The sequence below is a fragment of the Triticum aestivum genome, chromosome 7A (assembly GCF_018294505.1).
Source record: "Triticum aestivum cultivar Chinese Spring chromosome 7A, IWGSC CS RefSeq v2.1, whole genome shotgun sequence".
NCBI classification, from domain to species: Eukaryota; Viridiplantae; Streptophyta; class Magnoliopsida; order Poales; family Poaceae; genus Triticum; species Triticum aestivum.
Window position 1 is genome coordinate 73,461,140 of NC_057812.1, and position 72,089 is coordinate 73,533,228.

Sequence of the window (72,089 nt, forward strand, 5' to 3'; positions counted from 1 at the left end):
CTTGGTGGCTCCGTACTTTGAGAAACACAAGAATATTTTACGCTCGGAGAACCCGGGGAAGCCTGAATCCTGGATTAGGAAGGCCCACATGGAGACTTTCGGCAGTTGGTTGAGAAAACATTTAATGAATGACAATGATGTTGTAGATCAGCTGTACATGTTGGCCAAGACACCATCTTCGACTATAACGACTTTCCAAGGGTACGAGATAAATGGGAATACATTTTACACGATCGCCCAAGATAAAAAGAGCACCAACCAAAACAGTGGTGTCCGCTTTGATGCAGCAACCGAGAATGGGCAAAAGGTCACATATTATGGTTACATAGAGGAGATATGGGAACTTGACTATGGACCCTCCTTTAAGGTCCCTTTGTTCCGGTGCAAATGGTTCAAGCTAACAGGAGGTGGGGTAAAGGTGGACCAGCAATACGGAATGACAATGGTGGATTTCAACAATCTTGGTTACCTTGACGAACCATTCGTCCTAGCGAAAGATGTCGCTCAGGTTTTCTATGTGAAGGACATGAGTAGCAAACCGAGGAAACGGAAAGATAAGAAAACGATCAGTGCATCATGCGATGATCCAAAGCGCCACATTGTTCTTTCAGGGAAAAGAAACATCGTGGGAGTGGAGGACAAGACAGACATGTCAGAAGATTATAATATGTTTGCTGAAATTCCGCCCTTCAAAGTGAACACCGACCCAAGCATTAAGTTAAATGATGAGGATGCTCCATGGATACGGCACAATCGTAAGCAAGCAGGGACACAAGGGAAGAAATGATGTGTAATAATTTATTGTATCAAACCTTTTGTCAAACCTTCAAGGGGTTTTAAAATGAATTAGTTTTATTTTTCTGATTTTTTTGATATATAATTGTATTTTTAAGATTTTAAAATGAATTAGTTTTATTTTTCTGATTTTAAAAGGAAAAAGGAAGAAGCAGAAAGAAGGAAAAAGGAAGAAAAAAACAGAAGAAAAAAGGAAAAACAGAAGAAAAAAACAAACAGAAGAAAAACATAAAAAAAACAGAAGAAAAAAACAGAAGAAAAAAGAAAAAAGGAAAAAAGGAAAAAAAAATGCCACCTACTGGGCCACCACGGCCTGAATACGACTAGAAACCCATTAAAGGGCCAGGATTCAGGCCCGCAGAAGGCCCAGTAGGCCCACATGCACATAGTGACAGAATAGGCCCGTAAGCCTGCATTTGAGAGGAGCTCGAAGTGGTGAGCGCAGCCGCGCTTATAAACCACTGTCGAAGCCTCTCGGCTAGCGAGGTGGGACTAAACATCCCACCGCACCGCGCCAGTTCTAGCACAGACCTTTAGTCGCGGTTGGGGAGGCGGACCGCGACTAAAGGGTACCTTTAGTCGCGGTCCGCCTCTCCAACCGCGACTAAAGGGTCTTTCTGCGCGGGAACGGAGGCGGCGCCAAAACCCTTTAGTCGCGGTTGGGGAGGCGGACCGCGACTAAAGGGTACCTTTAGTCGCGGTCCGCCTCTCCAACCGCGACTAAAGGGTCTTTCTGCGCGGGAACGGAGGCGGCGCCAAAACCCTTTAGTCGCGGTTGGTGTGGCGGGCCGCGACTAAAGGGTACCTTTAGTCGCGGTCCGTCGCCCCAACCGCGACTAAAGGTGCGTCTATAAATACTGCACTTAGCAGTTTTGCCACTTCCCATTCTCCTCTCTCTCGACGCCGACGCCCTGCCCGACCGACGCCGACGCCGACGCCGACGCCCTGCCCCGACGCCGACGCCGACGCCGAAGCCCTGCGCGCCGCCGCCCCCGTCCCCAGTGAGCGCCGCCGCCCCCGTCCCCAGTGAGCGCCGCCGCCCCCGTCCCCAGTGAGCGCCGCCGCCGCCCTGCCCTTGCCCGCCGCCCTGCCCTTGCCCGCCGCCCCCGTCCCCAGTGAGCGCCGCCGCCGCCCTGCCCTTGCCCGCCGTGCGTTGCGCCCTTGCCCGCCGCCGCCGCCCTGCCCTTGCCCGCCGCCCGTGCGCCGGCAGAAGAAGAAGAAGGAAGAAGAAAAAGGAAGAAGAAGAAGAAAGAAAAAGGAAAAAGGAAGAAGAAAAAAGAAAGAAGAAAAAAAAGGAAGAAGAATTTTTTGTGTCTAATAAAAAGAAAAGAAAAACGAAACAGAAAAAGAAATGAAAAGAAATGAAAATAAACAAAAGAAAAAGAAAAAGAAAATAAACAAAGGAGAACATTTTGTAAAAAAAAAGAAAAAGAAAAAGAACAATGAACAAAAAAAGAAAAGAAAAACGAAACAGAAAAAGAAAGGAAAAGAAATGAAAATAAAAAAAAGAAAAAGAAAAAGAAAATAAACAAAGGAGAACATTTTTTAAAAAGAAAAAGAAAAAGAACAATAAACAAAAAAGAAAAGAAAAACGAAACAGAAAAAGAAAGGAAAAGAAATGAAAATAAAAAAAAGAAAAAGAAAAAGAAAATAAACAAAGGAGAACATTTTTTAAAAAGAAAAAGAAAAAGAAAAAGAACAATAAACAAAAAAAGAAAAGAAAAACGAAACAGAAAAAGAAAGGAAAAGAAATGAAAATAAAAAAATGGTTGGGAACCCTCGTAGGTGCGTTCGCTCGACAGTTTCGGCGTCGGCTACAACGGGCCGGTGCATTAGCAGCAGTACAACGGGCGAGGGTTATAAATGTGTTGTCCTCGCCTCCCCTCTCCGTGACGCCGTCGTCTGCCGCCCCGTCTCGCGCTCTACCGCGACACCCTCTCCCACCCCTTCCTCGCCCCCGGCTTTTGCCACCGCCCTTTCGCCACCGCCACCGCCACCGCCCCCCTTCTTCACTTAATTAATTTGTTTTTACTACATGTTTTCAGGACTGACATAATGGCGGACGATAGAGCTGACCCGATTATGGACAACTATGATCCGGACGGTGAAGCACATATGTTCGGCATCATAAACGGCGATATTCAATATGTGCCGACCGGAGAAGAAGAAGATGATATCTCTTCTTATCTGAACCTTGACGGTGAAGATGAAGGGCGCCGTCAGCAAGATGATGCCGAACAAACGTCGATAAACGACGATCTTCAAATGGAAGTAGCAACCACCTCCGGCGCCGAGGTATATATATACATTGAGCCTCTGGTGATACAAACTAACTGATTTGAATAAATATGTGTGTACTAACGCGCGCGACTCTTTCTTATTTTAGCCCTCGGCCGGATCGTCGAAACAATCGAGTACGTCGTCAAAGCGTGGCGCAACCAAGACGATGAAACAAGGAGAAACATGCACCATCGAGGTTGTCGACAGTGCAACCGGCAGGCCGCTGGAGCCCCGCAAGAACGCCACCAAGTTTGTCAGCCAATGCGGAGCCATTGTTAGAGACAACGTCTCGATCACCGTCCAGGAGTGGAATGAGCCAAAGAAGGCACGAATTGATGGTTTCACTTTTGTCGATAAGAGAACAAAAAAAGATTGCTTCAAGAAGCTTATGGAACATTTCGTTCTACCTCCGGAATACAACAAATTCGATGAGGAGGGTAACAAGATTGAGGAAAACAAGGAGAGGAGGAGGCTAGTCAAACAGTTCGCTCTTCATAAGATGGCCGACGCATTCCGGAAATTCAAGCAAAATCTAGCCCACGACTTTGTCAAGCAGAACAAGACTCCGGATTTCAAAGGACAATATGAGAAACTGAAAGATGATTGGCCAGAATTTGTGAAGCAAAAGAAATCGGAGCAGTTCATTCAAATATCGAAAAAAAATAAGGAAAATGCGGCTAAGAAGGAGTACAATCATGTTATGGGGCCAGGAGGGTATCGCCTTTGGGAGCCTAGGTGGGAGAAGATGGAGAACGAGCTGAGGGCGCGAGGAATCCGTCCAGGTACGGAGGGATGGGACCCAAGGGCCAAAAGCTGGTGGTACGGGCATGGGGGAACGCTGAACCCGGAGACAGGGGAGTGTGTTTACCGGGGCAAATTAATTAAACCCACCCAAGCCCTTATTAACGCAATGAGGGATGCTCAACAGGGGAAGATCAAGTTCAACAGAGAGAACGACGCGCTGACAAAAGCCCTCGGGAATCCTGAACACGGAGGACGTGTACGAGGCATGGGGCACATTCCGTGGAAAATAGGGTTCCCCCAGAACGATGACCCGTACGGTTACAGAAGCCGTAAGAGAAAGATGGATCAGGAAGCAGATGTTGTGGCGCGGTTGGCATCGGAAATGGAGGTGATGAAGAAAACCATGAGTGTACTAGTAGCCGAAAGAGATGCAGCTCGGGTGCAGCATGAAGATCATCCAGCGGATCTCGGAAGCCAGCAGCGGAGAAGCAGCGTGGCTTCCACGGAGGCCCCACCGGAGCCTCTGGTGGTCCAAATTACTGCACCGGAGCCTCTGGTGGTCGAAATTACTTCATCGGAGCCTCCTCGCTACCCCGTGGACGATATAAAGGAGATGAAAGAATGTCATCTGTATTATCCTATCGGGAACATGTCCATGAAGGTAGCCATCGGCAGTGCTTTACCATGTTTACCTGGAGCACTCCACCACAACAACCCCATTCAAGATGGCTATGCTCGTGTCACGGTGGAGGACATAGTCCAAGGGTTTGAGGACCTGGAGATTGACATTGCTACACCTGAAGGGGAGAAAAGACTTGGAGATGTCAAGCGCCATTTCATTCTATGGCAAAAGAAGTTTATCAAGTTTCCAGGCGAGGCGCCAAGGACAACAAGTCCACCCCCCTACGGTGGTGGTGGTGGCGGTGGCGGTGGTGGTGGTGGTGGTGGTGGTGGCGGTTCACCTACACCTCCGTCACGTCAGCCGACGCCGCCCCCCAGTCCACAACGTCCGGCGGGTGATCAGCCGCCGCCCCCCAGTCCTCGTCCGGCGGGTGATCAGACGCCGCCCCCCAATCCACCTCCGGCAAAGAAGCAGAAGCAGTCCTGGATTATTAACCCGGACCCTTATGTACCTAAGACCACAAAGGTACCGGAGCCATCACTGAAGCCTCTCCCCACAAGGCCTTGGGAACGTAGTGCCGAGGAAGTCGACGCGGCCGCGGCTGCTGATTTGGAGAAATGGAAGGCGGACTGCAAGAAGAAAACAGAGCCCGAGCCCAAGCCAGTATTTTCTGATGAGCAAAAGAAGTGGGCTAAGTCATTTTTGAGCACACCGTCCCAAGCCGCGAAGAATCTGCCTAACGACTATGCACGTGAACTTCGCAGGCAGGCACTCATGTTCAAGGAGAACAAAGAGCGGGAGAAGGCCGAAAGTAAAAAAAGCGGGAAACAAGTTGCCCAGCTCGGGGAACAAAGTAAACAATCGATTGCCCCGCTTATAGTGGAAGCCTTCTGTCCGGATGACCCCGAGATCATACAAGCTGCGGCAGCACAGGGATTGACTGTAACGAGTGCCAGAGAACAAGCGGCCAACTTAGGTATTACTCTTCGTGAACTGTTAGGCCTTGATGAGGCGCCAGTGAAGGAGGTAGTAATTACATATGTCAAGAATGGGCCTCTCGTCGAGCCTGCGGAGGAAAAGGATCTACCTCCACAAATGAAAGGTCTGCTGAAATGGTACAAGGGTTACATAAAAAATAAAAACGCCAAAGAATATATTTATGCGGAAGTTAGACATGAGCATCACTTCAAACATTACTATGTACAAATTGAACTGAGTGAATTGTTCCAGCTTTTCAATCTGCGCGAGCTCGATAAATCTATCATCAGTTGCTACGTTCTGTAAGTGATTTATTAATTTCTACCCCATCTCGTTCATATTGCCTGCACTATATATATGTCCTAACTATATTGTTGTGTCCGCTATTATACATGCAGAATGAAGATTAAGGAATGCAGAGTAAGGAACATCCATGATGTTGGGTTCATTGACCCACACATCGTTAATGGACATGTGTTGGAGCGTTACCCCGCCGACGTGGAGGCAGACCTGTGGCAGTTTCTTACAAAGCAGGAACTCAAAAGTGATATTCTATTTCCTTACCATTTTGAGTGAGTGTTTCTGTCTTGAGCACATTCTCTTTTGTTTACTCCATGCATGGTATGTGGCCGGCTAATCGATGAGTTATGCATGACGTACTGTGCATGTATCGTGTCCGCAGGTTCCACTGGATTCTGCTAGTAATTAAAGTTAACACCTCAGAATGTCTCGTCCACGACTCTGTGAATATGGATCCAAAGCTTTGGGGCGGCATGAGAAGAATGCTGCAGAAGTAATTATTTTCATTCATTTGCGCTCTATATCGATCGGCCTATTTCGTTCATTTCCTAATATCAAGTAACTAATTAATAACTCTCTTGTTCATTTAATTTTCTTTGCCTCGTAGGGTTTGGAGACGGTTCGTAGATACAAAGGTCGGTGAATTCAAAAAAGAGCTAGAATTCAAAATGTTAAAGGCTAAGAATGCTGGGGATATTCAGCCACCGGAGACCAATCTATGTGGATACTATGTCTGTGAGATGATCCGGAGATACACCTCTGAGCGGGTTCCGAGTGATACCAATGCTAAGAGGAATAACCTCCGGTGGATGCTTAGTCCAGAAGCTCGCTTCCGACCACTTCAAGAGGAACTAGCTGGATGGTTCAGCAGGGAAGTCCTCCATCCTAAAGGAGAACACTATTACGAGGACGTAGAACTTTATATGCATTAAATCATGTATGGAAACTTGTTCAAAATTGTATATGGTCATCCGATGATATTGAATATATATTGTATATTCCTCTTGAATTCTTTTCGGTTCTAATTTCAAATTTATTTGAAATTGTACATTCATATGCATGTATGTAGTACCGTAGAATATATGAAACTCCTTCTAAATTAAAATAAAGCACAAAAGAAATAAAACAATACAAATTAAACAGAAAACAGGTTTAAGGGGGGAGGTTTAGGGGGGGGGGCTAAAACCCTAAACCTGCGGCGGCCTTTAGTCGCGGTTGGCCAGAAGAACCGCGACTAAAGGTCCTCCGCCCCGACGGCCACCTGGCGCCCACGTGGACGGGCCTTTAGTCGCGGTTCTTAAGCAACCGCGACTAAAGGGGGGGGGCCTTTAGTCGCGCCCGGTCGGTCGCGGTTGCGCAACCGCGACTAATGGCAGTTGCGAACCGCGACCAAAGGCCTTTTTTCCACCAGTGAGACAGAGGCCACATATAGACTGGCTTCGTGCAGGTGACAGCAATACCCAATATTTCCAGAAGAAGGCCAGTGCTAGGAGAGCTTGAAACAATATTTCCCAATTGGAGAAGGCGGACGGGACACTCACATCGGATGCCGCAGAGATGGCAGAGATGACAAGCCAGTTTTATGAAAACCTGTACCGATCGGAAGGTTGCATAGGGATGGAAGAGGTGTTGTCTCATATCCCGGTCAGGGTAGATGGAAATATGAATTGCATGTTGAATGCACCATACACTAATGAGGAGATTAAGCAAGCTCTCTTTCAAATGTTCCCAACAAAAGCACCGGGGCCTGATGGGTTTCCCGCACATTTTTTTCAGCGACATTGTGATCTTTGTGGTGAAGAGGTTACGGGTATGATTATAAGGTTGCTCAATGGAGATGACTCACCGGAGGATATCAGTCGCACGTTCATCGTTTTGATTCCCAAGATAGCTAGTCCAAAAATCCTCGGACAATTTCGGCCTATAAGTCTTTGCAACGTGGTCTACAAGATAGCGTCAAAGGTCTTAGCGAATAGGTTGAAGATCATTCTCCCAGAGGTAATTTCCGAGGAGCAGTCGGCCTTTGTGCCTGGTCGCCTTATCACTGACAATTTTATAACAGCGTATGAATGCTTGCACTACATGAAGTCGAGGAGAGTTAAAAAGAACCGGTTTGTTGCCCTAAAACTAGACATGATGAAGGCCTATGACCGTTTGGAGTGGCCCTACTTAAAGGCGGTGATGCTAAAGTTGGGCATTAGCCCGCGCTTTACGGAGACGGTAATGCGATGTGTTTCATCTGTCACTTTCTCAGTTTTGTTTAATGGGGGCAGTCTGCAAGATTTCAGGCCGACGAGGGGAATGAGACAGGGGGATCCCATCTCCCCGTATTTATTCTTACTTGCAGCTGAAGGTCTTTCATGCCTTTTAAAGGCTCAGGATGGTGGTATCCGAGGTATGTCGATGGCAGATTCAGCTCCGATAGTTAATCATTTACTCTTTGCAGACGATAGCCTTCTGTTTTTTGAAGCTAACAGTGAGAGTGCCATTCGCGCGCGGGACATCCTGAGAAAGTATTGTGATGCGTCGGGCCAACGTGTCAATACAGAAAAATCCTCGATCTATTTCAGCAAGGGAGTACCGGATTCAATGCGTGATGAAATCAAAAATGCTTTGGATGTATACACTGAATCATTATCAGAAAAATACTTGGGACTGCCCACAGATGTAGGTAAGAAGAAGGAAGGGAGTTTCAGATACCTGAAGGATAGAATATGGAAACAGATTCAAGGGTGGATGGAAAAATGCTTGTCAGCAGGGGGAAAGAGGTTTTGATCAAGTCAGTTGCACAATCTATTCTGACATATTCAATGTCATGTTTTAAGCTTGGCCGAGGACTAACTGAACACATAAATAGCATGCTGAGGAAGTTCTGGTGGGGAAGTAAACAAGGTCAGAGAAAACCGGCCTAGGTCTCCTTGAAAACCATGTGTAAACCAAAGAATATGGGGGGGTCGGTTTTCGGGATATCGAGTTATTTAACCTGGCTTTGCTAGCACGTCAAGTTTGGCGCTTGCTTCAAGACCCGGAGTCACTCAGTGCACGAGTCTTGCGAGCTAGATATTACACACATGGTAGCGTTCTGGAGGCTACCATTGGTGCACATCCTTCACAGGTGTGGCGCTCGCTAATGGAAGGAAAAGAAATCTTGGTGTTGGGACTGATCAAGAGAATTGGCTCTGGTTCGAATACGCGCATATGGGAAGACAACTGGCTTCCGCGGGACTACAAGCTGAAACCGATTTGTCCTATAGCTGCTGATCCCCCGCAGCTTGTGTCAGAGCTCATTGACGAGACGTCCAGGTCATGGAACACACAGAAGCTAAATGAGCATTTTATTGCACCAGACGTGGCGTTTATTCAGAACATACCACTGAGTTTCAAGGTGCAACCCGACTTCTGGGCCTGGCATTATGATAGAAGAGGAATATTTACGGTTAAATCTGCTTATAGAATGATCAGTGGAATCAAACACCAGCGAGAGGACTGGCTAGAGCACAGGCTGACTCACTCAAATACAGAAGCTGAAAGCAAGTCCTGGTCGCAAATATGGAAAGTGAAAATCCCTTCAAAGGTAAAGGTCTTTGTTTGGAGATTAGCCCAGATGTCATTACTGACTGGATCACTCCGTCATGAGCGCAATATGGCTACGTCCCCTGAGTGTGGCCTTTGCCAGGAGGAGTATGACTCGTGGCGCCACTCTCTGTTTGAGTGCCGAATGGCACGCTGTGTATGGGCGCTCTGTGATGAGGAAATTGTTGAGCATATAATATCAAACAGAAGTGAAGATGCACGGCTATGGCTCTTCTGGCTTTTTGAATCAATGAACCAGCAGGATCTTGCTAGGGTTCTAATCACCATGTGGGCCATATGGTGGGCGCGGAGAAGGGCGATCCATGATGATGAATTCCAGAGTCCATTATCTACTATGTGTTTTATTAACAGGTATCTCGAGGATCTTCAGATTGCCTCAAAGCGAGAACCAACAACACATGCAGGCGCAGCAAAACCAAGAGCCCGGAGATGGATTCCACCCGGCGAAGATGCGGTAAAGATCAATGTGGATGGAGCCGTTTCCCGTTCAGGAAGGACGGGGGCAAGTGCGGCAATTTGCAGGAATAAAAATGGCTGCTATATTGGCTCATCAGCGGTGGTATTTGAAGGCATAGTGGATGCACCAAGTTTGGAAGTTCAAGCATGCAATGAGGCCCTCGCTCTTGCTCAAGATCTCCTACAACCACATGTGATAATAGCTTAGGATTGCTCGCAAGTTGTCTCAGATATTAATGGTTCTGCGCCATCTTCTTCTTATGCTTTTGTTCTGGAAGAAATTAGAGTTAGAACTTTAGATTTTGATAAAGTTGTCTTTCGTTTTGAGAATAGGGAGGCAAATGTTGAGGCACATGCCTTGGCAAAGGCAGCCTCGACACTCTCGGTTGGTCGACATGTGTGGCTAAGGAACTTACCAGATATCATTTGTATTCCGTCTGTTTTGGTTGATGAATAAAGCCTTAGTTTTACCTCGAAAAAAAAGTAGTGAGTAATATTGTACCTGTCAAAAAGAAAAGGATAGATAATTTTGGCCCCGTGCTGCCTTCGGACACAAATTGGAGCAGGGCGCCTGGACATTATATTAGGACATAAATGTGGAGCTCTACTTTTTTAGAAAAGGAGGATGACCTCCGGTCTCTGCATCTGGAAGATGCATACGGTCATTTTATTGATTATTCTCGAGGACCTTACAAAGTATTACAAACAATATACCTGAATCCACCATCTTGGCAACATATGCCGCTATTTCTATCTATATGATGAAGGGGTGCTAGCTGGGCCACTACCCAAACCACTCACCTAAGCCTAACATCAAAAGCCGGAAACCTCAACCGAGCCACATACCGGGTCTGGGGCACAATCCGGTCAGACGCACTCGTGTGTCGTCGCCGCCATCTTCCACAGGTCCGTCTTCAGATCATATTGAGGTTTCTACCTTGTCTGGCCACTCTGCCATCAACGTCACCATGACGCCAGACAGCTACCTCCTCCTGCGCGAGTCCATCTCCGCGCATCGGACGCCGAGCCTCCACAGTGCCATGCCGCCGATCTCCGCCGCCATCAATGTGTGAGATGACGTACCGCTCCACCATCCCCCGGCCATCATTTGCTCCAAAACGATGCCCCCGGGAGGGAAAGCGATAAAACGCCATCATCGTCCAATCCGGAATACCCAGATCTAGAGTTTCCCCCAGAGCATCCCGAGCCTGATGACGCAGACTGCAACGACGATGCCTCGACAAGGGAACGACATCTAAGACGCCGTCATCGTCCGCCATGACCGCAGCCAGCACGATTTTCATCGGCAGTTGCTCCACCAGACGTGCGCCACCGACGTCGCTGGTCCCTTCAACCAGAGTAAACTCCAAAACGATGCCCTAAAGAGGGACTACGACGCAAAATCGCCGTCATCGCTCGATCCCAAGGAGATCTAGAGTTTCCCCCGAAGTTGCCCGCGCTGTCAAGGAACAGACAAGGATAGAATCCCAAAGGATCTGCCCAGCTGACGACGAGTCGCACCCGCCACCGTGCCGACGGCGGACCAGCGATCAAGGCCCACGCTTAGGTATAGATCCGGCCGCGCCGCCGCGACCCGGTCCGGTCATGCCGCCGCCGTCCTTGACGACTGCGACGCACCAGATTGCGAGGGCTCCTGCCGCGGGGGAGCGAAGTCGCCGAGGCGCCGCCACCACCTGCCGTGGCGTCCAGCCCGCCGCCACGCTCCGGCCCGGGGGCGCCGGCCCGCACCAGCCCCACGCGAGCGAGAGCTGTCAGACGCGATCCCATAACCCTCCTGCTGCCGATCTGATCGATGACAGGACATGGTGCAAACTCTGCCGACGGCAGGGATCCAGGGACATCACGTGCTGCTCCGCCGTCTCATGGCAATGTTTCTTCGCCATCAAAAACCCCACCTTCCGCAGGCTGCACGCCGCCAGCCAAGCCGTCGCGACGGCGCCGTCGGAGGTGCTGCTCGTGTCGGAGCGTCAGGACAAGCACCGCTGCTTCGTCAAGACCAGCATCAACGTCTCGCTGCAAAAGCCCATGTGCCGCATTTCCTTGCCGCCGGAGTACCACCTTACCAACGGCTGCGGGTGTTCCTCTGCTTTGCGCCAGCGACAATGCACATGGAGGGGTGGCCAGTGTTCATGTGCAACCCCATCACCGGCGAGAGGCTGCCACTCCCCAGGCCGCCTATGTGCGGCTTGGACGATCTCTTCGCCTTGGGATTCAGCCCGTCCACCCAGGAGCTCAAGCTGTTTCGGTATACTGGAACAGGGTTAATGACGACTGATAATAACAAATACCTGGACGTATACACCTTGGGAGAGCCCAGCGGGTGGCGCCAACGCCCCAACCTCTCCCGGCACAGCCCCGTGCATGGCAGCCATCGGCCGGTGCTCGTCGACGGCAAGCTATATGTGCTGATTGACAGGAACGATAGAGATGGCAGACGGAATTTGCAGGATACTGGTGATTGATGTGGCGAGCGAGACGCACTGCACGTACCGTCTCCCACGCATTGAGGTCAACGCGCCCATGAACGCCCTTGAACTACGTGGCCGGTTGTGCATGGCTGTGAACACCGGCTAATGGGAGTACCACCCCAAGGTCCAGCTCTGGGTCATGCCGCCGCCAGATTGGCTTGACGCCGCCACCACCAGTGACGACAACACCAATCTAAAATGGAATCTGCTCTACAGCTTCGACCTTGATTCCATAAAAGTTTCCCGCGAGCTTTGGAGGGGTGCACCCCGGGGCATCTGGCTTGAAGACAACTGTTAGCATTCATTCGTGTCATAGACAGTCTAGGTGCATATTTGTTTTTCTTTTCCTGTACGTGTCCATGCCGTGGGCATGTTGCATAGCTGCGTGCGTGTGTGTAGCCCGGGTCGTGCGCTAGGCAGCCCGGGGCACTGGCCACTACCAGTTCAACGTGGGATGGCACGTTGTGCGTGCTGGGAGTGCCGGAAGTATAGGATCAGCTGTTAGCTTAGTCTGCATGTAGCTCAAGTTATAAGGAATAAGGAGAAAAACAGAAAAGCCGCAGGAAGTGTGCGCGGCACAAAAATCTCTTGTCATCGTGTTTCAGTTACAGAGAGCGTGAGAGTCCATCTTCAGTGAGAGAGAGAGATCGCCGGCGACGACAAGTGGCATCAGAGCCCCGTTGACATCTTGCGGACATGGCCGGCGGCAAGGCGGCCGGCAGCAAGGCGCCGACTGATGCGGCCAAGGCGGGCGGCTCCGGGTCGAAGACGCCGCCACGGTCGCGGTCCCCGTCACGGTCGCCCCTGAGGCGCGGCCGGAGCCGCACGGTGCGCGGGCGCGAGCTCGTGGCGCCTGTGGTGCAGAAGGTGATCCGGGAGTCCGGATCGACAAGTTGGTCGATGCTCACGAAGACGAACTACAACGACTGGTCTCTGCTCATGAAAGTGAAGCTGGAGGCGCGTGGCTACTGGAACGCTGTCGAGCGCGACGACGTCGACTTCCACAAGGACCGCATGGCGATGGAGGCCATACTTGGAGCAGTGCCACCCGAGATGGTGGGGACACTGACCATCAAGCCGACGACGAAGGTGGCGTGGGATGCGATCGCCACCATGCGCATCGGCGGTGAACGGGTGCGCGCGGCCAAGGCGCAGTCTCTAGCGCGGGAGTTCGAGACCATCGAATTCCGCGATGGCGAGTCCGTGGACGATTTCGCGATGCGGCTCGGGTCCATGATCACCAGCCTGAACGTCCTGGGCGACAAGGTCACCGAGGAGAAGGCGGTGCACAAGTTCCTTCGTGTGGTGCCGCAGCGCTACGCACAAATTGCTATGTCCATTGAGACGCTTGTTGATCTCTCTACTTTGAGTATAGAGGATTTGACAGGGCGCCTCAAGGCTGTCGAGGAGCGCCTCGACCACGGGAGCACCGGCCGCACCGGCGGGCAGCTGATGCTGACCCACGAGGAGTGGCTGGCACGCACTAAGTCGCAGGCCCCAGGCGAGGGGTCATCTCACGGCAAGCCATCAGGAAGAGGCGGCCGCGGCGGAGGCCGTGGAAATGGCCAGCGTGGCGGAAAAGGCAAAGATGGCGGCGTGTCCAGCGGCGGCAGGCAGGGCTCGTCGGGCGGCGGCCATCGTTTCAAAGGGACTTGCCACAACTGTGGGATCCACGGGCACATGGCCCGGGATTGCTACAGGCCCAAGCGCGAGCGCAAGGAGGAGGCAAACCTCACGCAGGCTGCCGAGGAGCAGCCGGCTCTGCTGATGGCGGTCCACGCTGGGCTGGTGCAGATCGCCGACGAGCCAGCGCACGAGCATGTCAACCTGAACGAGGAGAAGGTGATCCCTACGGAGAGCCCGACTGATGTGTGGTACCTCGATACGAGGGCCAGTAATCACATGACCGGAGACCGCAACATGTTCTCATCCATCGATGAGACCGTCACTGGAACCGTCAAGTTCGGTGACAGGTCGGCCGTCAACATCCGCGGCAGAGGCTCCGTCATGTTCATGTGCAAGAACCAAGCACACCGCGTCCTCACGGAGGTATATTTGATTCCCAGATTACAAAGTAACATTATAAGTCTAGGACAGCTTGATGAGGTGGGATGCAAGACCGTGGTTGAGGCCGGCGAGATGTGCATCTTCGACGCCGAGCGCATGTTGCTGGCGAGGGTGAGGCGATCACCCAATCGCCTGTACAAGTTGCAGCTGCAGATCACCTTCCCCGTCTGCCTCCTTAGGAAGGCGGACGACGCACTGTGGCGCTGACATGCGCGCTACGGGCACCTGCACTTTCGTGCCCTGCACGACCTCGCCGCGCGAGACATGGTCACAGGCATGCCCATGCTTGATCGGGAGCAGCAGCTGTGTGATGGGTGCGCCATCACGAAGATGCACAGGGCTCCGTTCCCGCGCGCATCCTCATATCGCGCGGAGCAGGGGCTAGAGCTAGTCCACGGAGACCTGTGTGGCTCCATCTCACCGGCGACACCGAGCGGGAATCGGTTCTTCTTGCTGATCGTCGACGACTACAACCGGTTTATGTGGGTCGAGATGCTGCGCACCAAGGACGAGGCCTTTCGCTTCTTCCGCAAGATCAAGGCGCTCGCCGAGACGGAGCACCAAGTGAAGCTGAGGGCGTTCCGGAGTGATCGCGGTGGCGAGTTCAACTCCCTGGAGTTTAAAAGCTACTGCGACGAGAACGGCATCAAGCGGTACACGACGGCTCCCTACTCTCCGCAGCAAAATGGAGTGGTGGAGCGCCGCAACCAGACGGTGGTGGAGATGGCGAGAAGCCTACTCAAGTCTATGCAGGTTCCGGCGCGCTTCTGGGGTGAGGCGGTGAAGACCGCCGTGCACATTCTGAACCGGGCGCCGACGCGTGCGCTCTGCGGTGTCACACCGTACGAGGCATGGCATGGATGGAAGCCGGACGTCTCCTACCTGCGCACATTTGGCTGCACCGCATCCATGAAGAAGGTCGGGCCGGGCGTCACAAAGCTCTCGGACAGAGCGGCGCCAATGGTGTTCGTGGGGTACGAAGACGGCAGCAAGGCATATCGGGTCTATGATCCGGCAACGCACAAGCTGCACGTCACCCGCGGCGTCGTCTTCGACGAGGGCAGGCCATGGAGCTGGGAGACGGCGCCTACTGATGTTGTCGCAGCCGCGACACATGCTGCACCGAGCACTTTCACCGTGGAGTACACGGTCACCGCGCCCTCCGACGACGACCCCGCAAGCGAGGCAGGGAGCGGTAGCGCGACACCGGCGACACCAGAAGAGACGTGTATGCCGTCCCCTGGTACACCGGCTGCACCAAACGAGCCGGCGTTCGTCACGCCTCCCACCGGCGAGTCTTACGACTCCGAGGGGTTGCCGACCCGCTACCGCACGTATGAGGAGCTGATCAACAACACCGACCCATACGAGCTGGAGTACAGCAGGTTGTGTCTCGTGGCGGCCGAGGAGCCAGCCAGTGTCGATCTGGCACTGGAAGAGGCGTGCTGGAAGCGCACCATGGACGAGGAGATGAACTGCATAGAGGGCAACCAGACTTGGGAGCTCACCAATCTTCCTCAAGGACAGCATGCGATCGGGCTAAAGTGGGTATTTAAGGTGAAAAAAGACCCACAAGGTAACGTGATTAAGCACAAAGCTCGTTTAGTTGCAAAAGGCTATTCACAGAAACCAGGAGTGGACTTCGACGAGGTGTTTGCACCCGTGGCGCGCGTCTGTGCGGGTGCTCATCCCGCTTGCTGCTCGAGGCGGCTGGGAAGTCCATCACATGGACGTCAAGTCCGCGTTTTTGAATGGAGACCTTGCCGAGGAAGTGTATGTCCGGCAGCCGCTGGGCTACATCGACGACAAGAACAAGCACATGGTGCTCAAGCTGCGCAAGGCGCTGTATGGGCTTCATCAATCTCCTCGCGCATGGAACGCGAAGTTGGACAGCTCTCTGGTGGAGCTCGGCTTCGAGCGGAGTCCCTTGGAGCACGCAGTCTACAGGAGGGCGAAGGAGAACGACTTCCTGATCGTGGGGGTGTACGTTGATGACTTGATCATCACCGGCTCCCGCGCGTCTGACATGAGCGATCTGGGCCTCCTCTCATATTACCTCGGCGTCGAGGTGAATCAGACGGAGGAGGCGATCACTTTGTGCCAGAGCAGCTACGCGCGGAAGATCATCAAGTACGCGGGCCTGGAGGGTTGCAACCCTTGCCACACACCCATGGAGAACAGGCTGAAGTTGATGAAGAATGACGGCAGCGACGCCGTCGATCCCACTGAGTATCGGAGCATTGTTGGGAGCTTGCGGTACTTGGTGAATACCCGACCGGACATCTGCTACGCTGTTGGACTCGTCAGCCGCTACATGGAAGCTCCAACAGCTCTGCACATGGCGGTTGTGAGGCATATACTGAGGTACGTCAGCGGCACGGCGACGTACGGCTGTCGTTATGAGCGGCATGGTTCGTCGCGTCCACGGGTGGTGGGCTACAGCGACAGCGACTTCGCTGGTGATCCGGATGACTGCAAGAGCACCACCGGCACAGTTTTCTTCTTCAGCTCCAGCTGTGTACTTTGGGCATCACAGAAACAGAAGACGGTGGCTCTCTCGTCGTGTGAGGCGGAGTATATTGCAGCAGCTACGACTGCCTGCCACGGTGTGTGGCTCGGCCGGCTGGTCGGAGAGCTCCAAGGCGAAGCACCCATGGAGGCCAAGCTCCTCGTTGACAACAAGTCCGCGATTGCGTTGTGCAAGAATCCGGTTCACCATGACCGGAGCAAGCACATCGACACTCGCTATCATTTCATTTGCGAGTGCGTCGAGGAGAAGAGGATCAATGTTCAGCACGTGAGGACGGAGGAACAGGTTGCTGACCTTCTGACCAAGTCGCTCGGGCGTGCAAAGTTCGTTGAGTTCAGAGAGAAGCTCGGCATCGTCCACGTGAAAGGAGCAAGCCACGACTGAGGAGGTGTTTTGTTAGCATTCATTCGTGTCATAGACAGTCTAGGTGCATATTTGTTTTTCTTTTCTTGTGCGTGTCCATGCCGTGGGCATGTTGCATAGCTGCGTGCGTGTGTGTAGCCCGGGTCGTTCGCTAGGCAGCCCGGGGCACTGGCCACTACCAGTTCAACGTGGGATGGCACGTTGTGCGTGCTGGGAGTGCCGGAAGTATAGGATCAGCTGTTAGCTTAGTCTGTATGTAGCTCAAGTTATAAGGAATAAGGAGAAAAACAGAAAAACCGCAGGAAGTGTGCGCGGCACAAAAATCTCTTGTCATTGTGTTTCAGTTACAGAGAGCGTGAGAGTCCATCTTCAGTGAGAGAGAGAGATCGCCGGCGACGACAACAACGAGATCTTGTGCTACAGGTTGGGCGACACGTTGTACAAGTACGACACATGCGATCACTCGCTATTTGCTAGCAGTGTGCCTATCCAATGGAATCAGAAACTTCAGCTTCCCCCGACTCCACAAAAGATCTACCGTCGATGGGAAATTTATAGTGGCTACCATTCCAATCTACTCTCACCTCTCATCTTTCGACCGCCTCCGTCCGAGGAGGAGGAGAAGATCACACAATTTGATAATGTCTTGTTAGGGACACTACGACTCAATAAATCGAAAGGTCTCTCCACAGCCAATACCACCGATGAGCCAGCAGCCAAGAGGATTTGCAGCTGAATAGACACTACAGATGCTACCACGCCAGATATATACTTCACTCTTTCTATTCCCAATGGATGAAATTTTAGGTAACAGGAGGCGTTCCAGAAAATTAATAAAAATATAGAACGAAAATTTTATTGATGTCTTTGGTCATTATTATATACTATAGCACATATGCTTGTGAATTGTAACGGGAGAAAAAACATGTGTGTATTTAAATTTAGCTATAATTGTATGAGCAAAAGACAATGATAGTTCATGCGAAATTTAGTGCTTACCAAGAGGATCTATAGCAAAGTCCTATGTCCAAATACTACCAAGCAAAGACAAACTGCATTGTCTACTCTCCAAATCCACGACATTCAAATTGAACGCCATGTGAAGGAGGAGCCAGCCACCCTGCCGCGCCACCGCATGAAGGAGGAGCCGGCCTCGCAGCCTTGTTGCTAGCCAGGCAACCGGTGAATTTTTTTTCATTGACACGTCCAAACTTGTCCGTGGATATTTGGTGATCTTCATTTCATGACCCTCGCTGGAGATGCCCTGAGGGCATAGATAGCCCAATATTCCGTGACCCTAGTCGTGGTGCTGGTCGCGGTCGCCACATCACTTGTATCCTTCTAATACATTGATGTGCAAAGCTTTTGTGTATTTGAAAAAAAGAAAAAGAAAAACCCGACTTCCTTCTCTCGTAGCACAGTTGTCCATGAAAGCAACGCATGAGCTGCTGGCAGTGCCGGCATGATGTCCTCCTCCTCTCTGAAAGCAACGGATGTGCTGCTGGCAGGCATGCATGATGGCCTACGCGTGTGCCTAACCACCAGGACGGCGAAGGGGACCTAGTAGATTAGAATGGATAACATCACCAATCTGACGATTGTGGAAACGCTATATCTTCTTGTTTGAGCTCGTGGTCGTGTGGTGCAGCACTCATGGAAGGAGCCATCTCCAGCCGGCCAAACAAGAGGTTAGCCTACCTACCGATTCTTTGCTCTTGACGCCGCGATGTAGGTTTGCCTCGAAGCAGTATTGCTCATTTGCTCTGATCGGCGGCGCGTGGTTGCTAGGATCGCCGTCGTCACCGGCGGGAACAAGGGGATCGGCTTCGAGGTGTGCCGACAACTAGCCAGGGATGGAGGAGTCACGGTCGTTCTGACAGCTCGGGACGAGACGAGGGGCGCGGGGGCGGCCGAGAAGCTCAGACCGCTGGGGGTCACCGACGTCGTCTTCCATCAGCTGGACATCACAGACGCTTCGAGCATTGCTACGTTAGTCGATTTCCTCGAGGCCCGTTTCGGGAAGCTGGACATCCTGGCAAGTTTTCCATTTGCTTTCTTCATGCTAATGCTCTGTCACCGAAGGTTTGAAGCAACCGTCCGGTGTAATTTGTAGGTCAATAATGCCGGCGTTGGTGGGGTTGAGTACCCCCAAGAACTCGATGCCAACGACGAGAAGGTGAGTTCACGTGGCTCTGTTGTTGTGCAATTGCTCGGACATATATGCATCCTGGTTGAACAAGTTCATCTTATCTGTGCATCAGTTCGCCGGCCTCGACTCCAACCAGAGACTTGAATGGATGGTGAAGAATGTCCGGGAGCCCATCGACGCCGCAAGGAAAGCCGTGGAGACAAACTACTATGGCACCAAGCATGTAATCCAGGCCCTGCTGCCTCTGCTGCTGCAATCTTCCTCCCAGGGAAGGATAGTGAATGTCTCCTCCGAATATGGACTGCTAAGGGTAACTTAATCATGTTCTTTCCAATCTCCATCGATCATGCTATTGCTACACCGGTATCGAATCAAATATATAAAGGGAACTTTGATCTATCCATGCAGCTTATTAGGAACGAGGAGGTGAGGCGGGACCTCAACGATATCCACAACCTGACAGAGGAGAGGCTAGACGAGGTGCTGGACAAGTTCTTGCAAGACTTCGAGGCCGATGCGCTCGAGGCGCACGGGTGGCCCACGGGGTTCTCGGCATACAAGGTGGCCATGGCCGCCACCAACGCCTACACGAGGATCTTGGCCAGGAGGCACCCCACGCTGCGCGTCAACTGCGCGCATCCGGGCTATGTCAAGACAGACATGAGCATGGGCTCAGGTGTCCTGACGCCCGAGGAGGGAGCACGCGGCGTGGTGAAGGTGGCGCTGCTGCTGGACGGTGGCCCAACCGGCAAGTACTTCACCAAAGGCGAGGAGGCGTCGTTCGTGTGAGGTGCTGGCTGGCGGTCGTGAGCTAGCTCGCCAGTTCGTCCGCCGTGCACTGTCCGGTTTGAGATTGAGAATAACAGACGGGATTTGCCATTTCCTTTAAATGAATAATAAGCTGATGCACTTTACCCTTGCATTGGAAAATGATAATAAAGCAGTAAATTATGCACGTAAGCAATGCTATGTTAACACTGCAACATGCCGAGGAAAATGCATGGTGGGGTTACTAACACGAAGTAGGCAGAGATATGCTGCAGAAAAACAGAAAAGGTTAATCGGATGATGCAGCTGGGTTCTCCAGCAACGTCAAAGATTAAAACTAGAGGGTATCAGCACCAAATTAGAAGAAGAAAAACGGATCAAATAGAGCTCGTCGTGTCTCTAGTTGAACTCTTGAATCCGTATAATATTGTTGAATTCATTGCCAGTCACGCGGACAACTGAATTCGCCTTAGCTCAGCTGAATTCCTTCGATACCGGCTCTCCTACCCACTGCCAACTGTTCGGTAATATCTTGTAATAGCACACATGCACACACACCGTTTTCATCACACAAAATTGTTCCCCAAAACCAGCCCTGGTGCGAGACAAAGAACCGAGCACTGCTACGCCTGGAGTAAATTGCACAAAACCATCACTTTGAAGGCTAGGTTTGCGAAAAACACTACAATACATTTTTTTTTTGCAAAAAAACACCACGTCTACGGTAATCTTTTTTGGAAAAAACACTAATCGGCGGATCGGGCTCAGTTAATTGAGTCTATGACAAATGGGGCCCGCCAGTCAGGCTGACGTGGCACCAGTTTCTCACACTGTTACATGAAAACGTTTGCTGAATGTGGGGCCTACTTGTCAGCCTATCAAGCCTCTCTTTGGCATTCCATCGAACAGTTTGAGTGCAGTGCACACGCCGGCGGACAAAGGCTGGCGTCGCGAGTCTCAGCCAGGCGAGGAAGGTCAAGGACGGCAAGGACCGTGGCGCCGGGATGCGGCGGCCGTGCTCAAGGATGGAATCCGTGGGGGAGCACTGGTGGCGGGGAGGTCTCTGCCTCGGCTGAGGGCAGACGAACGGCGGCATCTGCCTCGATGCGGCAACGACGATGGCAGGCTCTGCCTCGACGCAGACCTCGCGTGGCTCGCGAGGGCGCAGGGATCCCGTTGCCCCCTCGCAGTCCTCAACTCCTTCCCCAAGCCTCAGAGCTCCTCCCCCCTCCAATGGCCAAGGTGCCGCCGCCCGTCCCGTTGGCCAAATTCCTGGCCAGCAGCCCTCTCCTCCCTTTCCTTTGGCGTAACCGACTCCTTTGGATGCCCTCGAACTGCTGCCGCCCCCGAGTTCCTCCGGGGAAGCCCTGCTGGCGCCGCCATCGCAGCTCTTCAACCGTCGCGGCTTGGCCCATGGCGGCAACGCTACAGGCTGTCCCATGCGACCCCGCAGCCACCCCCCGGACGCGGCGCGGAGCGCCTGTTCCAGAGCCGTCACCGGCGAGCCCCCTCGGGACCCAGTCGACTCCAGCGCCGGCGGCCACAGCGCTCCTCTGTCCAGCGGCGGGAGGTTGACGAGCACGGACCACCAGCTTTTTTTCTTTTTTCTTTAGATGACAGGTAGACCCCACAGGGCCACACGGGATGATAACGTTTGCCAACGTCGCAATTACTTAGCCGGTGCCACATCAGCCTGACTAGCAGGCCCAATCTGTCATAAACATGCTCAATCGAGTCAAATCCGCCGATCAGTGTTTTTTGCAAAATGATTACCGTAGACGTGATGTTTTCTACAAAAAAAAATGTAGTGTAGTATTTTTCGCAAACCTAGCCTTCAAAGTGGTGGTTTTGTGCAATTTACTCCTACGCCTGGGAACAGAATTTGTCTGATACACCTTTTTCCAGCAAAACAAGCCTACAAGTACAATGCATGACAAAGTTGGAGGATACATTAATTTCTGCTACATCTTGTTTGATACGACAGAGGTTTTCCATTACATCGGCCGATGCAACATAACCGCCGCTCCCCATATAAGTAAACACCCTATACACTGCTAGGATTCTTTTTTCTCCTTTTTCTGATTTTTTTACTGCCCTAGACAATTTACTAGGAGCAGACGCAAGGAGCTAATTCCGGTGCTGCATATTGTGTTACTTCTCTTTACATGTCCCCGCGCACGAGCTTAATGAAAGAATTCGGATGGCATAATTTTCAACTCTGCTATTGTATTTTGTTAATACAACTCTGTTTTTCATACAGAAGTTGTGTGCTTGGAGTTGATTATCCGGCCTCTAGCTGATTTATGTTTTTGTAGATTTTAGAAAACTCGGTTAGTACAGCTCTGTTATCCAATACGAACTCAACCGTTTGGAACTGAATGTAAATGCTTTTGATTTGAGTACTGATTATTTGTTTTTTGCCTAATGCTTTCATGTTGTATTAATCCGATCTATTTCATAAATCAAGCATGAGATAGAAGGATCTGGGCTGGCTATTTTTCTTGAGATGTCAGATCTAGATGTTCGAGGCAAAGGCATGTGGCTGTTGACAATAAAAATGCCAAAACTGTGAATGAGAAGTCCAATTTTGAAGGTTTGAAGTCTATGATGACAAACTATTTTTATTTGGTAAAAATAGAAGTACATCAGTGAACATGAAAGTTGATACAACTGATGCAAGACTCGCGAATAAAGACCTGATATAGGGTTTCACTGTCTTCAGACTTGCATGCACTTCAATTGTTATTTGGCCCAGGTGGCCTACCCAATGATTTTATGTGCCATGTTTATATCATCACAATGTATCTCACAATTGTGGTGTCAAACATATTATTGTATGGCAATGTGGCTTACTCCCAAGTGTTTTATAAATTCCCAGTAAGTTGAGGGAAGTCTTAAAAAACTAACATAAATAAATGGGTATATAGATTTACCATTCTCTACTTCTGAATTTAAAATCAATAGCTTCGTATCTGTGGCTGAAAATAGCAACAGACAGAATCGTGTAAAATAGGTGATCAGCTTTCTTTGCCCTAACAGAATGACTACTATGTACATCCAACATCCAATTCATAGAGCGAACTCTCAGTGTTTCAGAACAAGAATTACCTATAACAAGTCAAGAAATAAACAAACACATGTTCCAGCCAAATATACCAGTGAATGTCTCTTTTATAACTTCACCAATTCTCTCACCGGAAAATTTTAAATATATGAATTAATGAGCGTACCTTTGAAAAAAGCGTTCGAATAGTAGGGGGCAAGGAAGCAGGACTATAAACAAGAAACATACTAGGCAAGAAAGGAACAAACAAACATAAATCTAGGAAAATATATAGAAACCAATACACAAACATATTAGCGAAGCGCGGCGTGCTGCCGCGCACAGGCATGGCTAGTCACATGCAAACTGAGGAAAATCCTCGGTTCCACGGTAATGGATTATGGATCCTAGTAACACCCAAAGCAGCACCAAATTAAGCAAGCATCAAATTTAGCAAGTTCATGCGCACCACATTACAAGTTCTACTACAACAGAAATACAGTACATTAACTACATCAAACTGTCGCCAGTACAACACAACACGTTACCTTCCAGATGAGTTCTGAGAATTTGATCCTAGAATACTTCGACCCATGCCAAACTGGAGCACCACCTGCAGGGTTGCCACAACCGCTAACTTTTCTGCTTCATAGTAGCGTCTTGGAGGTTTATAAGCCTTCCTTTCATCACCAGCAACACCTGGACATCTTGATTTCACACAATTGCCTCCCATCCTCCTGGCATTCTATCAGCATAAAAGAAGTGATATGTGTTAACAATTAAGTAACTGCTACTGCATACTCAAAATATTGCTAACCAGATGATGATACCTAAAAAGCTTGGATTTTTCTCTTTTTTCCTCAATGTGCGCCCATGAAGGGGTTGACGAGGACGAGGCGTTTGTCGTCGAAGAAGGTCAGGCCGCCGCAGGATGAAGGAAGAACAGGTGCGGAGATGAAGGGAGGAAACTGCGTTGGATTTGGTTGGACCCGGCCAGAAGGTGCGCGTACGTTAAAAGTCTCCTTCCGATCGGGCGGGTCTGGTGCCAGGCACGCATCACGTCGTCCTCATTCTGATTTACACGCACGCACACCGCAAAGGAAGGAGGGAAAGTCAACCACGCACGCCACAGTGCAAGCAGACCTCGCAGTACGTACGCTACTCTATCTAGTACACGTGTGTGTCGGTGTGTGTGTGTCTTGACGTCATGCTGCACACGTAGTACGTGCGTACCGGAACTCCGTGGCCAAAGCTCGACGCGCACGTGCACAACATAACATCTTTTCTTTCCTCCACCATGGCTGATATCTTGACACACACACAACTTAACGCACATAATGGGATGCAGGAAGAGTGTAATTACCTGGGAATGGTATGGCATCACCTCATCTCCTCTCCCCCGCATCATTGCAATAAGCGAGCACAAAGATGAGATCTCATCTTCCTCCTCCTCTCTCTCTCCTGCCGCATCGCCGTCGCTCAAGTCCTAAGTCATAAGTCACATGCGCATCCCGCACACGAATAAATGAATCTTTCTAGTATATATAGCAACATAGATGGCCTTACAAGGAATGGTGGAGAGAAGGAGGAGGCCGCGGTGCCATGGATCAATGAGGTGGCACAAACAAGTCCATTAATTGCTTGATGACTCGTGGGCATCCCCAGGGCAATTAATCCAATGACGATGACGACCCGTTGGTTTCCAAGAAAGGGAATATTAATCATGGCTTTGACAATAATCTCAAGAATGGAATGATGTACCGAGTTCGACTTTCTCTACTTTTGAGCCAGCTTTCCAACTCAGTCAAGCTTTCTTCAAGGATTGTCAAGAAACAGACGAGCAGTTTGTTCATTTTAATGTTTCTAATGCTCAAGCCTTCTTGATTTCAAAAGAAGTCTCTTTTCTCTTTATGTTTCATAAGAAATACAAGCAAATGGATTTGGTAACATACCCATCCATCCATAGGCATGGATGGATCCTCAAACCAGGACAAACTGATTATGCGTGATCAACAATCCCTTTCGATCGTCAACTTAGATAGAAACATTATATTTGGTCTGAGTGCATCTTCCAAAGACATAGCAACGTTGCATGGCATGGTAGACATTAATTCTCATCAACCTTATCCTCACATTTATTTGTTGGCACATGTCCGTAACAAGATATATAAATGGAGAACAACTCTCCAAAGACACATGCATCACCCCAGGAGCCAACGAGACAAAAGATAACTTCCATAAGTGATGAATCACACTTATTCTTTCCTGCGCGTGGTCAGGATGCAAATTTACATGAAACTAGTAAGTGTGCACGTGTAACACACGTCTATTTGGACTAATAAGTGTGCACGTACAACACGTGTCTATTTGGATTAACACACTATACTAAACTTAATACAACACAATTTATTCATAAATTTGAAATTTTCCTATAAAGTACACAATCTCTTATTCCCAACTTGTACAAATAATTTGAAATATTGTTTCTCCTTAATCAACATGCCTCCTGTATTAAAAGACCACCCACTTTTCACAATGTATAAAACTCAAAATTATTTAGAAGATTCATCATGATTCTCCATATGCACACATTTATGCAAGTATAATCACACATGAAATTGCCACTTAGGACAAGCTAAGGAAGTGTTTCAGTGCCAACAAACTCCAATCAAGAATTATTATTACAATTAAGTGTCAACCATAATAGTGGGAAGAGACATCTATGGTTTGTTGAAAAGAGGAAGCAATTGTCAGATAGAGAAGTGTAGAGATGTCTTGGCTGCCTAGAATCAGTTATGAAACAAGACAAAAAAAAATGCTAGTTGGACCATCCGATTCTACTATTGCACCACAAGTGTCGTAATGTCTGCAAGCAAGAAAAGTGACTTGCTTTATTATGAAAATAGAACATGTAAACCAAATAAAAATTACAGTGATAAATTGCATAATTATACTTGTTATTCACCTGACAAAATCATTAATATGACAACTTCGAACAGTTACTTGAGTACTACACATTTCTTTAAGGGCTCAACATTCTAAAATTTTGGGAATATAAGAAATATCCTGTCACTTTGTAGTAATAATGATACGAAGATAAATAATTTGGAAATGGTCTTCAACATGCGTAGGCTACCACTTGTAAGAATAACGGTGGCAAAAAGGCCAACAATGCCGGTTTAGAAAGAAAAAAACTGCAGACATGCTTCCAATTTTAGCAACTCTAGTGGATAAAACATACCTTACGTCTCAAGTCAGGAAATTGTCAAATGAAAAAATGTACTTCTTATAAGTATTAGAGATGAAGTCATAAGGATCATGATTCAAGATATTTGGAGAAACATGGTTGGTCCCTCTGTATGATGCGAACTCCTCACCTCTGCCAAAGTGGTCGTGCGTAGTATGTAATGTAGAGTGCAATAATGAAATAAAATAAATGATATGAGAATTTACCATGACCACAAAATATCCTACATTCGTCATCATCATAATCAACATGCATTTTTTGCTTCTCTTGCATGTGATCCAAGTTTTCTATCAGGAAAACATGTTAAGTCAACTGTAGATAAGGACGGTATGAAAAATGCGCATGTAAAATTACAATTGTCATGTATCTGCTGGACAAACAAATAACACTTATGCAAACTTCAGGTTTTTTAGTAAAACTTATGCGAACTTTAGTTTCTTTTCACTAAAACTTATGCAAACTTCTGGGTTTTTTTTCAGTGAAACGTAATTTCATGACTGCAAGTAAGGTCTAGGTTCAGTGAATTTGTCTGTGAGTTCACTGTGTAGTCGTGAGTTGGCCATGTAATAACTGGTAGTCAGTACTTAAGAAAACATGGATATCTATCACAGGTATGCGAAAATCAGAGAAAAAAGAAGAAAAAAAGAAGGCATTGGTTGCCTGAAACCCAACTGTGTGTGCTTCAGCACTCCTCTGTTTCTCATTGCCTCATCTCTAGTTCTTGTACTTCTAGATGTATCACCACCGGCGAGGTAGCGATGACAGTAAAAAAACAACACTCGATACTTACCTGATTAGTGCATGCGTGCGACGCGTTCACGTGAAGGCGAGCGTCTCCGTCGTTCAATCCTGCGAGCGGCCCGGCGACCGTGTCCTCTCACCAGCTAGGTGGCGTTGTCAACGCAGGTGAGTCAGTCGTCCAACTTTGAGGCAGCGGCCTCCACGCACCAGGGCGTGGGGAGTTCCAACATCCGACGAAGGTAGAATGTCTTTGGACGACGTCATCCACGCATGAGTACTAGACAAACGTGTTCAACGGAGCAGCACGCGTCAGAGTTGAGGGAGTCGGCGGTGGCTTCGAGCGAATGAGATGGGGCCGTGATTAGCTTCACCTGCTGCACAATGGCCGAGACCTGCGCCACCCTGGGGACGATGATGGTTGGCGACCAGGCGAATCTACATGCATGGCCCGCTTATATTGGTCCAGGATACCCAGCGTTGCCCCCACTTGAAGGGCGTCGGCGGTGGGTGGTTGTTAGCGTGGGTGTTGTGGACGCAGCTGAAGTCGACGCGGATGCCGGTGGTTCCCGGAGAGCATGCCCAGGACGTGGGCGAAGTCGTTGCAGTCAGTAGAAGAGTGACTTGGCCTCTAAGCAGAAGATGAAGGCGACGACGGACGTGTGTGTGTTCGGAGGAAGCCACAAATCCTCCTCGCGTGTCTCCCACTGTGGTTTGCGTGGGTGGTGGGCTGGTGACGGCAGGCGACTCGCGATCGCGATTCCCTGATAGGAGACGATAGGATGCGCTCGCGATTAGTTTCCTACTAATAATTAGATGTGTTCGTGATTAGTTATCTAATAGGATGCGCCCGTGATTAGTTTCCTAATAATTAGATGCGTCCGTGATTAATTTCCTAATAGGATGCGCTCGTGATTATTTTCTAATAATAGGATGCACGCGTGATCATTTTCCTAATAATAGGATGTGTCCGTGATTAGTTTCCTAATAATAGGATGCGTTTGTGATTAGTTTCCTAATAATTAGATGCGCCCGTGATTAGTTTCTTAATAGGATGTGTCCGTGATTATAGTTTCCTAATTGACCAGGCGCTTTCATATTTTCTTCCACGGTGAAGTACGGTCAGTCAATGTAAATTGCTAAGTGCACACAGAGAACATATTACATTAAGGCTAGCCGTTAGATTGAGTTTAATGGAACTAATCATGCGGTGGTCATGTATCCGTGTACGTTTTGTGGGATGCACTTAGAAAAGATAATGTTTGCTCTTTTATAAGTAGTATAGATATAGATAATATGGAACTCTCCTGTTAACCATATGTAATACACTAATACTACCTTCTACTCTTGTAGCTCATAGTTAAACCTCACGCCACACTTTTCTAATAGCTCATCGCTCCTTCACGCCATTCCTTGCATTTGTCAATTGACCGGTCGCACCACTACCTCCAAAAGCTCTCGTTGTTCCGAGCAGAGCATCCAATGCCTCCAGGGAGGAGGTCAAGAAGCTCCAATTGAAGAATCGGTCCTTCTGCGAGGATGATGCACAGTTCCTATGGGTTGAGCTCTACTGGCTGAGCGCTAGCCAGGTGCGGGCGTGTAGGCGAGGCCAGACGGCGGGGGCCGCTGCGATGGCGGGCGGCAGCGGGGGGGGGGGGGGGGGGGGGGGGGAGCGGGGGCGAGGGCCTCCTGTCCGCAGCGCGGCGCGACAGCGCCTGGTCAGCGCGGGCCACCCTGGCCACGACCTGGCGCCGGAGCTCACCCTCCGGGGATGGGCTTCGGGGCCTCTTGCAGTCCTTGGAGCTGTGGCCGGGTCCACCACACCGGAAGCAAACGATGTCGTTCGTACAATCTCGTCGGAAGTGCCCCTCCTTGAAGCACCTGAAGCATAGGCCTGCGACCTTCGGCGAGACCTCCCTCCTCGGCCGTGCCGAGGTCTCCCCATGCGCAGCAAGCCCCCGAACACTGAGTCAGCGCATCCACATCTCCTTATTACGCGTCAGCAACGGCTGCCTCCAAGAAAGCCGTCGCGTCCGGCGCGACCACCGCATCTGCGGCCGGGGTGGGAGGGGGGGCACGACCCATCGCCTCCGAGCCCGCCGAGCTCGAGGATAGGCCGAGGCCGGCACCACCGGGCGCTCACCGGAGGGATGGAAGGTGGAGTTGACTGAGCGGGGACTCGTCGCCATGGGAGCGAGGGGACGGACGGGGCAACGGTCAGGGGACTAGCGGAGTGGGCGGTGGTCGGCGGGATCGAAGTGACCGACGACGGGGAAGGTGGACCTAAGGAAAATGGTAACCTAAGGATGCAAGGATAGCCTTTTTCTCGAGAAAGGAAAACGCGATTTTTTTTCATTCAACCACATGATATTATGATATTGTAACGATTACATCGAACATGTGTAGTTTTGTTTGAAAAAAAACAGCGTCCACGATGTGGATCTAACTTTCGCGGGCCGATGGATGGATTTTGTAGGCCCATAAGGCCGCCAACCCAGCTGGTGCCAAAAGGCGAGGACTGATTGTACAAGAAAGGCTAGAGGGAGAGCATGGAAGTGGTGATAACGCATCAGCATCGGGCAACACGGATAGTGAATGGACTAAGTTATGGAAGACGGATGTGCCATCGAAGGTGAAGCTGTTTTTATGGCGTTTAGCACGCAGCTCTATCCCAAAAGCGGAACTACTCCACCATAGAAACATGTCGACTACTTCTACATGTGTGTTTTGCGGTGCCAGGGATTCATGGAGACATGCTTTGCTTGAGTGCGCGATGGCAAGCAGTGTGTGGGCGCTATCTGACAATTCTCTTGTTGAACAGATGAGTCAGCATGATGGTGAGAATGCAAGGGAATGGATTTTTGCTCTGAAGGATGCTCTCTCGCATGAACGTTTTGTATGCATGACGGTTACCTTGTGGGCAGTGTGGGCAGCTAGAAGGAAAGCTATATATGAGGATATATTCCAGAGTCCGCATGCAACACACACATTCATTAACTCGTTCTTGAGCGATCTTCAAGTGATCAAGAACGTGACCAATACTGTTGTGCAGGCCAGAACGGCGCGACCAACTCATTGGCTGCAGCCGCCGTTGGGCACATTCAAAATTAATGTTGATGCAGCTTGCATGGAGAGTTCAAGTGTTGGTGCGGTAGCAGCGATGTGCAGAAGCAAGGAGGGTATCTTTCTTGGTGTGTCCACTGTCGTGTTCAAGGGCATCTCTGACCCTACGACACTGGAAGCAATGGGAGTCAGGGAATCGATGGCACTAGCAGAGGATCTCCACTTACAAGCGATTCATGTGGCAACGGATTGCATGGACGTGGTGAACGGTATCAAGCAGAGGAGTAACCCGATCTATGGGGCCATTATACATGAGATCATAGAGTACTCTAGTAGCTTTACTTCTTGCACTTTTGTTCCTGAGTTTAGGAGTTCGAATGTCGAGGCTCGCAATCTAGCGAAGCATGCTTTGGGACTGGGGTTTGGTCGCCATGTCTGGTTAGGCCACCCCGATGATCTTACTTTCGTTCCTATAAACATTGTGACGGTCTAATAAAAGCTTCACTTGATTGTCTAAAAAAAAACTTGAAATACTCCGGCTTGGCGCCCGAAGGTAACCGTCTCAACCAACCGAACAGCTTTGGCTTCCCATCTTCTCCCCGTCGCCGGAGCGCCAAGAAACCAAGAACCCACTCCCCGTCTCCAACGCGCAGAGCCCAAGCGACCGATGGAGCAGTTCCATGAAGGCCACCACGTTCAGCTGCGCAGCAGCCAGCTCGTCACGTACCTGTACGCCGACGACAACGGGCTTGGCGTCTCCCTCCACCACCGCCGGCGTCGGTGAACGCGGCGTGGGAGGTGCGCTTGCACCATGGCGAACACGAGGTCTATCTGTTTCTCTGCAGCGCCGCCTACGGGCTCTACCTCGCCGCCACGGCGCCGCGCGGCCGCCGTGCGCGCCGCGTCGTGCAGCACAACTACAACCATCCGGAGTTGGAGGCAAAGGTTTGGTCTGCCACCCTGTCAGAATCCGGGAACGAAGTCCTCCTCAACAACTTCGAGGGCGGCTGCCTCCGCGCCAACGCGACGGCGCCGTACCTCGACCGGAACAACAGCGTCAGCGTCCTCGACATCGGAAACGTCGCCACGATGATGCACTGGGTCGTGGAGCCCATCCCCGCCAGGGAGGGCATGCCTCCCCTTCCACCTCCGACTGAGGTGAGTCCGCCATGCTCGCTTCTTGATTTCTCCCGAATTTGCACGAATTGGTCTCTTGGATGTTGTTAACATGCGTGATGCGTCGGAAGATTGCAATTTTGCAAATCGTGTTAATTTCATTCATCTCGGAGCCAAATCCTGTTAATTTCTTGGCTCTCTTCTTGCCAGATTTGAGGTTCTTGGTTGCCAGTTGCCGCCACTGTTTCTTTGGCTTCTTGCGCCTCCGCATCTCAGATTCGGATTTGATATCTCCTGACAAGAGATGGTTCTTTGCGACTCAACTGCAGGTTGCCTTCCCGGCCGCCGCCATGTTGGATCATTGGCGAGCGATCCAGTACGTGTGGCCGAACGTCAACCGCGGCTCGTTCTGGTTTTGGGGGAGGTCCGTGTTCCACTGAGGAACGAGCTGGCCAGCCGGCTGGCCATCGACGTCGCCAACCTCGTCATGTGCCTCCGCACAGATATTGCCTGGGTTACCCCACTCCTCGTTGACCTGCCGAGAGACCACCAGACCCTCCTCATCGTCGTCGTCGTCGCGGGCACACCTGGTGAGACTCGTATATGCACACTAGTCTTGAAGTTGTCCACATGTTTTGGGTTTCAGTGCTAATCTGCATTGTGCTTTGGAAAGCGTTCCAACCTGTTGCAAATCTCAAAACAGTTTACTGAAACTTCTGCTTATCTGTTTCAGTTAGGAGTTAGAACCATTCGGAAATATTCTGAGCAGCATGATGTAGGATTACAGGCATCAGTAAAAGTTGTTGAATCAAATCCACACAGAACCACACTGAACATTGATATAGAAAGAACCACAGCACATTACATTGTTTTGATGTTTCGTACAGCAGCTTTCCTTTTGATATTCGTATTTAAACGTGTTTGACTATTTTTCTGCTAATTTCAGTCCATGCGGCGCTGCGGTACCCGGATGTCGATGCAGAGTAGAGAGATACCGGAGCCAGGACTCCTAGGAGTACGGTTTGCCTCTTCGGAAGTGTCAGCCGCCTACTGTTGAGATATGGGTTCAGGAGAACCTAGCAGTTCTTGTTTTTCTACTAGCTAAACTTGATTTGTTCTCCCTGACAGTATAGGAAACCTATTTGCGCTGGCAGGCATCACGGTTCGAAAATTCTGAAACTGTTTGAACAACGGTGCGGTGATATTAGTCTGTAATACATTTGACAATGGCCACTACTTCAACGTTGCTAGCTGCATTTCTCTTAGGTGTTGACACAGATGTGGTGGTTCTTGCAGTCATAGCTTAAAAAACCGGACCGGACCGGCGGTCGAACTGGAAAAAACAGAAACCGGGAGGCTCAACGGTTTTTTAAGCAAATAAGACCGTTGTGCAATCAGACCGGAGAAAACCGGTCGAACCGGCCGGTTTTATGGAAAACCGGCAAAAAACCGGGCCATTAAACCGGGAAAAAACAGGAAAATGTTTTAGTAGAAATTGGGAGAAGTGGAATTTGATCCCAGGTCGTGTGAGCAGTACGCGGGGCCTGCCCACGGCCCAATAAACAACTCAGTTGTGATACTTTGTTGTCCAGTACATGGAAATACTTTTATTTGACCATGTTTCACACTATATTAACGCACATATTACTCAACATATATTATTTTATTGCTTAAAAAACCGATAAACGAACCGGTGAACCGGCGGTCCGACCGATAAAAACCTGAACCGACAACCTTTTCGGTTCAATTTCCGGTTCGGTTTTTTAAACCATGCTTGCAGTGAGTTGAGCACTTGAGTTTTGTTATTCTGCTGAAAGTTACAGTCCATCAGCATAAAATAAATTTCTGATTCGACAACTATCCGAATTCTGAACATGGCGACCCTAATGCGCTTGGACACTCTGCCTATAAGTTTCAGTCCATTTTCACTAGCACCTACAATTCTGAACATGGTGATGCTGATGCACCTGCGATTACTCAATTGAAAGCAGAAAACTGAAACTGAAAATGCTACTGCACCTATCATCTGAATAACACGTGAACAAAGTTCAGGTTTTATACCTGGCCCTAACACTATAAGAATACTAATTTCTGCAGATTATATTGTTCTCATGCTTTGTGCATCAACTGTCCTGTTGATCTGACACTTTTGTTTAGCAAAATTATGAGATTTTTTTTATATGCAGCAATAGTTGAATGACAACTTTTGGTAAGAACTCGCGGAGCATCTTTTGCTTGCTTCTTGTTTCTCTCACAACTTTCGGTAAGAACACCGAACAGTCACAGGGGTTGTAAAAGCCACACGGATTTTGTCGTCATATTTTAAGTTCTATTTTCAACAGATTGACTACAATTTGGTAGAAATTTAGGACAGTTGAAGGATAGTGTAAATTTTTCTAGAGTTCAAGGGATGACATATCGGATCGAGCCCCCAAGCATCCTCCGCCACTAGCCAACCGCCCCGCCCCTTCCACCGGGGATCGCCGCTACTGCTAACTTTGGGACTTTAAAACCAAAACCAGTCAGGCCGCAGGAGTTGCTACGACTGCGGAGTGCTGCGAGCTGGTGCTGCTGGCTTTCTTCGATGCCATCGGAGTTTGGTACGCAGGCGAGAATGTGTGTGCGTCCTTCTCCAAAGAGATGGAAGAAAAGGGAAACCATGCTGAGTTGACTTCCATCGATCGAACGACAAGAAAGTCTGGATCGTATGGTCTAGAAGGTGGATGTTGTTTTGATTTCCTACATCCGTGGAGCCTAGCTAGCAGCCGCCGGGGAGTAGAGTCAGATGGTGATGACCACCGTAGCTTTTTGATCCATCGGTCTCACATTCCAAATCTTGGCACGTGTGCAAAATCTTTTAGACTTGTAGATGAAAGAGCTTCTTCCTAATGAAAAATATTTCCATTTCGCAATCTTTCATTATCACACACAGACACACATACAGACACACACACACGCAATAATTATCAAAGTCAAAAATAAAAAATTCATTCTATATTTTTCTGTAATTTCATGGTGCACCTGCTATCACCTAAAATTTCATCCGTTGGGAATAAAAAGAAGTGAAGTAAATATCGTATGTGGTATCATCTGTAGTGTCTATTCAGCTGCAAATCCTCTTGGCTGCTCGCTCGTCGATGGTATCGGCTGTGGAGAGATGTTTCTGGGTCCGTATCGTCTCTAACAAGACATTCTCAAATTGTGTGACCGTCTCCTCATCTTCGGATGGAGGCGGTAGAAAGATGAGAGGCGAGAGTAGATTGGAACGGTAGCCACTATAAATTGCCCATCGACGGCACTCTTTTGTGGAGTTGGCGGGAGTATGAGTTTCTGACTCCATTTCATAGGCTCCTTGTTGGCAATTAGCGAGTGGCCGCATATGTCGTACTTGTACAACGTGTCGCCTAACATGTAGCACAAGATCTCACCGTCTTCAAGCCAAGCGCCCCGGGGTGCATTGCTCCGAATGCCACGGGAAACTTTTTCAGAATCAAGACCGAAGCTGTAGAGCAGATCCCAGTTTAGCTTGATGTTATCGTCATTGGTGGTGGCGTCGAGCCAATCTAGCGGCGGCATGACCCGGAGCTGGACCTTGGGGTGGTGCTCCCATTCGCCGGTGTTCACGGCCAAGCACAACCGGCCACGTAGTTCGAAGGCGTTCACAGGCGTGTTGGCCTCGATGCGTGGGAGATGGTACGTGCAATGCATCTCGCTCGCCACGTCAATTGCCAGTATCCTGTGAGTCCGTCTGCCGTTTCCATTGTTCTTGTCAATCAACACATATAGCTCGCCGTTGACGAGCACCGGCAGATGGCTGCCGTGCACGGGGCTGAGCTGGGAGAGGTACGGGCGTCGACGCCACCCGCTGGACTCACCCAAGGTGTATACGTCCAGGTATTTATTATCAAGCGTCCTTGAGCCCGTACACCGGAACAGTTTGAGCTCCTTGGTGGTCGGACTGAATCCCAAGGCGACGAGATCGTCCAAGCCGTACCCAGGCGGCATGGGGAGTGCCAGCCTCTCGCCGGGGGCGGGGTTGCAGACAAACACCGGCGGCACCTCCCTGTTGATCGTCGCCGGCGCAAAGCAGAGGAAGGCCCCGCAGACGTTGGTAAGGCGGTACTCCGGCGGGAGGGTGAGTATGGGCGGCACATGGGCTTTGCCAGCGAGACGTTGAAGATGATGGCCACGACCAAGCAGCAACGCTTCTCCTGACGCTCCGACACGAGCAGCACCTCCAACGGCGCGGCCACGACGGCATGGCTGGCGGCATGGAGCTTGCGGAAGGTGGAGTAAATTGCATGAAACCACCACTTTGAAGGCTAGCTTTGCAGAAAACACTATAATACATTTTTTTGGCAGAAAACACTACGTCTTCGATAATCTTTTTGCAAAAACCACTGATCGGCAGATCTGGCTCTGGTAAGCGTGTTTATGATAGATGGGGCCCATTTCCTACTTACGTGGCATAACGGTTTAGGTTTAATGCAAAAACACCCTCCAACTTTCTCCCCCTGCTTCCTAGGCCCTCCAATCACGCCACAGCCCTTCCCCTCGCTCCCAACCTCTCTCCCTCCGCAGCCGGCAAGCGTGCACACGAGCTCAGTGCCGCCCCTCCATCCCCGTTGACCATGGGGCGGCGCCGGGATGAAGAAGAAAAGGCCAGGGTCAGCGCCAGAGCCCGACACCGGCAGGACGGCCGCCATTGGGAGTCGTCGTTGTCGATTGTCGTTCCTCCACAAGGATGCTGTGACTGAGGCAGTCGGGTCAACGACCGGAGGAGCAGGGGCATCCTGGGGAAGAAGAGGGCGGGAGGGCAAGGGAGACGACCTGGGAAAGAAGAGAGCGGGAGGGCAAAGACTGGAGCAGCAGGGGCGGTAACCGATGCACCAGGACGGCATGCGCATCTAGCTGGCGGCCGGCAGGCCGGCGACGTCTACCACGAAGGAGCAGTTCCACCACTGATGCACCACGGCGTACTGTAGCACGACGGCAGGGCGGCGACGCCCACCACGACGGCAGGACGGCGGCGCCCACCACGCCAGATCTCGTCGGGGAGGAGCAGTTTGACCACGAAGGAGGACGAGGACCCCCGATCCAGATCTCGTCGGGGAGGAGGGGTTCCACCACGGAGGAGGACGAGGACCCCCCCGATCCAGATCCTCGTCGGGGAGGAGAAGCTCCAGCACAGAGGAGCATTGGGGAGGAGAAGGACGACATGAGGTGGTGGGGAATCGCCGGTCGGCCATGGTCAACGTGAGGTCGAGGGCGGGATGAGGCTAATTTGCACGAGCTCCAGTGGTGGTCAATTGCGTTTTCCATTTTTTTATTTGAGGGTGTTTGTGTAAAATTTGAGGGTCTAGTTTGTAATTTCAGATTAAAACCCATCTAACACAAAAAGTTACGCCACGTAAGCAAAAAATGGGCCCCATCTGTCATAAACACTCTTAACAGAGCCAGATCCGCCGATCAGTGGTTTTGCAAAAAGATTACTGAAGATATAGTGTTTTTTGCAAAAAATAAAGTATTGTAGTGTTTTTCGCAAACCTAACCTTCAAACTGGTGGTTTTCTGCAATTTACTCCGGAAGGTGGGGTTTTTGACGACGAAGAACCATCGCCATGAGACAGAGGAACACCGCGTGACGTCCCTGGTGGGCAGCCTTAGTAGAATATCACGTAGGATCTCAGCAGGGATCTCCCGGTTGCCCTCGGCAGAGTTTGGTTCCGCCATCGATCAGATCGGCTCGTGCAGGGTGAACAGCAGAGCTCCTTATTTATGTCCTACTGTATTATATATAATGCGCAGGCGCCGCTGCTCTAATTTGTATCCGACAGATAATCGACTAATTGAGTCCGAAGGTAGCAGTGGTGGAGCTAGCGAGATATTACTGAGGGGGCAAATAGCCAAATATAACTGTCTGGAGAGGCCAAATACTATATTTATCTTACTTTATGTCATCCTAAACAGTGTTTCTTCACAAAATATTCATGGGCTGGGGGGCCATGGCACCTGCAGCACAACACATAGCTCCGCCGGTGGGAGGCAGCATGGGGCAAAATTATACTCCGTATATCCTTTTGTTTTTGACAGGTACAGTATTACTACTACTGAACGTGTAGATGATGTTGGCCTAGTCTCTGCGAGAAACGACTGGATTTCTGCAAAGCTCCGAACTATGGCCCAGTTTCCTGGAACACGGCACAAAACGTACGTAAAACAAGAGTATCATATAGATGCCACTGTTAGCTCCCCGAACAGCATGGACTGGCGCCTCACTTGCGTTTATGGGGAGGCCTAGGTCGGAGAGCGGTATAAAACTTGGGATACGCTAAAATCTTTCGTCTCGGTTATCCCTCTGCCCTGGCTGTGCTTAGGTGACTTCAATGAGGTATTACATGCCCATGAACATGTCGGATCAGGGCAAAGGCGTGCCACCCAGATAGCTGGCTTTCGGGATGCGATGGACGTCTGCGCTCTAGATGATTTGGGTTACCAAGGGCGACCCTGGACCTTTGAGAAGAAGACAGCAGGCGGCACATATTGCCGAGTACGGCTTGATCGTGCTATGGCAAACAGCGACTGGATTGCTATGTATCCTCATGTCATGTTATTTCATGAACATGCAGCCACTTCTGACCACTATCCCATCCGGCTGCAGCTAGAACCACGCCCTGTTCCTAGCCAGGGGAGAAAGATCTTCTGGTACGAACTGTATTGGGAGAGGCACGCTGATTATAAAGCCGCTCTTGACAGCCTATGGGCGCAGGAACCAGGAGCGAATACTGTGGCCGATTTGAATAAGAAGCTTACAAACTTGTCTGTTTCTCTGACCCAATGGAGTGGTGCCACGATTGGGCAAGTGTCCAGAGAAATTAAGAAACTGAAGAAAGCCCTTGCAAATTTCCAGAATGACCCCCAGAGAATCTCGCCGTCGCAGAGGTCAAGACGGCGGATAGGCTCGTCGAGCTTTTTCACATGGAAGAAATCATGCTCCGTCAGAGATCCCGGGTGGACTGGCTTACGGATGGCGACAAGAACACAAAGTACTTCCAACGCCGAGCTAGCATGCGGCGACGGAAGAACCAAATAAAAAATCTCCAACGTGACGATGGTTCGACGACGCAGGATGTGCCCGAGATGTCGAACTTGGTGAACTCTTTCTACAAAAACCTTTTCACCTCTGAGGGCACGTCGGGGATGAATGAGGTTCTGGATACTGTCCCGTGTAAGGTAACAAGCGAGATGAATGAAAACCTGACCGCTCCATACACATCGGAGGAGGTCAAGACGGCCCTGTTTCAAATGTATCCTACGAAGGCACCGGGACCAGATGGATATCCTGCTCACTTTTTTCAAAGGCATTGGGCTTTATGCGGTAATGAGGTGACCGATGTGGTTCTTAGGATTCTTTAGGGAGAGGAGAGCTCGGAGGTTATTAATGAAACTATTTTAGTTCTCATCCCAAAGGTAAAGGACCCTACACAACTCACGCAATTCCGCCCCATAAGTCTTTGTAACGTTCTTTACAAGATTGCTTCAAAGGTTTTGTCCAATAGACTTAAAATCATTCTTCCTGATATTATCTCCAAGGAACAATCTGCTTTTGTTTCAGGAAGATTGATCACCGACAATATCATAACGGCATATGAATGTTTGCACTTCATGAAAAGGAACAAGGCACAAAGAAACCGGTTTTGTGCAGTTAAGCTGGACATGATGAAAGCCTACGATAGAGTCGAGTGGAGCTACCTGGAGGCTATAATGTTAAAGATGGGGTTTGCTCCCTCTTGGGTGGCTCTGATCATGAGAATGGTGAGTTCGGTAAAATTCTCAGTTTTATTCAATGGCAGCAAACTCAAAGAATTCTTGCCATCCAGAGGGATCCGATAGGGGGACCCAATTTCTCCATACCTATTCTTGATTGCAGCGGAGGGCCTTTCGTGCCTCTTAAAAAATACAAATGAATCATCGCACCTCAGTGGTATTCGAGTAGCTCCATCGGCACCGCCGGTAAGCCACTTGCTTTTCGCAGATGATAGCCTGCTGTTTGTCAAGGCCAATGTTGACGGAGCAAATGAGTTGTCCTCCTTGTTAGACTCTTATTGTCATGCCTCGGGTCAGAGAGTCAATCTTTCAAAATCTTCGGTATTCTTCAGTAAGGAATGCCCAAACAATATCAGAACCGAAGTAAAACAGGTACTCAATATAACCAATGAATCCCTATCAGAAAGATATTTGGGTATGCCCTCTGATGTAGGCAATAACAAGAATGGTACTTTCAAGTTTCTGAAGGATAGAGTGTGGAACAAAGTTAAAGGTTGGCTTGAAAAAATTCTTTCCGTAGGGGGAAAGAAGTCCTGATCAAATCAGTGGCCCAGGCCGTTCCGGTTTACTCAATGTCATGCTTCAAACTCCCTCGGGGACTTTGCGAGCATTTGAATTCTCTCATAAGGAAATTTTGGTGGGGCAGCAAGGACGGCAAGAGAAAGGCACACTGGGTGTCCTGGAGTACCATGACTAGGCCTAAGCAGTGCGGGGGTCTTGGCTTCCGAGATGTCGAACTGTTTAACCTCGCCCTTCTCGCGAGACAGGCGTGGCGCATCTTATCGGAACCACACACCCTAAGCGCGAGGATTCTAAAGGCCAAATATTTCCCAACAACAGAATTTCTTCATGCTGAACTTGGATCTTCTCCATCGCAAGTGTGGAGAGCCATATTGGAAGGGAGGGACACATTGTCACAAGGTCTTATACGTCGGATCGGAGACGGCGAGACTACGAAGATATGGCACCACAACTGGTTGCCGCGTGCCCACAATATGAGGCCGATCACGAGCAGGATCCCTAATCCACCGCAGCTAGTTGGTGAATTGATTTTGCCGGATGCGTCATGGGATAGACAGACTATCACTCAAGTTTTCCTGCCAACTGATGCAGCAACCATCTTCTCAATCCCACTGTGCACCAAGCATATTGATGATTTCTGGTCTTGGGCTCACGAGAAAAACGGAGTTTTTTTAGTCCATTCGGCGTATCGCATGCTAGTCACCACAAAACACAGCCGCGAAGCTTGGCTGGAGGGGCGCTCAGATTCTTCCAACTCTGAAGGTGAACAAAAGTCATGGTCCAAGTTATGGAAAGTAGATGTGCCTTCAAAGGTCAAAATTTTCCTCTGGAGATTAGCCCAACAGTCGATTCCGACAGCGGACGTGTTACATCATCGAAACATGTCGACAGTGGACACTTGCGGGCTGTGCGGTGCAACAGATTCCTGGCAGCACTCCCTTCTTCATTGCCATGTTGCTCGTTCTGTTTGGGCTTTGCAATAGCCGGAGATTTTCCAGGTACTAACTGAAACAACTGAACCAGATGCAAAGAGGTGGATCTTCTCCCTCCTGGACACGCTCCCGGCGGCGGGGTTTACACAAGTCCTGGTTACTCTCTGGGCTCTCTGGTTTTCTCGACGACAAGCTTTACACGAGCATATTTTTCAAAGCCCGTTATCAACCCACCAATTTATCATGAAGTATATACGAGCTCAATGATTGCAAGCCAATTCAGGTGAAGCAAACTCCAGCAACCCGATCCAGTGCGAGGAATCCCAGATGGATAAAGTCTTCGGAGAACTTTGCAAAAATCCACGTTGATGGGGCCGTCAATAGAGCTAATGATGAAGGTTCTTACAGTGCAGTATGTAGGGACGGAGAAGGCAACTTTTTGGGCGCGTCGGCCATCAGATGTGCCGGCCTCACTGACCCTGCTACGCTTGAATCGTTAGCTTGCCGGGAAGCTCTTGCGCTCGCTCAGGATCTCTCGCTATCCCATCTTATAGTTGCTTCTGACTCCAAAGGGGTGGTGCAGGATATCAAGCTAGGCACTGGTGCGATGTATGCAACTATTGTGAGGGAAATTAGAGAGACGATGGAACTTTTTCATCAATGTTCCGTCATCTTTGAAGGACGGGAAACTAATCAAGAGGCACATAGCCTTTCTAAGCATGCTTTTGGTCTGGATCCGGGGCGCCTCCTGTGGCTTTTAAACCCCCCAGATTTGAATTGTATCCCTATGAACATTATTCAATAAAGTAAAGTGTGTTTAGACTAAAAAAACATAAAACAAGAGTAGGCTCGCTCGACCGTAGGACTTGTGGTCATGCCCTTCGCCAATATCCAGAACAAACTGGTCTGGTATGTTGTGCGTCCCTCAAAACATAGTGGGAAGCACTAGCTTTCATAGCGAAAATGCTAAGACTAGTCAGGCTAGTCATAGTAGAACTAACTTAGGTAGTAATATAGCGCACTTTCAGAAATTTTTGCTTATGTGGCGTGTAGTTAATGAGAGGTGGTAACATAATATGTTACTGTAACATAGCGCTTCCCAAGATAAGATGGGTCTACAAACCATTAAATGAAGCCACATATGACACTACTAGTATGTTACTTTGCACTATGAAGATAATAACTTAGACTAGTGTTATATGCATGACACTAGTATAAGTTACTCCCCACTATAAAAGATGCAGGGTTGTTACAAAGCTCCTTGATTTTCAGGTGGGTGGGGCCCCTCACACCCCTTAATTCAATAATAGTTCCACAAATCAAAACCCCTTCGTAAAACCCCATAAGGGTCCGTCGATGTAGCATTACTGCTTTCATAGTTTGCGCGCCTACGCTCCCCACATTCCTCTCTCCGCCCACATGGAGCCGACCAAACCCACAGCAACCCAAACATGCAAGATGAGAGATGCTACACTTACGGGAAATTTGTACGGAAAACTCTTACGGGGCTGAGCTGGTGGCATAGGGATTAATCATGGGCCTGGCCCCACGGTTAAATGCAGGGTGTGCAGTTGATTTTATTGACACACGTCGTCCCGTAACTTCGTTCTGTAACCCCAGCCCCGTAAGTGTAGCATTTTTTATGCAAGATCTGCGTCCAAGTCTAGTCGAACCCGCCGGCGGCGATGCGTCTAGAGGGACGATCGGTGGCCTCCTTTTCCACCTCACGGAGAGGATCCTCGGCTGCATCAGCCCGCTCGAGTCGGTGCACTTCGCCATCCTCTGCAAGTCCTAGGTGGCGACCATCTTCGAGCGGCTAGCAAGACCCACCCCACACTTGTTCGTGCTCGAGTCCCTCGACGTGCGCAAAGTACTTCTTGCAGCTCCAGCTCGAGCACGGCATGGAGCGCACGAGTGGCCCCATCTTTCCCGGGCCTCTCCGATCACGATTTTCCATGTGGCAGCAGGGCTTCGGTAACCGGTCAAGAATTGCCATGAAAGTACTAAAAACTACCACCTCCTTCGATCCATAGTAGGTGGTGTCACAGTTTCGAACTAAGGTTGAACTAACCTCAGTTTAATACTGTGTGACATTTTCTTTGGATCGGAGGGAGTAATCAATATGGATCAAAACTTGAATTTAGGATTTAATAAGTCAATGCTAGAAAAGCATACAGTGCCAACACTGTGAGCATGTCAAGCGCTGTTTGTTGATGCGACGCACTAGTACAAGACCGTGTGCGGCAGCCGGAGGTCTTTGATGGTGCAGCTCCGTATCCTCGTGCTAATAGGCTTTTCGTAGACCCTAAACATGGGACTACAATGGCGGACATCGAGCAGCTCAAGGCGCGGGCAGTGGTCGAGGAGGGCGACGAGTAGCTCTTCCTGGAAATAGCCGCCCCGCATCACGAGGCACTCCAGCAGAGGAAGCTTCTTGATGATCTCTGTGATAAGTTCTCCGTCAGGGATATAAGGCCAGCCCGTGACATAGAGGTTCCTCAGCAATGGCGCCCTGCAGGCGATCTGTTAGGAGAGATAGTCAGGATATAAGACGGATGCATGCATGTCAATTAGCTACTAGACCAATGGATGCAATGTCCTAGCTAGATGAAAGTTGGTCAGGACCAGGGAGTACGTTCCTGTTGGCGAGGTAGACTAGGACATCGGCGTCGACGTGGCGGCAGAACATCTCGCACCAGCCGGCGCTGCGCTCCACCGCGGCGCCAGCCGTGGCCTTCCATCCTGCCGGCGGGATCGGTTCGTTCCACACACATCGTCCCTGCCACACCGCGGCGCGCGCCATGGCCTTCCGTCTTGCCGTGGGTCGTTCCTCCCGCAGACGAGGACGTAGGTCGATGTGCCGCCACAGGAGGGGCTCGTCCCTGGCTTTCCTCCGTCCAGGGCGAGCACGCGAGCCCCGCGCCGCGGAGGATGTCGATCTGAGGGAGTTTGCCGAGGACGATGCCTAGCACGTCGCCGGGCAAAGACGCCCAGTCCCTCCACTCGACTAAGGCAACATGGTCCACGCGACGGCGGCGGCGGCGTCGTGAAGACGAAGGTGTGGTTGGGTAGGTTAGGATTTTGCTTTTCCGCTTCTTAGAATCCATCCTCTAGGCCAACTGTTTCCGTACGTAAGGGGAACGATTTATATACCGCAACACACACCCGCAACGTACATTGGCATTTACGCACCGATCGATCTCACCCTGACAAAATGTGATCACGTGATCAAACAAATGTAAAGGACACGATGGAGCGTGATCAAGAAGTAGCAGACCACACCACACGTACGCAGGCCAAGCCACTGCCACGAGGAATCCGGAGATGGGGATCGGTGCAACGCTGGCTGTGTGCTGGTAGCGGCGACGTGGTCTCCGCCAAGGGCGACGGCGACGGCGGACTGGGTCTCCGTCGACCCGAAGGCGTTGCTCGTCTGTCTGATGGTGGCGGAGAACGCATACCTCGCAGACAACAATGCATAGTGCTGCGAGGCTTTGCCCCACGACGAGGGCAACTCGCTGCAGTGCGAGCTCCAGGATCGGCTCCCGGGTAGGAGGCGGCCAATGGCAGAGATCTTCCCGTGTATCCACGAAGAGGCCACTTGCCAGCTATCGTGGGCCGCCGTCGAAAAAAGAGAGCTAGCGGCCCAGAGCCCTGCGGCTGGCCCGGCAGGCCTGGGTCCTGTGGCTAGTCCGGGTCCGAGCGCTGCTGAGGGTCCAGGTCCTGCAGCTGGTCTGGGTCCAAGCCCTATGGAGGGTCCATGCCCTGCAACGGGCCCGGTTTCTAGGGAGCTCCTATTGGGCGCTACAGGCGCCAGAATTCCTCCCTGGCGCCACTACAGCGCCCAGTTGGGCCGGCCCACAAAACGCACACAACATCAGAAAACATATATCGTAAAAAACCCGAACAAATAAAGATGCAATAACGTACGTGTTCACTGACGACTTGAACTACCTGCCATTAGTGATAGATAATAGCGCCAATTACATAATAACAATGTCGCCGTGCTATTTTATTGCACAGAACTATACTGGTGTATATTTTTTGAATTATTTGACCCAAAAAATCATCAATTAGAAAAGGTTCATATATTTCGAAAAAGTTCGTCAATTTTCAAGAAAAGTTCACCAACTTAAAAAAGGTTCATCAAAATTTTAAATTGTTCGTGTATTGAAAAAGTTCATCGAATTAGAAAAAAGTTCATCAATTTTTTAAAAAGTTCATCAAAATTGGAAAAAGTTCATGGATTTTCAAAAACGTTCATTAAATTCGAAAGAAATAGAATTTAAAGCCTAAGTTCATGGATTTTTGAAAAAAGTTCATTGAATGTTTAAAAAAGTTTACAAATTTTGAGACGAGTTCATTGATTTGGGAAAAAGTTCATGTATTTTTTGAAAAAAAATGTTCGTTGATTTTGAAGAAAAAATTCATTGATTTACAATCGTGCATTTAATAAAAAGAAATAAATAGAAAAAAAGAAAAGAAAAAGTGAAAAAAGAAAAATAAATACAAACTAGAGAAAGAGTAAAATGAACGCAAGAACTTTGTAAGCATAAGCTTGCGGTTGTCCATGTGGTTGGCGTTGTGCGCTGGGATTGTAGAGGTCTTTTGTTCGGTTCGTTGTTGCGCACCATTTTTTTGCACTTTAAAGATATAAAGCAAAACGCTAACATGGGCCAGCCCATCAAGCGGCAGAGGGAGTGCGCGGCAGGCGCCCGTTTGCAAAAACACCTGTAATGGGCGCATGTCGCGCTAAATAGGAAATGCCCGGTTTCTAGCCCTACGGCAGGCTCGGGTCCTGCGGCTAGTCCAGGTCCGAGCCCTGCCAAGGGTCCGGGTCCAACCCCTGCGGAGGGTCCGAGTCCTGAGGCTGGTCCTGCTTCGAGCCCTGCAGCCGGTCTGGGTCCTGCTGCTGGTCCGGATCGTGCGACGGATGCACCTTAGTCGGGTTAGCGGGTTCTATGCCAGTGTTGTATGTGTCCTTTGGTTTACTCGGTGACCAATTTTGCGTAATAGGTGACAGTATGTTGTTGATTTCATAATTCACAAGAGTAATTGTTCGTGTGTTCATGCATAAATATTTTGTAGAATTGCCGTTATTTACTTTCTTTTGTTGTTAAACTGGGTACATATTAATAAAGGACTTTAGCTGCCAACCGAATTTGTATTTATTACTAACCAAACAAAACTTGAATTTATTTGTTACGAAGAGATTTGAGATGGTTTTCAAGGGACATCAATGGAAAATGGGCAAAAGCTGTCACGGAGTTGGAAATGTTACCTTTATTTATTTGGATCAAAATGCATCCATTAACAGCTAAACTCAACATGCTTCGCTCAGAGGTTCAAACTCTGAATAAATATTTTGAATTGTGCACAATTTTTTTAAAACATGAACATTTCTGAAAATAAGAACAATTTCTTAAAATATGAATAGTTTTTGAAATTGCGAATAAATTTTGGAAAATGTGCACAATTTTTTAAATCATGAATAAAATTTGAAATTTCAAACATTTTTCGAATTATTTTTTTAAAAAAATCTAATTTTGTTTGAAAATTTTGAGTTTATTATAATTAGAAAATTGCAAAGAAAGGGAAAAAAGAAAATAAATAAATAAATAGGCAGAAAGAAAAAATATATCAAAAAGCATGAAGAAAACTGGAAAAATGCTAAATCAAAACAAAACCGGATAAACCGGTAGCTCCTCAAAGTGGGCCAGCCGTAGGTCGCGTCTGTTGCTAGCAGACGGGCGGCAAATAGGATGCGCCGCTGGGGGCTGCACCAGAGAGGGACACCTCCTATGTGCCGCTTACTGCGGCAAACGGCAATTCTTATTTGGCGCTGGCGCCGGTTCCTGCAGCAGCTACTCACGGGCCGGCCCATCTCGCTCCCGTTTTCTGTTTTTTTTTCTTTTGAAACGCAAAAAACTACGCGAGTGCAAAGAATCGAACTCGACACCGCACCTACATGCCCGACATGATAACGCCCTCTTCAAACTTTTCTTATTTCTTCCTTTTTCCTTTTTTCCTTTTTTTCTGTTTCTATTTTTTTCCTTTTTCTTATTCCCGGTTTGATGATTTCTTTCCAATTCGTGAACTTTTCTTAAAATGGATGATTTTTTTTCTCAAAATTGATTGTTTTTTTATTCAAGTCAATGCCCACGACCGCGCAGCTAGCCAGTGCGCCAAGCTAACCATAGTGCACAAATCCGCAACGTGAGATTTAAGGAACGAACTTATACGCCAAAACCAAAAGAACAGCCCGCAAAACATTCGCAAAAACATGCGTGTGGGGGATTGAGCACACGACCTCAACCTAGTGAACCACGTCTCTAGCCAATCTGTTCATTTACTTGCTTGTCTAAAAATGCTAGCTCGGTTAATATAAACTATACGCGGCAAAATAAATTGAAGTTCTTTTGAAATTTCAAACTTGGTTTACTTTTCACAAAAGTATATATATTTAGAAAGCCGAACATTTTCAAAATTTGCTAAACTAATTTTAAAGAAACAAACTTTTTTTGAAAATCTGAAACTTTTTGGAGAAAGAAGGAACAAGATTGAAAGCGAGAACATTTTTTGAAATTACGAACAACTTTTTCAAAATGTGAACATTTTTTAAAAACAGGAACAAAATTGGTAAAACGCTGACATGTTCTGAAATTACTAATAACTTTTGAAACTGCGAGTATTTTGTGAAATGTTTTGTGAATAAGTTTTGAAAACTTGAACATTTTTTATAAAAATGTGAACATTTTTCATAAGATGAACAATTATTTAAGAATACGAACATTTTATGATTTTGCAAACAAATTCTGGAAATATTAACATTTTCTAAATTTGTGAACAATTTTTGAAACGGAAACATTTTCGGATATCTGTAAACACTTTTTGATTGTTTAACAAAATTAGAAACACGAACATTTTCAGAAATTGTAATCTTTTATGAATTTATGTACGTTTTGGAAATTAAGTGAACAAATTTTAAAATACTATTTTTTGGAGTTTCTGAACAAAATTTGAAAACACGAACAAAATATGTATTCTGTTTTAAGAAATACAAACATTTTAAATTGCATAAAAAAATTTATGAAAAGAAATTAACTTAAAAATGAAAATGAAAGAAATAAAAGGAAAGAAAAGACAGAAAAGACAGAAAAGGGAAAAAGGACAGAAAAAGGAAAAAAACATAAATTATAAAAATAAAAATAAAAAGGAGAAATTGAAAAACTGGTTCAGGAACCTTCCAGAAGGTTCACAAAACTGGTAAAAACCGGCTGGGAAACCTCTAGAAGGTTCCCATAACTGGAACCTGAAAACTGTATGTACGGTACAGATGGGCTGGACCAAGTCGCTCGGTAGGTCAGCTCGTCTGTGCGTTTCCTCGACAATTTGACGCAGGGTGCGTGGAATAGGATTTTCCTGCACCAGAGGCAAGGTGTCTGATGTTGTGAGGCAGCCAACAGTGGAGACGGGGGCACGTAACAGGCCGGTGGCAGGCTGAGCCGCTGAGGCAACACATGTACCTCCTTCAAAGTATACTTTTATTATTTTGGTTTCAATTGATCGTGCAAATTTAAAAGTTTTTCTTTTTCTTTTTCAAGGTTTGCTAAAATTCCAATAGTTGTACTTAATGAGTCGCTACAACGAAAGATGATAAATTGAGTTTTTGTTGAATAGATTGAAACTACACCAGTATGTTGATTTGATGTATTTGTGAGAAAATAAACTCCAAAGTTGGGCCACCCTCATTCAAAATCCTAGCTCCACAATTGTGGAATACTAGTGAATCCATGAATTGAGGTTATCGTGGATCCAGCCGAAGACTAGTGATAGGTGGTCCCGCGGAGCTTTCGGAGAAGGGTAGCCTAGTGAGCACACACTCTGGATCGTCCCACCTTGCGTATGCATGTAGTATGGGTTATGTGCATCATCTCATTGTTTGTACACCTCGTGAGAGCGGCTATTCTGCTGCATCCAGCCTCATCTACACCCGGACATGAACAATAAATTTTAAAATAGTAGTACAATTTTTAAGAAAGGTATAAAAAATTTAGGCATCCAAGATGCCAATGTGCGCAAAGTGCATGCAAAAATTCATGGTGTGTCGACATATGAGGAGCTCGTGCCAAAAAAGATGAAACTTTGAAAAATAACAGTATTTGGAGCCAAATTTGTTTTGGGCCCGTGCTCCTCAGATGTCCAAACTATTTGAAATTGTGCACGCAGCTTGCGCACATGAGCATCTTGGATATCTAAAAGTTTCAATTTTTTCCTTCTAATTTACTGTTCATCAAGTATAGATGAGCATGTGCACTGTTTTGAATTAGCGAAACATCGCTTGTTTAAGGAAAAAAATAGTTTAGTATACCTCTGCTCACCGGAACGGGCACGGTGGCGGCAGCACTACGTCGACTGCTTCGTTATTCAAAACATTTACTATATGCTAAATCAATCAGAAATCGGTATCTTCTCTTTTAAGGCTGAAAACATATAACTTGACTGAGTTGGGTTTCTGAGTTACAAAGTTTCTCCTAGCAGCAAATAGTACCAAATTGGAAAATTTCAGGCTAAAAACACATAACCTGACTGTTTTTGGGTTTTGAAGTCCCAAAGTTAGCAGTAGTGGTGATCCCCGGTGAAAGGGGCGGGGCGGTTGGCTAGTGGCGGAGGATGATGGGGGGCTCGATCCGATATGTCATCCCTTGAACTCTAGAAAAATTTACACTATCCTTCAACTGTCCTAAATTTCTACCAAACTGTAGTCAATCTGATGAAAATAGAACATAAAATATGACGATGAAATCCGTCTGGCTTTTACAGCCCCTGTGACTGTTTGGTGTTCTTCCCAAAAGTTGTGAGAGAAACAAGAAGCAAGCAAAAGATGCTCCGCGAGTTCTTACCGAAAGTTGTTATTCAACTATAGCTGCATATAAAAAAGTGTCATAATTTTGCTAAACAAAAGTCAGATCAACAGGACAGTTGATGCACAAAGCATGAGAACAATATAATCTGCAGAAACTAGTATTCTTATAGTGTTATGGCCAGGTATAAAACCTGAATTTTTTTCACATGTTATTCGGATGATAGGTGCACATTAGCATCTTCAGTTTCAGTTTCTGCTTTCAGTTGAGTAAGCGTAGGTGCATTAGCATCACCATGTTCAGAATTATAGTTGCTAGTGAAAACGGACTGAAACTTATAGGCAGAGTGTCCGAGCGCATTAGGGTCGCCATATTCAGAATTCGATCGTTGTCGAATCAGAAATTTATTTTCTGCTGGTGGACTGAAACTTTCAGCAGAATAACAAAACTCTAGTGTTCAACTCACTGCAAGAACCACCACATCTGTGTCAACACAACACCTAAGAGAAATGCAGCTGGCAACGTTGAAGTAGTGGCCATTGTCAAACGCATTACAGACTAATATCACCGCACCGTTGTTCAAACAGTTTCAGAATTTTCGAACCGGGTATCTCCCCTCTCTACTCTGCATCGACATCCGGGTACTGCAGCGCCGCATGGGCTGAAATTAGCAGAAAAATAGTTAAACAAGTTTAAATAAGAATATCAAAAGGTAAGCTGCTGTACAAAACCTCAAAACAATGTATGCTGTGGGATAAAACCTTATTTTTTCCACACGTTATTCGAAACAAATTACACTATATCAATGTTCAGTGTCTGTGAAGCTGAACTCGTCAGACTGAATCATCCGAATCAAAGCCCATAGTTTCTTTCTATATCAATGTTCAGTGTGGACTTGAAGTTGTTCATTGTGGATCATTGTGGATTTGATTCAGCAACTTTTAATGATGCCTGTAATCCTACAGCATGCAGTTCAGAATATTTCCAATTCCTAACTCCTAACTGAAACAGATAAGCAAAAGTTTCAGTAAAGTGTTTTGAGATTTGCAACAGGTTCAAACGCTTTCCAAAGCACAATGCAGATTAGCATCTGGACAACTTCAAGACTAGTGTACATATACGAGTTTCCCTTGTTGCCAAAGAAGAAGAGTGGGAAGTTGAGGGCCTCGATCTCACCAGGCGTCCCCGCGGCGACGACGACGATGAGGAGGGTCTCATAGTTTCTCGGCAGGTCGACGAGGAGTGGGGTAACCCAGTCAATTTCTGTGCGGAGGTACATGATGAAGTTGGCGACGTCGATGGCCAGCCGCCCGGCCAACTCGTTCCTCAGGCGGAACACGGACCTCCCCAAAAAACCAGAAGGAGCGGCGGTCGACGTCCGGGTTCGGCCCCACGTACTCGATCAGCCGCCAATCCAAAATGGCGGCGGGGAAGGCAACCTGCAGTTGAGTCGCAAAGAACCATCTCTTGTCAGGAGATATCAAATGCGAATCAATTTGAGACGCGGAGCCTCAAGAAGCCAAAGAAACAGGGGCGGCAATTGGCAGCCAAGAAGCTCAAATCTGGCAAGAAGAGAGCCAAGAAATTAACAGGATTTGGCTCCGAGATGAATGGAATTAACACGATTTGCAATCTTCCGACGCATGTTAACAACATCCAAGAACCCAATTCGTGCAAATTCGGGAGAAATCAAGAAGCGGGCATGGCGGACTCACCTCAGTCGGAGGTGGAAGGGGAGGCATGCCCTCCCTCTCGGGGATGGGCTCCACGACCCAGAGCATCATCGTGGTGAGGATTCCCATGTCAAGGACGCTGACGATGTTGTTCCGGTGAGTTATTACTCAAAACCATCACATTATGGGCTAGAATAACAGATCGATACCACATTTGAGGTAGTTCACAAAAAACTATCAACAATGGGGCTAATCTGTAACGCGGAGCACTGACACTGCGTTTTAGCCCAGAAAACAGCGAATCCGACATGTGGGTCCCGCCTGTCGGGCTGACATGGCGCGTGTTGACGGACGCCGTTAGACGGCGAGAGACGGCCGTTTCGGCGCGCCCGTCTACTAGGTGTCGTTCCCCCCATCGATTCAGTCCACCCCTCGATTCAGTCCTTCCCCGCTCCACTCCGATGGCGACCAGCTCCGGCGGCGACGGCGCACACGGAGTCGACGGAAGCGGCGACGACGCACTCAGCGGCGAGGGCGGTGGTACTACTTCAGGGCAGAAGCGGCTGCGCTCGCAATGCGGAGTCATCGGCCCCCACACCGATGATGGCTGCGACCTAGATCCAGAGTTGGCCGCGGCGGTGGGCCTGTCGCCGGAGCCTGGTACCGAGGAAGCAGCTTCGCAGATTGGTCCCGAGGATGTGCTCCCGTTCGCCCCATCTTCAGCTAGGTAATCTGAATCTTTCAAAATATGTTCTTTCAATCTTTTCTTACTACTGGATCGGTTTTATACATTGAACAAAGATTCTAGTTCTGAATATTGTTTTGTTAGTCATTTAGAAGTGACTTCCTGAATATTTATCGAATTCACATCTTCAGTCAGGGTTCAGTTATGTTAGTAGTACTGTAGGGTTCTGAATTTTTGGAGAAAATCACACTGCAGTGTTCATTTATGTTATTGTCATGTTACTATAATTGACTTGGTAATTTTGCTTACACTGCATTGTAATGGTGAGCTATATTAGGCCTGAAGATATTCATTTGTCTATGCTAGTAATGTTAGTACTAATTTGATGGTTCTAAATTTTTTGAATAGTGCATTCTAATGGTCAGATATAATGGTCAGTTATGTTGATACAATTGACTTATTAATATTCATTTGTATGTCCATTTTAGGCCTGAAGATTTATGGTCAATCTATTTCCAGTTTCCTGGGAAGAAGTATGCTCTTGTTAAGATGTCTGAAAGAGAAATCACTTTTGGTAGTTTGGTCAATGTAATGGTCACCAATGGATACTGTAAGGATGACAGTCTTTGCTACTTGAAAGAGGAAGATATAGGGCTGCAAGGTGTTTGTGTCATTAAAGGCAACAATGAAGTAGTTCGAATGCTGAGAGAATTTGAGAGCACCCAGACATTGTCACTGACAGTTGTAAAGGGAAAGTTAGTTATTGAACCACCAATTGGAGAAGATCAAGATGCACAACAAATAGATGCAGAGCCAGATGTTGTCTTTGTTGTTGCTGAATCAGGTGTTGTGCAGAAATCAGTTCCTCCTAACTGTCAGTTACATCTTGGGACACAGGAACGTGTAATTTTTTTGCCACTCAAATCAGTTCCTCCTAACTGTCAGTTACATCTTGGGACACAGCTTAACACTGAAGTAAGTGTCAATTATGCTGATTTTCAGTTTGATTTAGATGAGGAGGACAATGCAGTTAGTGAGGAAGAAATTCCTGTAGGAGAAGAAGAAGATGACTCAGATTCAAGCAGTGATGAAGAATTTGTAGTTGATGTGGACCTCTTAGGTGCAGGAGAAGAAGAAGATGACTCAGATTCAGTGAAGTATGTGGAAGAACAGAGTGCAAAGAGGAGGAAAGAGGAACATGAGCTAGATGAAACTATTGCTGACATAAAGAGGAAGAGAGCTGAATACATGGCTAGTACACACTGTGAGGGGGACACAGATCCTAAAGATATATATGACATGGACCAGGAAGAAGATGATGAGGAGGCCCAAGAGATCCCAGTTCCTGAGCCTGTTAAGAAGAAGGCAAAGAGGCCAGGTCCTACAAGTAGGTCCCACTCAAGTGCTGGGCCAACCATTAATCCTGATTGGTTTCCATCTTCAGAAGAGGAAGATACAGGCTTTGAAGCCGATGATGATGGCAATGAACCAATGTCCTTTGTTATCAGCTCTGGCAGAAGGAGTAGAGCTAAGAAAAGACCACCTAGGGTCTGGTATGATGAGGACAGGATGCATCCAGAACAACAATTTCAGCTGAAGCTCCGTTTCAAAGATGTTTACCAATTCAGAGAGGCCCTTGTCAACTTGCATGTGAAACAACTTAGAAGATACAAATATCACAGAAACTGCAATGATAGGATAATAGTTTGCTGTGATGGAGATGGATGTCAGATCTACATGGTAGCAACACAGATAAGAAATGAGCCCACTTTCTGCATTAAGAAGATGAGGTTGGAGCACACATGTCCCACCCAGTCTGAGAAAACTAGGATTAGTTCAAGGTGGCTTGGCAACAAAATGCTTGAAACTATCATATCAGATCCCAACACTACTGTACCTGCTATTGTTGACAAGGCAAAGAGGCAATTTGGGCTTGAGATTCCTAGGATAATGGCATGGAGGGCTAAGAAGAAAGCAAAGGAGATTGTGCTTGGTGATCACAAGAGGCTGAGAGACTATTTGGAGACTGTGAAGCTTACAAATCCTGGATCTAGGTGCATTGTCACTACTGTTAGTGGCAAAACCAGAGAAAATCCTACTGCTGGACCAAGGTTCCATGGTCTATTTTTCAGTTTGAATGCATGTTGTGAGGGCTTCTTGAATGGATGTAGGCCATTCATAGGTCTAGATGGCTGCTTCATCAAATTGACAAGTGGTGCACAGATACTAGCAGCTACTGGAAGGGATGCAAACAACAATATGTACCCCATTGCATTTGGAGTGGTTGGAGTTGAAGATACAGTGAACTGGTCCTGGTTCTTGACACAACTCAAGTATGCTCTAGGAGGAAGTGAAGAGGGCAAATTTGGAAGGTACACATTCATGTCTGATAGACAGAAGGTTAGTTCATTTAGTTCATTTGCTTGTTCATTTAGTTCATTTACTTGTTCATTTAGTTCATTTACTTGTTCATTTAGTTCATTAGCTTGTTTATTTAGTTGATGCCATCATCAAAGTGATGCCATCAAGACTAGTTGGTAGGTGTCGAGTCGTAACGCTTCTTGTCGACACATAGGTCTAGATGGCCTAGGGTGACCCATGTAGGATCAAGAAACATAGGCATCATCAAAGTGATGCCATCAAGACTAGTTGGTAGGTGTCGAGTTGTAACGCTTCTTATCGACACTTAGGTCTAGATGGCCTAGGGTGACCCATGTAGGATCAAGAAACATAGGCATCATCATAGTGATGCCATCAAGACTAGTTGGTAGGTGTCGAGTCGTAACACTTCTTGTCGACACTTAGGTCTAGATGGCCTAGGGTGACCCATGTAGGATCAAGAAACATAGGCATCATCAAAGTGATGCCATCAAGACTAGTTGGTAGGTGTCGAGTCGTAACGCTTCTTGTAGACACTTAGGTCTAGATGGCCTAGGGTGACCCATGTAGGATCAAGAAACATAGGCATCATCATAGTGATGCCATCAAGACTAGTTGGTAGGTGTCGAGTCGTAACGCTTCTTGTCGACACTTAGGTCTAGATGGCCTAGGGTGACCCATGTAGGATCAAGAAACATAGGCATCATCAAAGTGATGCCATCAAGACTAGTTGGTAGGTGTCGAGTCGTAACGCTTCTTGTCGACACTTAGGTCTAGATGGCCTAGGGTGACCCATGTAGGATCAAGAAACATAGGCATCATCATAGTGATGCCATCAAGACTAGTTGGTAGGTGTCGAGTCATAACACTTCTTGTCGACACTTAGGTCTAGATAGCCTAGGGTGAGGATCAAGAAACATAGGCATCATCAAAGTGATGCCATCAAGACTAGTTGGTAGGTGTCGAGTCGTAACGCTTCTTGTCGACACTTAGGTCTAGATAGCCTAGGGTGACCCATGATGTCCTAGGGTGACCAATCAAGACTAGTTGATCATCAAAGTGAAACCATCATGTTTAGTGATTTTAAATGATTTTAAATTATTTAAAATCATATTAAATCATTTAAAATCATATTAAATCAATTAAAATCATATTAAATCATTTAAAATCATTTAAAATCATATTAAATCAATTAAAATCATATTAAATCATATTAAATCATTTAAAATCATATTAAATCATTTAAAATCATATTAAATCATTTAAAATCATATTAAATCATTTAAAATCATTTCGATCATATTAAATCAATAAAAATCATTTAAAATCATATTAAATCATATTAAATCATGTAAAATCATGTAAAATCATTTAAAATCATTTCAATTCACTTTCATGCAGGGTCTACTCAATGCAGTGACAGCAGTATTCCCAAACTGCCATCATAGGTACTGTTTGAGGCACATCTATGCAAACTTCCAGAGAGCAGGATTTGGAGGAGAGGATTTGAAGAGATGCATGGATGCAGCTGCCTATGCTTACACTGAACATGACTTTAATTTGGCTAAGGAAAGCATGAAGGCTGAGTGCACTGCTGCTTGGGAGTGGATGTCAAGAATTCCTCCTAAAGTTTGGTCTAAGCATGCAATGGACACTAATTGCAAAACTGATTTGGTGGTGAATAACTTAAGTGAAGTTTTTAATAAGTACATTCTAGATGTAAGGAACAAGCCAATTGTCACAATGATCAATGGGATCAAGAACAAGTTTCTAGTGAGGTTCCACCAGAAAAGAGAGGTTGGAAAATGTACTAGATGGGAGATTGCACCAACCTATGCAGAGAGGTTGGAGATGAACAAGAAGTATGCAAGGGATTGCAAAGCACTGATAGCTGGCCAAGGACTTTTCCAAGTCACTAGTGGAGACAAGACCTATGGTGTTGACACAAACCTACAGACATGTGGGTGCAAGAAATGGGACATCACTGGAGTTCCTTGCAACCATGCTTGTTCTGCCATCTATAGGTCTAAACAGCTGCTAGAGGATCATATCAATGTGTTTTTCAAGAAATCTATGTACTTGGAGGCATATAAGCCAGTAATTTACCCTCTTCCTGGTCCAGATAGCTGGGTGAAAACTCCAATGTTGGAAATATGCCCTAGAGGCAATAATAAAAGGATTATTATTATATTTCCTTGTTCATGATAATTGTCTTTTATTCATGCTATAATTGTGTTATCCGGAAATCGTAATACATGTGTGAATACATAGACACCAACATGTCCCTAGTAAGCCTCTAGTTGACTAGCTCGTTGATCAACAGATAGTCATGGTTTCCTGGCTATGGACATTGGATGTCATTGATAACGAGATCACATCATTAGGAGAATGATGTGATGGACAAGACCCAATCTTAAACATAGCACAAGATCGTATAGTTCGTTTGCTAGAGTTTTTCCAATGTCAAGTATCTTTTCCTTAGACCATGAGATCGTGTAACTCCCGGATACCGTAGGAGTACTTTGGGTGTACCAAACGTCACAACGTAACTGGGTGACTATAAAGGTATACTACGGGTATCTCCGAAAGTGTCTGTTGGGTTGACACGGATCAAGACTGGGATTTGTCACTCCGTATGACAGAGAGGTATCTCTGGGCCCACTCGGTAATGCATCATCATAATGAGCTCAAAGTGACCAAGTGTCTGGTCACGGGATCATGCATTACGGTACGAGTAAAGTGACTTGTCGATAACGAGATTGAGCGAGGTATTGGGATACCGACGATCGAATCTCGGGCAAGTAACGTACCGATTGACAAAGGGAATTGCATACGGGGTTGCGTGAATCCTCGACATCGTGGTTCATCCGATGAGATCATCGAGGAGCATGTGGGAGCCAACATGGGTATCTAGATCCCGCTGTTGGTTATTGACCGAAGAGCCATCTCGGTCATGTCTACATGTCTCCCGAACCCGTAGGGTCTACACACTTGAGGTTCGGTGACACTAGGGTTGTAGAGATATGTATATGCAGTAACCCGAAAGTTGTTCGGAGTCCCGGATGAGATCCCGGACGTCACGAGGAGTTCCGAAATGGTCTGGAGGTAAAGAGTTATATATAGGAAGTGCTATTTCGGCCATCGGGACAAGTTTCGGGGTTACCGGTATTGTACCGGGACCACCGGAAGGGTCCCGGGGGTCCACCGGGTGGGGCCACCTATCTCGGAGGGCCCCATGGGCTGAAGTGGGAGGGGAACCAACCCCTAGTGGGCTGGTGTGCCCCCCTTGGGCCTTCCCCTGCGCCTAGGGTTGGGAACCCTAGGGTGGGGGGGGGGTGCCCCACTTGTCTTGAGGGGCACTCCACCCCCCTTGGCCGCCACCCCCTTGGGAGATTGGATTTCCAGGGCCGGCGCCCCCCCTGGGGACCCTATATATAGAGGGGGGAGGGAGGGCAGCCGCACCCATGCCCCTGGCGCCTCCCTCTCCCCTCCAACACCTCCTCCTCCTCCGTAGAGAACGGCGAAGCCCTGCTATGGTGACTGCTGCATCCACCACCACGCCGTCGTGCTGCTGGATCTTCATCAACCTCTCCTTCCCCCTTGCTGGATCAAGAAGGAGGAGACTTCACGCTGACCGTACGTGTGTTGAACGCGGAGGTGCTGTCCGTTCGGCGCTAGGATCTCCGGTGATTTGGATCACATCGAGTACAACTTCCTCATCCCCGTTATTTGAACGCTTCCGCGCGTGATCTACAAAGGTATGTAGATGCAATCCGATCACTCGTTGCTAGATGAACTCATAGATGGATCTTGGTGAAACCGTAGGAAATTTTTTGTTTTCTGCAACGTTCCCCAACAGTGGCATCATGAGCTAGGTCTATGCGTAGTTCTTTTTTGCACAAGTAGAACACAATTTGTTGTGGGCGTAGATGTTGTGAACTTTCTTGCCGCTACTAGTCTTATTTTGCTTCAACGGTATTGTGGGATGAAGCGGCCCGGACCAACCTTACACATACACTTACGTGAGACCGGTTCCACCGACTGACATGCACTAGTTGCATAAGGTGGCTGGCGGGTGTCTGTCTCTCCCACTTTAGTTGGAGCGGATTCGATGAAAAGGGTCCTTATGAAGGGTAAATAGAAGTTGACAAATCATGTTGTGGCTTTCACGTAGGTAAGAAAACGTTCTTGCAAGAACCCTATTGCAGCCACGTAAAACTTGCAACAACAATTAGAGGACGTCTAACTTGTTTTTGCAGCAAGTGTTTTGTGATGTGATATGGCCAAAGTTGTGATGAATGATGAATGATATATATGTGATGTATGAGATGTTCATGCTATTGTAATAGGAATCACGACTTGCATGTCGATGAGTATGACAACCGGCAGGAGCCATAGGAGTTGTCTTTATTTTTTGTATGACCTGCGTGTCATTGAGAAATGCCATGTAAATTACTTTACTTTATTGCTAAACATGTTAGCCATAGTAATAGAAGTAATAGTTGGCGAGCAACTTCATGGAGACACGATGATGGAGATCATGGTGTCATGCCGGTGATAAGATGATCATGGAGCCCCAAGATGAAGATCAAATGAGCTATGTGATATTGGCCATATCATGTCACTATTATTATTTGATTGCATGTGATGTTTATCATGTTTTTGCATCTTGTTTACTTAAAACGACGGTAGTAAATAAGATGATCCCTCATAATAATTTCAAGAAAGTGTTTCCCCTAACTGCGCACCTTTGCGACAGTTCGTTGTTTCGAAGCACCACATGATGATCGGGTGTGATAGATTCCAACGTTCACATACAACGGGTGTAAGACAGATTTACACATGGAAACACTTAGGTTGACTTGACGAGCCTAGCATGTACATACATGGCCTCGGAACACAGAAGACCGAAAGGTCGAGCATGAGTCGTATAGAAGATACGATCAACATGAAAATGTTCACCGATGTTGGCTAGTCCGTCTCACGTGATGATCGGACACAACCTAGTTAACTCGGATCATGTTATACTTAGATGACTGGAGGGATGTCTATCTGAGTGGGAGTTCATTGAACAATTTGTTTTAGATGAACTTAATTATCATGAACTTAGTCTAAAATCTTTACAACGTGTATTGTAGATCAAATGGCCAACATTGTCCTCAACTTCAACGCGTTCCTAGAGAAAACCAAGCTGAAAGACGATGGCAGCAACTATACGGACTGGGTCCGGAACCTGAGGATCATCCTCATAGCTGCCAAGAAAGATTATGTCCTACAAGCACCGCTAGGTGACGCACCTGTTCTCCTTGCAGAACAAGACGTTATGAACGCTTGGCAGACACGTACCGATGATTACTCCCTCGTTCAGTGCGGCATGCTTTACAGTTTAGAACCGGGGCTCCAAAAGCGTTTTGAGAGACACGGAGCATATGAGATGTTCGAAGAGCTGAAAATGGTTTTTCAAGCTCATGCCCGGGTCGAGAGATATGAAGTCTCCGACAAGTCTTCAGCTGTAAGATGGAGGAAAACAGTTATGTCAGTGAGCACATACTCACTATGTCTGGGTTACATAACTGCTTAACTCAGCTGGGAGTTAATCTCCCGGATGACGCGGTCATTGACAGAATCCTTCAGTCGCTTCCACCGAGCTACAAGAGCTTTGTGATGAACTTCAATATGCAGGGGATGGAAAAGACCATTCCTGAAGTATTTGCAATGCTGAAATCAGCAGAGGTAGAAGTCAAAAAGGAACATCAAGTGTTGATGGTGAATAAAACCACTAAGTTCAAGAAAGGCAAGGGTAAGAAGAACTTCAAGAAGGACGGCAAGGGAGTTGCCGCGCCCGGCAAGCAAGCTGCCGGGAAGAAGCCAAAGAATGGACCCAAGCCCGAGACTGAGTGTTTTTATTGCAAGGGAAGTGGTCACTGGAAGCGGAACTGCCCCAAATACTTAGCAGACAAGAAGGCCGGCATCACGAAAGGTATATGTGATATACATGTAATTGATATGTACCTTACCAGTACTCGTAGTAGCTCCTGGGTATTTGATACCGGTGCGGTTGCTCACATTTGTAACTCAAAGCAGGAGCTGCGGAATAAGCGGAGACTGGCGAAGGACGAGGTGACGATGCGCGTCGGGAATGGTTCCAAGGTCGATGTGATTGCCGTCGGCACGCTACCTCTACATTTACCTACGGGATTAGTTTTGAACCTCAATAATTGTTATTTAGTGCCAAGTTTGAGCATGAACATTGTATCAGGATCTCGTTTAATACGAGATGGCTACTCATTTAAATCCGAGAATAATGGTTGTTCTATTTATATGAGAGATATGTTTTATGGTCATGCTCCGATGGTGAATGGTTTATTCTTAATGAATCTCGAGCGTAATACTACACATATTCATAGTGTGAATACCAAAAGATGTAAGGTTGATAATGATAGTCCCACATACTTGTGGCACTGCCGCCTTGGTCACATAGGTGTCAAACGCATGAAGAAGCTCCATGCAGATGGACTTTTAGAGTCTCTTGATTACGAATCATTTGACACATGCGAACCATGCCTCATGGGTAAAATGACCAAGACTCCGTTCTCAGGAACAATGGAGCGAGCAACCAACTTATTGGAAATCATACATACTGATGTGTGCGGTCCAATGAGTGTTGAGGCTCGTGTTGGCTATCGTTATGTTCTCACCCTCACTGATAACTTGAATAGATATGGGTATGTCTACTTAATGAAACACAAGTCTGAGACCTTTGAAAGGTTCAAGGAATTTAAGAGTGAGATTGAGAATTAACGTGACAGGAAAATCAAGTTCCTACGATCGGATTGTGGAGGAGAATACTTGAGTCACGAATTTGGCACACACTTAAGAAAATGTGGAATAGTTTCACAACTCACGCCGCCTGGAACACCTCAGCGTAATGGTGTGTCCGAACGTCGTAATCGCACTCTATTAGATATGGTGCGATCTATGATGTCTCTTACCGATTTATCGCTATCTTTTTGGGGCTATGCTTTAGAGACTGCCGCATTCACTTTAAATAGGGCTCCGTCAAAATCCGTTGAGACGACACCGTTTGAGTTATGGTTTGGGAAGAAACCTAAGCTGTTGTTTCTAAAAGTTTGGGGATGCGATGCTTATGTCAAGAAACTTCAACCTGAAAAGCTCGAACCCAAGTCGGAAAAATGCGTCTTCATAGGATACCCTAAAGAAACTATTGGGTATACCTTCTACCTCAGATCCGAAGGCAAGATCTTTGTTGCCAAGAATGGATCCTTTCTAGAGAAGGAGTTTCTCTCGAAAGAAGTAAGTGGGAGGAAAGTAGAACTTGATGAAGTATTACCTCTTGAACCGGAAAATGACGCAACTCAAGAAAATGTTCCTGAGGTGCGTGCACCGACTAGAGAGGAAGTTAATGATGATGATCATGAAACTTCAAATCAAGTTGCTACTGAACTTCGTAGGTCCACAAGGACACGTTCCGCACCAGAGTGGTACGACAACCCTGTCTTGGAAATCATGTTGTTGGACAACGGTGAACCTTCGAACTATGAAGAAGCGATGGCGGGCCCGGATTCCGACAAATGGCAGGAAGCCATGAAATCCGAGATAGGATCCATGTATGAAAACAAAGTATGGACTTTGACTGACTTGCCCGTTGAACGGCGAGCCATAGAAAATAAATGGATCTTTAAGAAGAAGACAGACGTGGATGGTAATGTGACCATCTATAAAGCTCGGCTTGTCGCTAAGGGTTATCAACAAGTTCAAGGGGTTGACTACGATGAGACTTTCTCACCGGTAGCGAAGCTGAAGTCCGTCCGAATCATGTTAGCAATTGCCGCATTCTATGATTATGAGATATGGAAAATGGGCGTCAAAACGGCATTCCTTAATGGTTTCCTTAAGGAAGAATTATATATGATGCAGCCGGAAGGTTTTGTCGATCCTAAGAATGCTGACAAGGTGTGCAAGCTCCAACGCTCGATTTATGGGCTGGTGCAAGCATCTCGGAGTTGGAACATTCGCTTTGATGAGATGATCAAAGCGTTTGGGTTTATGCAGACTTATGGAGAAGCCTGCGTTTACAAGAAAGTGAGTGGGAGCTCTGTAGCATTTCTCATATTATGTGTAGATGACATACTTTTGATGGGAAATGATATAGAGCTTTTGGACAGCATTAAGGCCTACTTGAATAAGAGTTTTTCAATGAAGGACCTTGGAGAAGCTGCTTATATATTAGGCATCAAGATCTATAGAGATAGATCAAGACGCCTCATAGGTCTTTCACAAAGCACATACCTTGATAAGATAGTGAAGAAGTTCAATATGGATCAGTCTAAGAAGGGGTTCTTGCCTGTGTTGCAAGGTGTGAAATTGAGCTCAGCTCAATGTCCGACCACGGCAGAAGATATAGAAGAGATGAGTGTCATCCCTTATGCCTCAGCCATAGGTTCTATTATGTATGCCATGCAGTGTACCAGACCTGATGTAAACCTTGCCGTAAGTTTGGTAGGTAGGTACCAAAGTAATCCCGGCAAGGAACACTGGACAGTGGTCAAGAATATCCTGAAGTACCTGAAAAGGACTAAGGAAATGTTTCTCGTTTATGGAGGTGACGAAGAGCTCGTCGTAAAGGGTTATGTCAATGCTAGCTTCGACACAGTTCTGGATGACTCTAAGTCACAAACCGGATACGTGTATATTTTGAATGGTGGGGCAGTAAGCTGGTGCAGTTGCAAGCAGAGCGTCGTGGCGGGATCTACATGTGAAGCGGAGTACATGGCAGCCTCGGAGGCAGCGCATGAAGCAATTTGGGCGAAGGAGTTCATCACCGACCTAGGAGTCATACCCAATGCGTCGGGGCCGATCAAACTCTTCTGTGACAACACTGGAGCTATTGCACTTGCCAAGGAGCCCAGGTTTCACAAGAAGACAAGGCACATCAAGCGTCGCTTCAACTCCATTCGTGAAAAAGTTCAAGATGGAGACAAAGATATTTGTAAAGTACATACGGACATGAATGTAGCAGATCCGTTGACTAAACCTCTCCCTAGAGCAAAACATGATCAACACCAGAATTCCATGGGTGTTCGATTCATCACAATGTAACTAGATTATTGACTCTAGTGCAAGTGGGAGACTGTTGGAAATATGCCCTAGAGGCAATAATAAAAGGATTATTATTATATTTCCTTGTTCATGATAATTGTCTTTTATTCATGCTATAATTATGTTATCCGGAAATCGTAATACATGTGTGAATACATAGACACCAACATGTCCCTAGTAAGCCTCTAGTTGACTAGCTCGTTGATCAACAGATAGTCATGGTTTCCTGGCTATGGACATTGGATGTCATTGATAACGAGATCACATCATTAGGAGAATGATGTGATGGACAAGACCCAATCTTAAACATAGCACAAGATCGTATAGTTCGTTTGCTAGAGTTTTTCCAATGTCAAGTATCTTTTCCTTAGACCATGAGATCATGTAACTCCCGGATAACGTAGGAGTACTTTGGGTGTACCAAACGTCACAACGTAACTGGGTGACTATAAAGGTATACTACGGGTATCTCCGAAAGTGTCTGTTGGGTTAACACGGATCAAGACTGGGATTTGTCACTCCGTATGACGGAGAGGTATCTCTGGGCCCACTCGGTAATGCATCATCATAATGAGCTCAAAGTGACCAAGTGTCTGGTCACGGGATCATGCATTACGGTACGAGTAAAGTGACTTGCTGGTAACGAGATTGAACGAGGTATTGGGATACCGACGATCGAATCTCGGGCAAGTAACGTACCGATTGACTAAGGGAATTGCATACGGGGTTGCGTGAATCCTCGACATCGTGGTTCATCCGATGAGATCATCGAGGAGCATGTGGGAGCCAACATGGGTATCCAGATCCCGCTGTTGGTTATTGGCCGAAGAGCCATCTCGGTCATGTCTACATGTCTCCCGAACCCGTAGGGTCTACACACTTAAGGTTCAGTGACGCTAGGGTTGTAGAGATATGTATATGCAGTAACCCGAAAGTTGTTCGGAGTCCTGGATGAGATCCCGGACGTCACGAGGAGTTCCGGAATGGTCCGGAGGTAAAGAATTATATATAGGAAGTGCTATTTCGGCTATCGGGACAAGTTTTGGGGTTACCGTTATTGTACCGGGACCACCGGAAGGGTCCGGGGGGTCCATCGGGTGGGGCCACCTATCCCGGAGGGCCCCATGGGATGAAGTGGGAGGGGAACCAGCCCCTAGTGGGATGGTGCGCCCTCCTTGGGCCTTCCCCCCGCGCCTAGGGTTGGGAACCCTAGGGTGGGGGGTGGGGGCGCCCCACTTGTCTTGAGGGGCACTCCACCCCCCTTGGCCGCCGCCCCTTGGGAGATTGGATCTCCAGGGCCGGCGCCCCCCCTGGGGACCCTATATATAGAGGGGGGAGGGAGGGCAGCCGCACCCATGCCCCTGGCGCCTCCCTCTCCCCTCCAACACCTCCTCCTCCTCCGTAGAGAACGGCGAAGCCCTGCTGCGGTGACTGCTGCATCCACCACCACGCCGTCGTGCTGCTGGATCTTCATCAACCTCTCCTTCCCCCTTGCTGGATCAAGAAGGAGGAGACGTCACGCTGACCGTACCTGTGTTGAACGCGGAGGTGCCGTCCGTTCGGCGCTAGGATCTCCGGTGATTTGGATCACATCGAGTACAACTTCCTCATCCCCGTTCTTTGAACGCTTCCGCGCGTGATCTACAAAGGTATGTAGATGCAATTCGATCACTCGTTGCTAGATGAACTCATAGATGGATCTTGGTGAAACCGTAGGAAATTTTTTGTTTTCTGCAACGTTCCCCAACATCCAACACCTGACATTGAACCACCACAATTCAAAGATGACAAGAAGGGGCCAGCAGAAGAGGAAAAAAGGAAAGTTTGAGCCACCTCAAGCAAAGCAGACATCTAGGATGGCTACTATAACATGTGGGAACTGCAAGCTGCAAGGACACAAGTACACAAGTTTTCCAAAGCCATTGAGGCTTGATCTGCAAATCAGGAGGAACAAGCACATGGTATTTTCATTTTGAAATTAGTTGAGTGTTCATTTCTATTGACTGATCATTATAGGGTTAATTAGATAAATGCCACTCCAATTATGGCGATTCATAAAAATGCCATTGCAATTTCCAAACTTTTAAAAATGCCACTGCAAATTTTGCAATCTTTGAAGAACACCACTGCAGACTTCGAAAAATGCCACTGGAAGTGGCATGAAATGGCATTTTTCAAAGTTTGGAAATTGCGGTGGCATTTCTCAGAATCGCCATAATTGGAGTGGCATTTATCAAATTAACCCATCATTGTAAAGTTGTTTAATTTTTTAATTACAGGAAAACAGGACTGTACCTGAATGGCACCATGGTGCAGCTTCATCAGCTACTGGAAGTGCTAGGGGTGCACCATCATCATCTACTACAAACTCCTCTCCTGCTGCTGCAGGAGGTGCAAAGACTACTAGTGCGGCTGGAAGGGGTGCAACCTCATCTCCTGCTGCTGGAAGGGGTGCTAGTTCATCTGCTGCTGCTGGAAGAGGAGCAAAGTCTGCTACTACTCCTGGAAGGGGTGCTAGTTCTTCTCCTACTGCTGGGAGAGGTGCAAGATCTTCCACTGCTGCTGGAAGGGGTGCAAAAAGGTTCAAGCCTCCAAGAAGTTCTGCAGAAGCTTCTACTAGCCAGCCTGCAGGCAGTAGGCCAAAGAGGACAAAGTACATGAGCAAGAGGATGGAGGGGTACTTTTATGCCAGTGGGAACTATTAAATGCTCAAATTTGAAGTCTGTATGCAAGTGCATGTGTGCTAAATCAGGCATTACATCACTTTATTTATAAAATTATGAACCTATGTATGGCACTCAGAACCTAAGTTTGTTAAACCTATGTATGGCACTTTGAAGTTATCTATGTTTATCTCCTGCTGTTCAAATTCTGTGCAAACATTTAGAATATATGTTCTGTGCAAATATTATGGCAAAACAACCACAAACATTTAGAATATATATTCTGTGCAAATATTATGGCAAAACAACCACAAACATTTAGAATATATGTTTTGTGCAAATATTATGGCAAAACAACTACAAACATTTCATTTCATACAAACAAAATACATTAATAAGTAGGACATTGATCCAAAGATGCATTGATCCAAAGATACATTGATAATAAGTAGGACATTAATTAGTTCTTGGGAGTACACAACACAAGTCTTCGGAGTACACAACACAAGTCTTGGACATAAAGATACATAAAGCATTACAGCTTTGGAAGTGCATAAGAGCACATTCATATCAACTGCAGTGCTACCCTAAACCACACCACAATACATACTTAAAAATCATCACACATGTCCTTCAACTTCTTAATCTTGTCCTTGTACCCATGTTTCTGTTTGAGCAGATCTGCAATCATGTACTCTAGTTTTTTCTTCTCTTGTTTCAGTTGGTCCCTCTCTGTCACAACTTGGTCTCTCTCTACCACTAGCTGGTCCCTCTCTTTCTCTGCCTTTGCCCTAAGTGCCTGATGAAGATTGGTACAACCATGGTCTGCCAACTTCTTCTTCTCCATCTCCTCTTTGAGATCACTTAGAGCCAACCTAGCATTGCCCAACTCTGTGATAGCATCCTCCTTGTCAGCAACCATTTTAGCAAAGTCCAGTTTGAAAAACCTCAGATCTTCCTCCATCTTCCTCTTTTCTCCAACTAGTTTGAAATTTCTTTCACCAAGCTCAACATTTTGTTTCAGCCTGTCATCGATTTCTTTGTTATACATGCTCCACAATTCAATGAGGGTGAACTGCATAGCCACTGACCACTCTGGGTCTATCCACTCGAGATAGTTGCACTTTAGTTCTGCCTACAATTAAATAAATATGTTCTCAATAAGAAATTATATGAAATGTGCACAAATTATATAATACTGTATGAAATTGTAGTTTAGTTCTTTCCACCCAAATGTGCACAATCTGTAGTTTTTGTTCTATCCACTGAAATTTAGTTTAATTCTATCCACTGAATTTTAGTTTAGTTCTATCCACTGAATTATATTATATGCATCAATTGGTGCCTAGATCAAATATTACATCATTAATTAATAGATATAATCTCAAAATTGTATGCACAAATTCTGGGCAGAAACAATTATAACATCATATATAATTTTTTTCCATCTATAAGATTGTATATGCATAGATTATATGCATAGATTATGGGCAACAACTATTACATCTTCATGGGCTACATTATATCCATCTATAAGATTGTATATGCATAGATTATATAGATTATGGGCAGAAACAACTATTACATCAACTGAAGCTACATCTATCCAGGAACAAATCTTTGATACACAAAATTGGAGTACTGACAAGTGAATGGAGCATAAACTAACTAAGCTAATCTACTTACACTACTAACCAACATACCTTCTCCTGAGCACACGCAAGAAAACGTCTGCCTGTGTCCACAGATTCAAATGCAACAAGCCTGACGCACGGTTCTTGATGTAGACAACGAGACGACAGATCGTGAACAATGCCACTCCATTCATAGCAAGAGATAGTCCTAGGAAGCTAACCAGCACACAAATTGCACAAATCAGCGACCTGGTTAAAAATCCCCAAATGATGAACCCTAACCCTAGCGGGATGAACCCTAATCCGTGGGGGAGGCGAGAGGCGAACATGCATACCTGGCTAGTGACTTCTTCGTCGTCCAAAGAAGAGCTCGAGGACTGGTCACTCCAAGAAACCATGGCGGAGCGGCGAAAGGCGGCGAGTCGACAGTGGCGGCGCCGGTGGTGGTCGGGGTCGAGAGAGAGGAGAGTGAGAGTGATGAACTGGCTGGTCTGGTTCGAACACCGACCGATGCGGGCCACTTAGACGGGCGCGCCGAAACAGCCGTCTCTCGCCGTCTAACGGCGTCCGTCAACACGTGCCATGTCAGCCTGACAGGCGGGACCCACCTGTCGGATTCGCTGTTTTCTGGGCTAAAACGCAGCGTCAGTGCTCCGCATTACAGATTAGCCCCATTGTTGGTGGTTTTTTGTGAACTGCCTCAAATGTGGTACCGATCTGTTACCCTAGCCCATAATGTGGTGGTTTTGAGTAAATAACTCTGTTCCGGTCGAGGTACGGGGCCCTCGCGTTGGCGCGGAGGCAGCCGCCCTGGAAGTTGTGGAGGAGGACTTCGTTCCCGGATTTTGACAGGGTGGCAGACCAAACCATTTCCTCCTCCTCCGGATGGTCGAAGTTGTGCTGCACGATGCGGCGCACACGATGGCCCCTTGGCGCTGTGGCGGCGAGGTAGCGCCCGTAGGCGGCGCTGTGGAGAAGCAGATAGACATCGTCTTCTCCCTGGTGCAAGTGCACCGCCCACGCCATGTTTATCGATGCCCGGCGGTGGTGGAGGGAGATGCCAAGCCCGTTTTCGTCGGCGTGCAGGTACGTGCCGAGCTCGCTGCTGCGCAGCCGCACGAGGTGGCCGTCATGGAACTGCTCCATCGGTCGCCGAGCCTGGACCACCGGAGAGCAGAAGGCGGGGCGGTCGCTACGGGGTGGACAATGAGGGAGGATGGGTTCTTGGTTTCTTGGCGCTCCGGCGAGGGGGAGAAGACGGGAAGCCAAAGCTGTTCGGTTGGTTGAGAGGGTTGGCTTCGGGCGCCAAGCCGGAGTATTTCAAGTGCCTGATGAGAAGCCGTCGCCTTTCGGCACTACCTGGGGTTTGCGGGCTTATGGGCCTAGAAAATCCATCCATCGGCCCGTGCAAGTTAGATCCAGATCGTGCACGCTGCTCTTTTTAGGGGTATATAACGATAGTTTATTCAAACACAAGTTCAAGGTAATCGTTACAATATCATGATATCAAGTGGTTGAATGGAATTTTTTTTGAGAAAAAGGCTCTCCTTGCATCCTTAGGGCATCTACAATGCGGTGCTAAGGGCAGGCGCTAAGGATCTAAATCCTGACCGTTTTGCTAATCTGGACAATATTTCCTGGCGCCTTCCAGCCAGCACTGCCAGAGTTGGCAGCGGGTGCTCCAGTGCACCAACAGTTGGTTTGACGTGGGATGTTTAGCGACTCAGAGCTTTAGACATTGGAGGCCGAGGCTCTTATACAAACACTAGACAATATATTTTCTATTTTTAGTCCTTAAGCGCCTACATAAGCGGCTATGCAATGGAGATGCCCTTAGGTTACCATTGTTTCTCGAAATGAAGGCTCCTGGTGCGCTGGGTTGTGGGTGTCGTTTGCCTGCTAGTGTGTCTGTCTACTATGTGGGCTCTCAACATTAGTGGGCCGGCTCCTTGAGGCAATAGCCCTCAGACAACACATGGGGAGGCGCCTCTGAGCACGCCTAATAGGTCAAATATAATCTTATGTAATACTTATTGCGTTAAATTGCTGGCAAGTTGCACATGAGAACGATCCAAGTGACCAGAGACAGGCCGACCCAGTTTGAGAGCATATTACATTGTGCGAGGCTGCGAGCCAACTAATTATGGTAGGACGCCGATAAGTGCCACACGTGTGGGCGTTAGGGAGTCCGCCCACACATTTTGTGTGGTGTATAAGAGGAACAGCCCACGCATCTACGTGTGGGCAAAACAATTAGCGCCCACACGTCTCCTTTTTCCCTCCCGATCCCTCTCACACGCGTGCGTGTGGGCGAAGTTGATAACGCCCACACGCCCGTATGTCAGGTCTCGTACCTCCTGGTCCCGCACGCCACGCGTGACGGTCACCGTGCGCCCGCAGTTGCCATGGTCCAGACCCTCGTCCATGTTCGTTTAATTGCAATTGCCATGTCGGACAACTGCAGTTGCCATGGTTGCTCAACTGCAGTTGCCATGTATGGTCTGATCTAATGTAGTTGCCATGATTTCATAACTTTAGGAGTTGCCACATACTAACACTAGGCAGTTGAGAGAGTTGCCATGTGCTCACAAGCATGCTAGGACAAGCATGCTAGGGCAGTTGCCATGTAAAAAGGAAGAGTTGCCATCTGCTTACGTGCATGTTAGGGCAGTTGCCATGTGCATGCACGTTAGGGCAGTTGCCATGTACCATGCAAAAACATATGGTAACTCGGTAAAAGAGAGTTGCCATCTGCTTACGTGCACACTAGGCAGTTGCCGTGTACCCTGCAAAACACATGGCAAACTCGGGTAAAAAAAGAGAGTTGCCACCTGCTTATAAAAGCACACTAGGGGCAGTTGCCATGCCCACACACTAGCCCTTGTATGTGCGTGCAAAGTGGCGTGTGGGCGAACTGCTGAACGCCCACACACCAGCTCCTCATGTGTGGTGAAACGGCCGTGTGGGCGACCGGTTGAACGCCCACACATCAAGCCAGTCCTACGTGGCACTAGAAACATGCCAAGATTCGTGCGCTCACGAACGGACGTGGATCCACGCGTGTGGGCGAGATGCAAACGCCCACACGTGTGGGCGTTAACATTTTCGTTATGGTAACCTTCTAGAAGGTTCATGAACCGTTTTTTTTACTTTTTCACTTTTTCCTGAAAATTCACAAAAGAATCATGATTTTATAAAACGAGTTCACAATTTTAAAAAAATATTTTTGTTTAGAAAAACACAAATTTTAAAAATTTTCTATGATTAAAAGAAGTTGTTATTCAACTATTGCTGCATATAAAAAAGTCTTATAATTTTGATAAACAGCAGTTAGATCAACAAGACAGTTGATGCACAAAGCATGAGAACAATATAATCTGCAGAAACTAGTATTCTTATAGTGTTATGGCCAGGTATAAAACCTGAATTTTCTTCACATGTTATTCAGATGATAGGTGCATTAGCATCTTCAGTTTCAGTTTTCTTCTTTCAGTTGAGTAAGCATAGGTGCATTATCATCACCATGTTCAGAATTATAGGTGTTAATGAAAACGGGCTAAAACTTATAGGCAGAGTGTCCGAGCGCATTAGGGTCGCCATGTTCAGAATTCGATCGTTGTCGAATCAGAAATTTATTCTCTCCTCTAATGGACTGAAACTTTCAGCAGAATAACAAAACTCAAGTACTCAACTCACTGCAAGAACCACAACATCTGTCTCAACACCTAAGAGAAATGCAGCTAGCAACATTGAAGTAGTGTCCATTGTCAAACACATTACAGACTAATGTCACCGGCTCACCGCACCGTTGTTCAAACAGTTTCGGAATTTTTAAACCGGGATGCGAACGCTTCCTGAACGCATATCTCAACAAAAGGACCTGGGTTCTAATGTCATCGTGTCCGAGGCGTCTGACACTTCTGAAGAGGTGAACACTGAGCAGCAGTCCTAGGAGTCCTTGCTCTGGCATATCTCTACTCTGCATGGACATCCGGGTACCGCAGCTCCGCGTGGGCTGAATTAGAAGAAAAATAGTTAAGTAGCTAGGCATCATGTGTGTCAGGTACTGCAACAAGTTTAAATAAGAAGATGAAAAGGAAAGCTGCCATACAAAACCTCAAAACAATGTAATGTGCTGTGGGATACAACCTGACTTTTCTCCACACTTTATTTGAAACAAACTACAGTAGGCTAAAAGATAGAAATCAGTATATTCTCTGTGAAGCTGAACTCGCCAGACTGAATCATTTGAATCAAATCCAATAGTTTCTTCAGCGTGGATTTTTGACATATGAAAATTGAAAACTAGCATCTGTACATAAATCAAACAGGTTCGGTGTGGATTTGATTCAGGAACTCTTACTGATGTCTATGATCCTACAGTAGTGCAGAATATTTCCAACTCCTAACTCCTCAGTGAAACAGAGATATGCAAAAGTTTCAGACTAA

The 72,089-nt window shown here is 47.6% G+C and overlaps 2 protein-coding genes and 1 long non-coding RNA gene across 3 annotated transcripts in view; 1 reads left to right on the top strand and 2 right to left on the bottom strand.

Moving 5' to 3' along the window:
- The first annotated feature begins 18,758 nt into the window (after window positions 1-18,758).
- On the top strand, window positions 18,759-20,276 carry LOC123151518 (salutaridine reductase-like). Its single transcript, XM_044571212.1, has 5 exons — window positions 18,759-18,906; window positions 19,007-19,253; window positions 19,332-19,394; window positions 19,480-19,677; window positions 19,776-20,276. Exons 1-5 carry the CDS (start codon window positions 18,872-18,874, stop codon window positions 20,154-20,156), a joined length of 924 nt encoding a protein of 307 aa, XP_044427147.1. The 5' UTR covers window positions 18,759-18,871; the 3' UTR covers window positions 20,157-20,276.
- A 29,570-nt stretch (window positions 20,277-49,846) lies between these two features.
- On the bottom strand, window positions 49,847-51,334 carry LOC123151550 (uncharacterized). The gene is made up of 3 exons (XR_006475701.1): window positions 51,202-51,334; window positions 50,663-50,925; window positions 49,847-50,147 (listed from the first exon to the last, which is right to left on the bottom strand). It is a non-coding gene; the product is annotated as an uncharacterized lncRNA (long non-coding RNA).
- Window positions 51,335-71,336: 20,002 nt separating this feature from the next.
- The window catches only part of LOC123151551 (uncharacterized), a 2,059-nt gene continuing 1,306 nt past the window's right edge, over window positions 71,337-72,089 (bottom strand). The window contains exon 3 of the mRNA XM_044571239.1: window positions 71,337-71,655. The gene's annotated coding sequence lies outside the window, so the exon portion shown is untranslated. The remainder of the gene's footprint in view (window positions 71,656-72,089) is intronic.

Bases quoted from the DNA above. Each gene is read 5' to 3' on its own strand.
- LOC123151518 (XM_044571212.1), top strand. From the start codon at position 18,872: ATGGAAGGAGCCATCTCCAGCCGGCCAAACAAGAG. The intron at 18,907-19,006 runs GTTAGCCTACCT...CGTGGTTGCTAG, and splicing joins TCCAGCCGGCCAAACAAGAG to GATCGCCGTCGTCACCGGCG. The intron at 19,678-19,775 runs GTAACTTAATCA...CTATCCATGCAG, and splicing joins CCGAATATGGACTGCTAAGG to CTTATTAGGAACGAGGAGGT.